At 36.2% G+C, this 72,089-nt stretch overlaps 4 protein-coding genes across 6 annotated transcripts; 1 reads left to right on the top strand and 3 right to left on the bottom strand.

Moving 5' to 3' along the window:
• Window positions 1-11,112: 11,112 nt before the first annotated feature.
• On the top strand, window positions 11,113-12,836 carry LOC140891122 (photosystem I chlorophyll a/b-binding protein 5, chloroplastic). The gene is made up of 6 exons (XM_073299437.1): window positions 11,113-11,434; window positions 11,556-11,688; window positions 11,863-11,975; window positions 12,067-12,171; window positions 12,322-12,410; window positions 12,522-12,836. The coding sequence occupies exons 1-6, from the start codon at window positions 11,217-11,219 to the stop codon at window positions 12,662-12,664; spliced, it is 801 nt and encodes a 266-aa protein (XP_073155538.1). The 5' UTR covers window positions 11,113-11,216; the 3' UTR covers window positions 12,665-12,836.
• A 257-nt stretch (window positions 12,837-13,093) lies between these two features.
• On the bottom strand, window positions 13,094-16,741 carry LOC140891111 (protein WEAK CHLOROPLAST MOVEMENT UNDER BLUE LIGHT 1-like). 2 transcript variants are annotated; one of them, XM_073299418.1, is made up of 3 exons: window positions 16,301-16,741; window positions 15,216-15,690; window positions 13,094-15,106 (listed from the first exon to the last, which is right to left on the bottom strand). In XM_073299418.1, the coding sequence occupies exons 2-3, from the start codon at window positions 15,687-15,689 to the stop codon at window positions 13,238-13,240; spliced, it is 2,343 nt and encodes a 780-aa protein (XP_073155519.1). In that variant the 5' UTR covers window position 15,690; window positions 16,301-16,741; the 3' UTR covers window positions 13,094-13,237. The 2 variants fall into 2 exon arrangements, with proteins under 2 accessions (XP_073155519.1, XP_073155528.1); XM_073299427.1 differs by having other exon boundaries at window positions 15,216-16,741.
• Window positions 16,742-25,150: 8,409 nt separating this feature from the next.
• LOC140875881 (protein TIC 22, chloroplastic) lies at window positions 25,151-28,806 on the bottom strand. The gene is made up of 8 exons (XM_073279707.1): window positions 28,414-28,806; window positions 28,003-28,065; window positions 27,723-27,797; window positions 27,416-27,466; window positions 26,380-26,439; window positions 26,230-26,301; window positions 25,743-25,778; window positions 25,151-25,511 (listed from the first exon to the last, which is right to left on the bottom strand). Exons 1-8 carry the CDS (start codon window positions 28,804-28,806, stop codon window positions 25,419-25,421), a joined length of 843 nt encoding a protein of 280 aa, XP_073135808.1. The 3' UTR covers window positions 25,151-25,418.
• Window positions 28,807-31,459: 2,653 nt separating this feature from the next.
• LOC140875880 (phosphatidate phosphatase PAH2-like) lies at window positions 31,460-39,298 on the bottom strand. 2 transcript variants are annotated; one of them, XM_073279705.1, is made up of 12 exons: window positions 38,911-39,297; window positions 36,707-38,353; window positions 35,214-35,521; window positions 35,051-35,124; window positions 34,200-34,284; window positions 33,622-33,708; window positions 33,215-33,287; window positions 32,680-32,723; window positions 32,292-32,420; window positions 32,111-32,209; window positions 31,830-31,951; window positions 31,460-31,698 (listed from the first exon to the last, which is right to left on the bottom strand). In XM_073279705.1, exons 2-11 carry the CDS (start codon window positions 38,211-38,213, stop codon window positions 31,895-31,897), a joined length of 2,463 nt encoding a protein of 820 aa, XP_073135806.1. In that variant the 5' UTR covers window positions 38,214-38,353; window positions 38,911-39,297; the 3' UTR covers window positions 31,460-31,698; window positions 31,830-31,894. The 2 variants fall into 2 exon arrangements, with proteins under 2 accessions (XP_073135806.1, XP_073135805.1); XM_073279704.1 differs by having other exon boundaries at window positions 36,707-39,298.
• Window positions 39,299-72,089: the final 32,791 nt, after the last annotated feature.

The raw sequence follows: 72,089 nt of genomic DNA on the forward strand, positions 1-72,089 counted from the left end.
TCGGGTTAACCCGAGTTGACCCAAACCTGATTAATTTTTCAGGTCAGCTTTCAGGTCCAACCCGATTTAACCTGAACCAGAAAACCCTCAATCTTAACCCAATATTTTTCGAGTTGACTCTTGTCGAATTGGCGAGTTGAGTTCATTTTTAACATCCCTACTGATCACCACGATTTTCATCAAAATGCTTCATTCTTCAAATATTATGTTTTCCTCTGAATACAACTTCGACTCCCATATGATATGGGCGGAGCCATGTTCTGGGACACCTGTGCTACAGCCCAATTTATTTTTTAAAATTTTCATGTATTGAAATTGGGCTAGGTTTATTTAGCCTGGTGGCCCAATAAGGAAAAAAATAAAAAGCTTACCTTTTAGTATCAACATTGGGCTAGTTGTTCTTACGTCTTCGGGCTTCTTTCTTCCTCGTTTATATGACCTTCTTTTTGGTGGCCCAATCAGTTGGTTTGAAAAAAAACTTTAGATATTGATCACAAATGTGTGTATATTTTCTACGTACGTGCCAATTAATGAGGAAATGATGCAAAATTTGAGGAAAAAATAAAATCATCAAATAAATCAATAGAATAATTTATAGACAATTAATGGAGCCGAAAAATTCATGAAATTGAAGATTTGAAAATGGGAAAAATAAACGAATAATAAATAAAGCATCCAATAATTCTAAATTTTGATCCCAGGAAAATAGATGGATATATGTGATTAAAGCTAGATTGAGAAAATAATGATTAAATAAAGATTGAGAAACTATATAATAACCATAGTTCAAGAACTAATAGTTGCACCCTCCAATATCGATGACATTCATTCAAGCTTTTCTCACTATATAATGCTTATTTTCAATGCATTTGTTATAAACTATGAAGATGCTATGACATGTGACCACTTATTCTTCTCGCCTCTTTATTTTTTAATATGTTTTTATTACATTTTGTTTTGGTAGAAGTACAAGCATTTGCTATGAACTATGAAGATGCTATGACCTATGATTGTTTTATTCATTTTGAGCACTTTTTCGTCTTTTTTAGAATTGCAGTTTCAATTTCATAAAAAAGTTAATTTTTTAATCGTTTGTTCAAGTTTTTATTAGATTATTTTAATGTCAAAACAAGTGAGAAAGAAAGGAAATAATATTCTATCATTCTTTTAAGTCAGAAATTGATAATCCTTCATCATCCAGGAGGTTCGATACTAATAAATACATCCATTCATAATAAGGAGACCGACCCTCCGTCTAGCCCGGGTAGATTTGAAATTCTGACTCTGCATATCATATGCGTTTTGTTTAGCTTATGCTTACTCAAGCCTTGATTCTCTCAAGTCTTCCAAAGTCATAGTACATCCTTTAGTTTCTATATATCAATATCTATGTTTTCAGCTTGAATAAATTTACTCACCGTGTTGATCGCATACAATACGAAATTAACATCCCAATGAAGAATTCTGATACCCCGTGAAATTATTTTAACTCGAATCCGTTCGTTATGGGTTTATGAGGGTTGGCCCAATTATTGAATTATAATCATTAGGCAAGGTCCAGCCCAGTTTTACACCTGTTAGGGCTTGACTTGAACTGGGCTGTTATTTATGGGCCGACCAGAGCTGGGCCCTAATGGGCTGGATAGACTTCTCTAAGTCTCGGATTTACATGCATTGTGGATAAGTTTGACCATCTCCAGATATTCATGAGATGGGGATAAACTTGAAGGCGGTCCAATGGATGAAGAGTCCCAGTACAGGACATGTTATAATTCGACTAGGTAACTTATTCTATTTTCTCCTATAAATACAGGTACTGTTATGGTTGTAATTATTGATTATTATTCATCACACATTCATTACTCACTTTTACTTTCACGCACTCATATCTCCCAGTTTTCGCATTAATCATACCCTCTGCCTTCAAGACACTGACTTAGGCATCGGAGGGGTCACGCCGAAAACATTTTCGGCGTCCCTTTGACCCAGCTGTTGCTTGTGCAGTTCCGCCATACCCGACCCGACCTACTCTATAAAGGAACTGGAGGATCCATTCTACCAGACCGAACCCGAGGTAAAATTCCGACATCATCAATTGGCGCCGTCTGTGGGAAGACATCCCTTGAAGCCCTCGTCAAAAAAGGTTGCCGCCTTCTCAGCTACTGCATTAGCAAAGTCCGCGGAGTCCAAAAACTCCTTTTTTCCAAGCTCCTTGGCAGCTTTCAGTTCTTGGTTCAAGGCCCGCACTTGGACCTCCAGCTCGATCTTCTCCACCTCCAGCTCGGAACATTGGGTGTTGACAGCCTCCAGAGCTGTGCGGCAGGACTCAGCTTCAGCACGAAGACCGAGCTATTCCTCTTCATACTCTTTTTTCATCTCACGAGTTTTCCGCGTGAGTTCGGAAATCCGAGTTACGAAGGCTTCTTGATTCATGGCATGGTCTTCTCATTCCTGGGAAGCTCGACTGGTGATCTCCCCGCCCCAAGCTAAAGCCTGTGATAATATAAAAGGATGAACACTAGCTCGGTGTATAAGCTAGGAATTAAAGCACATTAACATACTGTAACAACCCACTGTATCAACCCACTGTATCAAGACGGGTCTTTTCAGTGTGCTTATGTCCTCACTCACACGCATCCTGAGAAACTTTCCAAGGGGTCACCCATCCTATAATTGCCCCAAGTCAAGCACGCTTAACTTTGGAGTTTTTATGTGATGAGCTTCCGAAAAGAAGATGCACCTTCTTGATATGAGCAGTACATATGAAATCTTTTTAAGTCCTCCTCAACTATGTAGTCCCATACCTACACAGTCTCAGAATCCCCTCTCATTTCGGCACGAGATCGGTTCATTCATGTCTTCCTCCGCCTAGAAGCCTACTAGGAGCCGCTCATTGTCCGTGCAACCTCTTGGAACCGGCGATCACTCCCTGCCTCTTTAGCCCCGGGCGTCACATGCCCACCAGCTTCCACTTGGTTCGTCCCCGAACCATACCGTACTAAGAGAGGTTGTCTCTGATACCATTTGTAACGGCCCACTGTATCAAGACGGGTCTTTTCAGCGTGCTTATGTCCTCACTCACACACACCCTGAAAAACTTCTCAGGGGGTCACCCATCCTATAATTGCCCCAAGTCAAGCACGCTTAACTTTGGAGTTCTTATGTGATGAGCTTGCGAAAAAAAGATGCACCTTCTTTATATGAGTAGCACATATGAAATCTTTTAAACTCTCCTCAACCATGTAGTCCCATACCTAGACAGTCTCAGAATCCCCTCTCATTCCGGCACGAGATCGGTTCATTCATGTCTCCCTCCACCTAGAAGCCTACCAGGAGCCGTTAAATGTTCGTGCAACCTCTTGGCACCGGCGATCACTCCCTGCCTCATCAGCCCCGGGCGTCACAGAGCCCCGCCGCCGCCTAGACGTAGCCCACGTCTGGGCGGTCCAAACCAGCCCATGGCCCCAGCCCCATGCAGCCTAGACCTCATCACCGAGCCCCCCCTCTCAGCATCTTCTTTTCGCAAGCTCATCACATAAGAACTCCAAAGTTAAGCGTGCTTGACTTGGGGCAATTATAGGATGGGTGACCCCCTGGGAAGTTTTAAATGGTATCAGAGCCGACCTCTCTTAGTACGGTGTGGTTCGGGAACGAACCAAGCGGAAGCTGGTGGGCATGTGACGCCCGGGGCTGATGAGGCAGGGAGTGATCGCCGGTGCCAAGAGGTTGCACGGACAATGAGCGGCTCCTGGTAGGCTTCTAGGCGGAGGGAGACATGAATGAACCGATCTCGTGCCGGAATGAGAGGGGATTCTGAGATTGTGTAGGTATGGGACTACATGGTTGAGGAGAGTTTAAAAGATTTCATATGTGCTACTCATATAAAGAAGGTGCATCTTCTTTTCGGAAGCTCATCACATAAGAACTCCAAAGTTAAGCGTGCTTGACTTGGGGCAATTATAGGATGGGTGACCCCCTGGGAAGTTTTTCAGGGTGCGTGTGAGTGAGGACATAAGCACGCTGAAAAGACCCGTCTTGATACAGTGGGCCGTTACACATACCTGCATGAAGGCCAAAGCAAAGTTTTGTTCAGCCTCAAGATGAGTTACAGCTTGTAGAATTTTTACGTCACCTCGGGAGATCAAGTTTTGCATTATGCCTAGGGTCCCTTGGGGATCGGGCTTCGATAAGAAGGACAGGTCAGGTAGCCCGGGCTGAGCCGCCGTACCCCGGCGCTCCATGTCCTGAAGAGATCCAAACTCCTCTACCGGGCCTTTGCCATGAGCTCGGGATGATAAGGAGGAATGTAGTAGCCCGTAACCAAATCAGTAATTAAGGAATTAATCATAATTACTTGGGTAGAGTTCGGAGCTTACGATCCTGATCGGAGCTGAACTCTACCCAAGTAATTATGATTAATTCCTTAATTATTGATTTGGTTACGGGCTACTACATTCTCTCCCACTTAAGATATTTCGTCCTCGAAATCAGATCTTAAGTACCGAATGCAAATACAGAAATCAGAAACATTCTTTATTCAAATCAAACGTTTACAGAGTTTGCAACTGGATACAACTCAAAAAATGAAATCAAAACAACTCAGGATGGTCTTTACGCATCCTGTTCTCAAGCTCCCAAGTAGCTTCCTCAGTGCCTCGGCGCTGCCACTGAACTAAAACCAAAGGAATGACTTTGTTCCGTAAAACCTTATCCTTATAATCCAGGATACGAAGAGGTTTCTCAACATAAGTCAAATCCTTGTCTACCTGAACCTCAAACCGCTGCAGAATATGAGATTCATCCGCCACATACCGTCGCAACAGAGATACGTGGAACACGTCGTGAATACTGGACAGATGCGGTGGCAAAGCTAGTCGATAAGCCAAATCGCCAATGCTCTCCAAGATCTCAAACGGACCGATAAATCTGGGAGACAACTTGCCCTTAAGGCCAAATCTGAGAATCTTGCGGAAATGTGACACTCTCAGAAACACTTTCTCCCCGACCTCGAACTGCAAAGGCCTACGCTTGATATTAGCATAGCTGACCTGACGATCCTGTGCAGTCTTAATCCGTTTCTTGATTTGATAAACAATATCTATCGCCTGCTGGATAAACTCCGGTCCCTCAGCCTGTCTCTCCCCCAATTCTTCCCAGAAGAGTGGAGTACGACAACGTCGCCCATACAACGCCTCAAAAGGTGCCATCCCAATACTAGTGTGATAGCTGTTGTTGTAAGCGAACTCGATCAACGACAAATGATCCTGCCAGGCTGAACCAAAATCCATGATGCACGCTCTAAGCATATCCTCTAACGTACGGATAGTGCGCTCTGACTGACCATCAGTCTCCGGATGATAGGCTGTACTCAAACTGAGAGTAGTACCCATCGCACGCTGAACACTCCCCCAGAATCTAGAAGTGAACCTGGGGTCCCGATCGCTGACAATGCTCACAGGCACTCCATGAAGTCGGACGATCTCCTGAATGTACATCCGTGCCATGCGATCCACAGAGTACTCCCGGCTATAGGCAATGAAATGCGCTGACTTGGTGAGTCGGTCCACCACAACCCAGATAGCATCACAGTTCTTCGGGGATACCGACAAATGGGTCACAAATTCCATTGTGATAAACTCCCATTTCCATTCCGGAATAGGCAGACTGTGAAGCAATCCTCCAGGTCGTCGGTGCTCTGCCTTGACCTGTTGACACACCAAACATCTCGAAACAAACTGATAAACACTGCGTTTCATTCCCTTCCACCAGAAACGAGTACGGAGATCCTTGTACATCTTGTTGCTCCCAGGATGAATACTCAACTTAGTGCGATGCGCCTGAGACAAAATCTCCTCTCGCAACTCTTCATCCTGCGGAATCACAAGCCTACCAGACAAACACAGAAAGCCATCTGACTGATAATGAAATCCAGACGAGCTACCCTCGTTAGCTAGACGAGCTAAACGCTGGGTTTTCGAATCAGACATCTGAGCATCTCGGATCCGCGAATACAAGGCTGGCTCAGATAATATCGCAAACATCTGGATACTCTGCATACCTTTCTTATGCTTGAAGGTATAACCTGAAGTACAACAGTCACTGATCGCACTAGACATTGAACAAGTCTGAAGTGCGGATAGTCGCACCTTGCGACTCAAAGCATCAGCGGTGAGATTAGCAGCTCCCGGATGGTACTTAATCTCGCAATCATAGTCCTTAAGCAATTCCATCCAACGTCTCTGCCTCATGTTCAACTTTGCCTGAGTGAACAAATATTTGAGACTCTTATGGTCGGTGAAGATCTCAAATTTCTCGTCATACAGATAATGACGCCAGATCTTCAAAGCGAACACAATGGCTGCCAATTCCAAATCATGGACTGGGTAGTTGTCCTCATGAAGCTTCAGCTGTCTAGAAGCGTATGCGATCACATGCCCATTCTGAGTCAGGACACAGCCTAACCCTTGAAGAGAAGCATCCGTGTAAACTACATACCCTCCAGATCCTGACGGTAATGCCAACACCGGTGCAGAAGTCAACCGTCGTCGAAGTTCACGGAAATTCTCCTCACACTTGGAGGACCACTCGAAATCCACACCTTTGCGGGTAAGCTGCGTCAACGGTCGAGCTAACTGAGAGAAGTTCAGAATGAAGCGACGATAATACCCTGCTAGACCCAGAAAACTACGGATCTCAGCAACCGTCGTCGGATGCGACCAATTAAGTACCGCTTCAATCTTTCTTGGATCAACAGAAATCCCTTCCTTGGATATGATATGGCCAATAAAGACCACTCTATCCATCCAGAACTCATACTTGCTCAGCTTGGCGTACAACTGCTCATCTCGAAGAGTCTGTAGTACTAACCGCAAGTGAGAAACATGCTCTTCCGTATTACGCGAATAAACCAAGATGTCGTCAATGAAGACCACGACAAACTTGTCCAAATACTCCCTGAAGACACGGTTCATCAGATCCATGAATATAGCCGGCGCATTAGTCAAACCAAATGGCATCACTAGGAACTCGTAATGCCCATAGCGAGTACGGAATGCAGTCTTGGCTACGTCCTGATCACGGACTCTCAACTGATGATACCCAGATCACAAGTCAATCTTGGAGTAAACTGATGTGCCCTGCAGCTGATCGAACAAGTCATCAATACGAGGCAACGGATACTTGTTCTTTGCAGTGACTCGATTCAGCTGCCGATAGTTAATGCACAGCCGCATCGACCCATCCTTCTTCTTCACGAAGAGAACAGGAGCTCCCCAAGGAGACACACTAGGACGAATGTACCCCTTGTCCAAAAGATCATGTAGCTGATTCTTCAACTCACGCATCTCTGACGGAGCCAGACGATACGGTGCTCTAGAAATAGGCGAAGTACCCGGCATCAACTCTATGCCAAACTCGACTTCCCTAGCAGGAGGAAAACCCGGAATCTCATCAGGAAACACATCTGGAAATTCATCCACAACCGGAATGCTCTCTATCCCAATACTCTCAGCGGACAAATCAACTGCATAGATAAGGTAGCCTTCCCCGCCAGACTCTAGAGCTCGACAGGCTCTCAAAGCTGATACCAAAGGCATCGGGGGTCGCGCTCCCTCACCATAGAAAAACCAGCTCTCACTCCCCTCCGGATGAAAGCGTACTAATCTCTGATAGCAGTCCACTGAAGCTCGATAGGTAGTCAACATATCTATTCCCAGAATGCAATCAAAGTCGTCCATCGCCAGGACCATGAGATTCGCTAACAGAATGTTCCCTTCGAACTCTAAAGGGCAACCCATCACTAGACGCTTAGCCAAAGCAGATTGGCCCGTCGGAGTAGAAACAGAAATCACTACGTCTAGTGCAATGCATGGTAATTTATGCCTCTTAACAAAACGTGCAGAAATGAAGGAATGAGATGCACCAGTGTCAATAAGTACAAGAGCAGGTATACCATAAAGCAGAAATGTACCTGCGATGACTTTCTCATTCTCCTCCACTGCCTGATCATGTCTCAGGGCAAACACCTGGCCAGAAGCTCGTGGCCTCAAATGAGAACTCCCAGCAGACTGTCCCTGCGACCTCTGCTGAACTGTGGCCTGAGAACCCGATCCAGAACCGCCTCCCCCAGACAGTGGACAATCCCTCCGGATATGACCAGTCTCTCCACAACGGAAACAAGCTCCAGAAGCTCTACGGCACTTGTCGGATGGATGGTTCTTTCCACAGTGATCACACTTGTCCTTCTTACCGAAACGGACAACACCTCCAGAACCAGAGGAAGAAGAAGATCCAGACTTCTTGAAAGTTTGGACACGGGGACCCAAAGAACTAGCAGGTCTTGACTGAGAGAAAGACTTGTTCCGCCGAATGCTGTCCTCCGCCTGGTGACAACGGCTCACCAAACCCTCGTAGGACATGTCGTCACCAACCGCCACACGGTCATGGATCTCAGGGTTAAGGCCCTGAAGGAACAGATTATACTTCATCTCTGAGCTATCAGCAATCTCGGGGCAATAGGATAGCAGATCAAAGAACCTCTGCTGATACTCATCGATAGACATGGCTCCTTATCGCAGACTCAGTAGCTCGCCTGCCTTCGACTGAGGGAGTGCCGGAGGAAAATACCGCTTTTGGAAAGCTGTGCGGAACTCGGCCCAGGTGGCCACTCCTCTCGCCGCAATAAAGGGTGCAGAAGTAAACCTCCACCACCTGCGCGCACGCCCATCCAGAAGGTAGCCAAGGGTCTCCACCTTCTGCTCCTCGGTGCATTGGAAAGTCTGAAAAGTCGTCTCCATGCGGTCTAACCAGTTCTCCGCATCCTTCGGAGACTCACCTCCAACTAAGGGCTTAGGACCCATAGCTAGGAATCGACGCACAGTGAAACGCTCGCCGTCATGGTGACGATGACGCCGTTCTCGACGAGGCTCCCGGTCGGCATCACCCCAACGGCCACCAACACTGCCATCAGAACTCTGGTCGTCACGATTTGACATCTACAAAAATACCTCAAGATGAGACTAAATCCCAAGAATTCTTTTGCATGCTCTGATACCATAAATGTAGTGACCCTTACCCGGATCACCTACTAAACAGAACTTATGCATGCAATTAACTTAATTAAACAGATATCAGAAAGAAACTGCGGAAACCATAAACATTATACAATCCCAAGAAAAGGAATCTGTAATTTATCCAATAATATACAGCTATTCGATTTGGTTGTATATTATTGGATAAATTACAGATTCCTTTTCTTGGGATTGTATAATGTTTATGGTTTCCGCAGTTTCTTTCTGATATCTGTTTAATTAAGTTAATTGCATGCATAAGTTCTGTTTAGTAGGTGATCCGGGTAAGGGTCACTACAAGGAAGGTGGTGGTGGCAGTTCGGAAGCCGTAGTATGCCCTTGCTCCTTGGCCTTGGAGGATTTTTTCTTAGGCGGTGTAATCAGTTCAGCCTCGGGTTTCGAGCTAGCCTCCGCGTCCTCTGATTTTTTCCTTTTCAGGTTCTTCAAGGCAGCTCTGAAATTTGCAGGCATGGTGGCGGATCTGATCCTGTCGTCTAAACAAATAAAAGTGCAATGAATAAATAAATTGTGTGTCTCAATTAGTCTAAATATTGGTAGTACGGGAACAGGGGTACTACCTACATCCCCTTCGATCTCTACTCCTTTCCCACTGAAGCCATAATGGCAGAGCAGATCATCCCCGATCAGGTTCTCGATGTCAAAAATTTGAACAACAAAACAAAACAAAACAAAACAAAAAAGTGAAAAAAAATAGAGAAAAGCCGCCGTGAACTTGTACTCAATCTTCAACCTTCTTTCTGTCTGCCCAACTATTGAGTATTGACTATATTAGTATATATATTTTACTATATTATTAAAATTTTAAAAAAAATTTATACAAAAACTGAAAAAACATAAGACATAAAAATTATTTTTTTTCATAGTACCGCCTACGGCCTAACACAACATTGCAGGAGTAACAAATAAGAATAATGCTATGTGTACATAGAGTTGTACATAGAGGGTTACACGTCCTATAAATTAAGAAAGTATATCAAAAATATTTTAAAATATCTTTATTTTCAATAGTTTGTCTTGCTCAAAAAAACTATTAACGAAAATATTATTATTTTTTATTTTATTATTTATTGTGCAGTTTTAGGGGGTATCAAAATTGAACCCGACCCGAGCTGACCAGAAAATTATCGGATTAAGGTTTTGAGGTTTTGGGATTCGGGTTGACCTGAAATATTTGATTTTTTTTATTTTTAACAAAATAATTAAATACACATAATAATAATAATAAATATATTTTAATTTAAATACATAATAACAAAATCTCACTTATATAGTTTTATATAATTTAAATTGAAAATTTAATTGTACGAAATTTAAAATATACTTACTACACAAAATAAAAATTAATTTTAAAAATCAATGTTTTAAAAAATAATTATTACATGTGGAAAATTTATGATAATATACAATAAATGTTTTCCAAACATATAATATATAAAAATATAGTAAATACTTCTTAATTAATCTATAAGTAAGTACAAAAACTTTTTAAAAATTTCTCAAACCAAACCCGAATAAATTAATAGCGACCGATCCGAACTCGACTAACTCGATCAACCCAAACCTACATGCTTGAGTTTTGATTTTGTTTTTTAACAAAATATTAACTATTACACATAATAATAATAAATATATTTTAATTTAAATACATAATAATAAAATATCGTTTATATATAATTTAAATTTGAAAGTTAAATTTTAAAAATTATAAAATATATTTACTAAAAAATTAAACAATTATTATTTTTGTTGAATTAAGTAAAAAGTTATATATATTTTCATAATTATTTTTTTAAATAAATTAATTCTAAAAGTAAGTAATAGAATAAAAATAATAATATTTTAGAGAAAGGTTTTAGAGTAAGATAAAAAATTTTAGGTTGAAGAGAAAAAAACAATTAAGATATTTTCCTAATTTAATTGACATGTAACCCTCTATTTAGAACTCTATGTACACAAATCATTGTCCAACAAATAAAGCATGTAATTTAACATTTGAGTAAAAGAGAGAAGTGGCACTGTGGCAATGGTTCAACAGAAAGGATAAGCGTAAGCTTATTCTGGGCCTTGTGTTTGCATCAAATTCTTTTTTTGCCATGTATTTGGCAAGAATTTGATCGAGCTAAAAATATGAACTTTGCAGTGGGAAAAAGCTCCCAAATTCTAGCTCATTCCGGCTCCTTTCGCTTCCCCGGAAACTTCGAAAACAAGACTGCATTTCCCATATCGAACATCAAGTTTCTTGGAAGAAAACAATGCACTCAGCTCCGCAACGGTGCGGTGGTTCGGGCTCAGAACCGGCCCACATGGCTACCGGGACTCGAGCCTCCGCCACATCTCGATGGAACGTACGTATGTATGCAAGATATATTCGTGGTTCCTCACTTATACACACGTCATTTTGTTGATTTTAATGTTGTAATGATATTGTAAGCACACAATGGTGAATTTTGATACGTGATTTTTTAGACTTGCGGGAGACTTCGGGTTCGATCCCCTCGGATTGGGAGAGGATCCTGGAAACTTAAAGTGGTATGTCCAGGCGGAACTCGTTCATGCCAGGTTTGCTATGGCTGGAGTTTCTGGGATTCTTGTCACTGATGTAAGTGGTACTGTGATACCATTATGCATTGATTTGTATTATAATGCACATACTTCGAAAAATGAAGAAGAAGATGTTAAGCATTTTGCCCCAAGATTCGGCATGATTGTTCCCCGATGAGCAATTCATATTAGTTTCTCCAAGTTCTCTTGTGTTTAATTGCTGCTTCTGCAGTTACTACGCGTGACAGGAATCAGCGATTTGCCAGTTTGGTACGAAGCTGGTGCCACCAAATTTGATTTTGCCAGCACCAAAACTCTTTTCATTGTTCAGCTACTCTTGATGGGGTACAGGCCTGCCGCATGTATATGTTTTCTTCAGTTGAAATCTTTGAAAAACAGAGTTCATTTCTGTTGCTAAACATTGGCACACATGCAGCTTTGCTGAAACCAAAAGATACATGGATTTCATGCATCCTGGATCTCAAGCCAAAGAGGGATCTTTCTTTGGTCTCGAAGCTGCACTACAAGGGCTGGAGCCAGGGTAAATCTACACTCCCTATAGTACTTTTTTTCAACATCTTGGAAGCCTGGAGGGATCCGAAATCGGACATTTTTCGAAGATATATATACTTTTTTGTGAAAAGATTTAGAAAGAAACGACTGCTTCATAGTTCATTGTATATGTTGTCAGGTATCCTGGTGGTCCTTTGTTCAATCCTCTTGGCATTGCTAAAGACATAAAGAATGCACATGGATGGAAACTGAAAGAGATTAAAAATGGTTCCTTTTTTTGCTTTTTTTTTTTTTTTTTTTTTTTTGCTGATTTTGGTTTCTTTTTTCTCAGCCATTTTCCTCCAAATTTCAACAGTGTCCATTTTTGCGTTTCTGCAGGAAGATTGGCGATGGTGGCTATGCTTGGAATTTTCGTTCAAGCTAATGTCACACATGTTGGCCCTATAGACAACCTCGTACAACACCTCTCTAATCCATGGCATGCAACAATTGTTCAAACTCTTGCTGGATCTGCTTCTTGATCCTCCAGAAAATACATGTCTTACAAATTTTTTAAGATGTTTCATTATTTTGATGCTATTTTTCTTCAACAAGAGTGCAAATTTGCAAATTCACAAGATGATGTAACTAATTAGATCCCTTTTAAGAAATGAACGAATTGTTCAAGTTAGACTAGATGATGTGAAATTAGTACTTTATGAATACATATTTGATAACGAGGAAGATTCGAACGATATTATGTTTTGGGTAAAAGCTCGAAATAGAACGAGTTAGAAATGAGTTTTATATTGTGTAAAAATTACACTCTTTTTATGTAAAACCGATGCCTTAGTTAATTAATTAACCCATAAAAAGATTGAAAACAAGCGAAAAATGTACAGGAACTGTATCTGGCTTCAAATGCAAGATAATTCACACAAGATGTAGAAATGGAAAAGAATCAATTGTATTCAAGAATCACATGAAGTTTTTTTTTAAAAAAATTGAACTCCCTCCAATTATTCTGTCTTTTAGAGCAAAATTTGCCATTTAGGATACAGAAAACTTTTCCCACCATGTACAATCACGACTTTTCTTACAGTAAAAACTGATGTTTATGATGACTTTGATGAATGCGACTTTTTTTTGGCCAAGAACATGAAGATTCGAGGGAAGAATGATTTCTTCTTTTTCTTGGTAACTCTTGCTTCTGGAGATGGATTTGTGTCTGTGTTGCTCGTATATGAACTTTGACTTGGCCTCTGGTTTGTAGAAGAATCGGGTGAGCTTACAGCATTCTTGGATTCTTGTTGCTCCTCGAAGCTGGCTCTCGAACTTTTATCCAAGTTCCCTGCTGCTGCAATGGATTCTCCAGCTTTCCGTCTTTGCTCGTGCTCAGACCTCCACGTTCTTAGCTCTTGTTCGACTCCCAATTTTCCTTCAGTCGCCTTCTCGGCCCTCTGCAGAGAAGCTTTTAGAGCATTCTTTCTTTCGGACAATTCATGATTGACTTCCTCTAGCCTTTTCAAACTCCTTGTCTCAGATTCTTTTGCTACCTCAACTTGAGAAAGAGCGGCTGCTATCCGTACGTTTGCCTGCTCCTCTGCTTCGTGGGCTTTCTTGCTAAGTTCATAGTATTCTCCCAAAGAAAGTGTTACTCCCGTTGGTGAATCCTCACCATCGTTCTTCGCACTAGCAGATTCACTCTCCTCCAAAGCATTTATAGCCGCCAGTGCCAATTTCTCGGAGGCCTTGGCAGCTTCAATTTCCTTTTGAGTAGCACGTAATCTACTTTCCACTGTACTTGCTACCGCCTTCGCTTGTTCTGCTTCTTCCTTGGCCTTTCGAAGCTCTTCCCGGGCTGTTTCTGCAAGTTCCTTTGCTCGATCCGCCTCTTGAGCCACTTCATGTACTTGCTTCGGAAGGTCCAACAGCTTTTCTCTGTCCTCTTTCTCCTTCTTTTGAGCAAGAGCTATTTCTGACTTTGTTTTTTTCAGCTCAGCTTCAAGAGATGCAACTGCAATTGACGCCATTCCTTCCCTTTGTTTAAGGGTGGCTACTTCAGATTTTTCTTTTTCCAACTCCAAATTCAATGATGAAGCAGCCACCTTGAAGATGTTAACTTCATCAGTCACTTTTTGGATGTTGACCTTCACTTCTTCAAGCTCATTCTTTGCTGCAGTAATGGCCACCTCCGTATCAGCACGGGTTTTTTTCAGTTCCTTGTGCCCATCTTCTGAAGTTCCTCCTTCCCCAGTTTCAGTCTTTACTTGTGATTCCATATAAGCAGCTAATTCATCTTTCAAATCTTGCAGCAATGTTGTCGCAGAATCCAACTTTGATCTGAGATCCTTCACGGATAATATTTTTTGATTCAGTTTCTCAAGCTCTCCCTCGGCCTGTTCCAATTCCTTCTCCCAGTTAAGAGTATCCTGTTCTTTTGCCATTATTGCTCCAACTCTTTGTTCCTCTGCTTCCAGATGTGCCCCTTGAGCAGATTCCAATGATTCCTTGGCTGCAATAAGTTCGATAGTCAGGTCCTCGACTGATTTTTCGATTTCTTTAGACATAGAGACAACTTCTTCTGCTCTTTTCACAGCGGCATCTTTCTCCGCCAGCAACAACATGTAGTCTTTTCTTAGTTGTTCCAATTGGTCCTTAACAGTCTTAAGCTCTGAAATGGCAGCCGCATGCCTCGCTCTCGCGACCTCGACCTGTGCCTTGGCAGCAAAGCTGGATTCTTCAGCAATCCCTTGTTCCAATTCTTCGACTCTGAGCGTTGCAAGTTCAGCATCCTGTTTTGCCTGTTTTTCATCGGTTTGGGCTCGTTCAAGATTAAGCTTTAATTCTTCTATGAGCCTTTTGGTGTCGTCTAGCTCTTTCAGAACTTGTGTTTTTGCCTCTTCAGCGGCTTCGGATTGTTTCTTACACGATGGTATCTCATCCCGGACTTTCTCCAACTCTTGCTCAATGACTTTACGTCTCTGAAACGACAACCAGAATTACTTGGAGCTAAACGAATTTCATATCACAAGAAACGTAAGAATACACATAAGATGAAAGGTACAAGAAATAAAAAAAACAAGACTATACCTCCACTGTCTGCACACGGTGAGCTTTCCAGTCGACAATCCCTCCGAACTTTGAAACAGCAGCTTTCACGGATTCAAAAGGGGCTGCTGTGTCTATTTGACCTCTTTTAAACTCTGAACTATCAGGAAGTTTAGACTGTTGCGTGGATTTTGAATTCCCACTAGAATGTGAGGGTGTTTTGGCAATGAACCGCCCAATGCTACCATTTCTCCCTCGAGGGGACGAAACGGGAGCAACATAACCATCCTCCGGAGATGGCCTAGCAATTATTTTCGGTCTAATTGTGGCGTTATTGTTGTTGGGGCTTTCAGGTGACTCTTTAGAGACATCGGATTCCTCATTCCCGCCTTGGATTGTTGGGGCAACACTAATTGATCCACCCTCATCGTCCGGAGATGAAAATACGGGAGAAGGCGAAGAATATGGAGGTTCATTAGCATTAGCATTAGCTGGAAAATCTTTAGCACCCTCCATTCTAACAAAAATGCTAAGAGGAGTTAAATCACGAAAGCGCCAGTGAAAAGAGAACAAAAACCTCACAAAAATTTTAAGATTAATACAAGAATTCAACAAGACCAAAGATTTGAGTTGCTTATGATGATTAATCAACAAGAAATGAAGAAAGAATGTCAATATATAATCTTTTTGAAAACACAAAAGGATGAAATAAGTCAATTATGTCATCCCAAAGAGAAACACCCTATAAACGAACCTGAAAATAACAATGGAAAATTTAAACACACACACACACACAATAATCTAATTCAACGGTTCATTTTTATCATCTCTTCTCAATCAAATCTTGGCCTCAAATTGCATGCAAGAATCCAGATAACAACTGATAACATCTTAATTCATTTAATAAGCAACAATAGATTCTCCAAAAAAGAAGTTGCAAAATCCAATCCCAAATCCAATGCATCTCAAGAATTTCATCAAGCATATATTGATGAAGAAAAAAAAGAGAACAACAACTGAAATAATTCCGGACCCAATTACGCAGAAACATTCCCAACCAAAAAAACAAAAACAAAAACATGCAAAACAAACGATAAAATGAACCTTAAAAAAGAGAGAAAGCGCACCAAGAATAACCAGAAACACCAAGAAAAGCCAAAAGTCCGATGGGAAGCTGCGAAGGACCTCCCAATATTAGCCCACAAAAAGTAAGAGAAAAACACAAATTTTTTGTCTTCTAATATCCTTCTTTCAACACCCCACAAAATCTGGGAAATTCTTGCTCAGCCCAAAAATAGTAATCCCAGGTGCAAAAGAAAAGAAGGTTTAAATCATAAAAAAAGGGAATATATGGCAAATAAATTAATATATACTGCTCTGTTCCACAGATGCAAATACAAGATTGCATTGTCTGTAAATCTGCCGTTGTGTAATAATGAGGTGAGTGTAAGAACACGTGTGTGCAGCCTACTTTTGCGGAGCGTCACACAGCCATTTCTGCCTCTTTTCTTGGTCTTCTGGAATTGGACCTTTTTTTTCTTTTCTGTTTTTATTCTTCAATAACATTTACAAGTTTTACCCTAAAAAAAAAAAATTATTATTTATCGAATAATATTAAAAAAATACAACAAATATATCGTATACCATCAATCAGTTATATTGTAAGATTTCATATTAAATTTGTCACGAGATTTTGATAAATAAAAATTCTGTATTGATTTTTTTATATTCTAAAAATTATTATACAAACATTGTTATACTTATAGCTCCACTTTTATTTATTTACTTTATGAAAGATTTATTTGTGGTGTAATACGAGAAGAAATCTTGAAGGAATGCCACACACAAGAAAATAATAATTAAAAAAAAATGTAAAACGATTAGCCGTCACATAATAACAACAATAATTATTATTTTCGTCAAAAGGGGTGGCCTCCATTTTTCCATTTATGTCCCACGTCTGTGTACTTAAACATAAAAGAGTTTTTTTTATCCCAAAAAAAAAAAAAAAGGAAATATAAAAGAATTTTAAATGAAACTTGATACTGTAAAATACAAAATCGTTCCTATTTTAGTTACTCATTGAAAACAATTACAAACTTTCTATTCAGTCATTGTTTAATTCATTCAAAATATGTTCGTATGTTGTACAAGATTTAATTAATAAGAATATATTAGTAAAAAATAGATGAAAAATATTACTAAATCTAAAAATTTGAGTATATACTAATCAAGACAAACGAGCAAAAGAAAAGAAATATGTATAATTGAGATCGATGGAATAATATTTCTTCATATGTGACATGCATTTGTGAGAGTGGAAGAGGTCAACCAATATAGCAATCCTCTACCTTGTGCAAAAATAAGATTAAAATTACTCAAAAAACAAAAACAAAAAAATAATCAGATTAAAATAGGAACGATTTTGTCAACCCTTTTTCCACAGGTTGTGTTTATAACATGTCAAAATTTTACGACGGGGTTTGGGAGTGGGAAGAGCAGTCTGTCTCTTGCTATTCATTAATGGATAGGAAACAGCTGTATATATATATTATATACATAATAAATTAGTAATATCATTTTCAGTTTAGTTACTTTACAACTTCAAATTTAATATTATATCTGTTGTGAAAAAGTAAAAATTATATCTGTTGTGAAAAAGTAAAAATTTACGGTAAAAAGTAAAAACTCAAAAACTCAAAATTTATCAAATTCTACACTTTATAAAATTTTTCTCTCTTCACAATTGTGTTTTTCTACACAAATGGAGAGACCTATTTATAGATCTCAATTGGAGATTAGTCAAAAATTAATACATCATTAATTACATCATCACACACTAATTTTCAATATTTTACAACTCAATTTTCAACTTTCAACCTTCAACATTCAACAATAAATAATAATATATATTTATATATATTTTCAACACTCCCCCTTGTGATGATGATCATGATAGAATGACTATCTCATACTGCCTCGTTAAAAACCTTACTAGGAAAAACCCATTGGGACAAAAACCATAGTAAGGAAAAAAGAGTGCAGCCACGTAAACTCCCCCTGATGTCAACATGAATGATTCTTCACATATTTCGTAGATTGCGCATCCCAATATTATAAATGTGTTTTCTGAATATCGCCGTGGGAAGTGCCTTTGTGAAGAGATCGGATGAGTTCTCACTTGATTGAATGTAACAGATATCAATATCTTTATTCTTCTCCAGCTCTTGAGTGTATGCAAAGAATTTAGGAGGAATATGTTTAGTTCTGTCACTTTTGATGTATCCTTCTTTCATTTGGGCAACACATGCGGCATTATCTTCATACAGTGTGATTGGATTCTTGTCCACTGATAATCCGCAAGAAGTTTGGATATGCCGAGTCATTGATTTAAGCCAGACACATTCACGGCTTGCTTCATGTAGTGCAATAATCTCGGCATGATTTGATGAAGTTGTAACAAGTGTTTGTTTCTGTGATCGCCAAGAGATTGCAGTGCCTCCACGAGTAAATACATATCCGGTTTGGGAACGTGCCTTATGTGGATCAGATAAGTATCCAGCATCAGCATAACCAATTATTCTCTGATTTGTATCTTTTGGATACAAAAGTCCCAAATCCGTCGTTCCTCGTAAATAACGGAATATATGTTTAATTCCGTTCCAGTGCCTCTTCGTTGGACATGAACTGAATCTTGCCAATAAATTTACTGCAAAAGATATGTCTGGTCTAGTGCAATTTGCAAGATACATAAGGGCACAATGACACTTAGATATGGTACTTCAGGACCAAGAACAACTTCATCATCTTCACATGGACGAAATGGATCCTTTTCTATATTCAATGATCTGACAACCATTGGAGTACTTAAAGGATTTGATTGATCCATATTGAAACGTTTAAGGACCTTCTCTGTATAATTAGACTGGTGAACAAAAATTCCACATTCTTTTTGTTCAATTTGTAAACCAAGACAATACTTGGTTTTTCCAAGGTCTTTCATTTCAAATTCTTCCTTCAAGTACATCATAACTTCTTGAATTTCTTTATTCGTTCCAATGATGTTTAAATCATCAACATATACAGCAATAATTACACATCCGGATGTTGTTTTCTTGATGAAAACACAAGGGCATATTGGATCATTTACATATCCCTTTTTCATCAAGTGCTCACTTAGCCGATTATACCACATTCGGCCAGATTGCTTTAACCCATATAATGATCTTTGCAATTTTACAGAATAAAATTCTCTGGGTTTTGAACTTTGTGCTTCAGGCATCTTAAATCCTTCAGGGATTTTCATGTATATATCACTATCAAGTGATCCGTATAAGTAAGCTGTAACAACATCCATAAGACACATTTCCAAATTTTCAGACACTGTCAAACTAATCAAATATCGAAACGTAATTGCATCCATAACAGGAGAATATGTTTCTTCATAATCAATTCCAGGTCTTTGAGAAAAACCTTGTGCAACAAGTCGAGCTTTATATCTCACTATTTCATTTTTCTCATTTCTCTTTCGAATAAAAACCCATTTGTACCCAACAGGTTTAACACCTTTGGTGTAAGGACTATAGGTCCAAAAACACTACGTTTATTTAGCGAATTTAATTCAACCTGGATGACATCTTTCCATTTTGACCAATCCTTTCGAGTTTTGCATTCACCAAAAGATTTTGGTTCATTATCTTCATTTACGATGTCACATGCCACATTGTACGAAAATATCTCATCAATATCTTGTACATTCTTTCGGTTCCATATTTTTCCAGTATTAATATAATTGATAGAGATTTCATGATTCTCGTCAGTTTGTGGTTCTGACAAAATATTTTCATCATCGTGTGTTTCTTCTGGAACACCATTTTCTATTTTCTGATCATCATTTTTCTCTATGTATTTTCTTTTCCGAGGATTTTTATCCTTTGAACCGATTGGCCTTCCACGCTTCAGGCGTTTTATGACATCATGAATGTCTTCATTTTGTTTCTTTGGAATTTCAACTCGAGCAGGGGCATTTACAGCAGGTATATATGATTTTTGTTACCCCTTTTGTGTCTGCAAATGCATCTGGCATTTGATTTGCTATTCTTTGCAAATGCACAATTTGCTGTACATCTTTATCACATTGTTTAGTTCTAGGATCCAAATGTAATAATGATGGTACATACCATGTGATTTCTTTTTCGATGTGTTTCTTTTCTCCCCCTAACATTTGGAAGTTATTTTCATCAAAATGACAATCAGCAAACCGTGCTGTAAACACATCGCCTGTCTGAGCCTCAAGATATCTAATGATTGATGGACTATCATAGCCGATATAAATACCATTCTTTCTTTGAGGTCCCATTTTTGTTCTTTGAGGTGGTGCAATAGGCACATACACCATACATCCAAAAATTCTCAAATGAGAAATATCTGGTTCTTTGCCAAATACAAGCTGCAATGGGGAGTGTTTATGATATGCACTTGGCCTGATGCGAATCAATGCAGCAGCATGTAAAATTGCATGTCCCCATATAGAAATAGGGAGTTTCGTTCTCATAATCATTGGTCTAGCAATCAACTGCAGACGTTTAATCAATGATTCAGCTAATCCATTTTGTGTATGAACATGAGCTACAGGATGTTCAACAGTAATTCCCATCGACATACAATAGTCGTTAAAAGTCTGGGAAGTAAATTCTCCAGCATTATCAAGTCTTATTTTCTTGATCGTATATTCGGGAAATTGATTCCGCAATTTTATTATTTGAGCCATCAATTTTGCAAATGCCACATTCCGAGTGGACAATAAACATACATGTGACCATCTGCTAGAGGCATCGATCAATACCATAAAGTATCGAAATGGTCCACATGGTGGATGAATTGGCCCACAAATATCACCTTGAATACGTTCAAGAAATATGGGTGATTCCTTTTGGATTTTAGCTGGTGATGGTCTTATAATAAGTTTCCCCAGAGAACATGCTTTACACTGAAACTTATTATTCTGAAAGATCTTCTGGTCTTTCAGTGGATGACCACTTGTATTTTCTATAATCCTTCGCATCATTATTGAACCAGGATGTCCCAATCGATCATGCCAATTTGTTAGTATTGAAGAATTTCCAATAACCATATTTGATTCGATTGGACTTATATGTGTATAATGCAATCCAGTAGGGAGCATTGATAATTTCTCAACTACATATTTCTTTCCTGATTTATATGTAGTAAGACACATATATTTCTCATTTCCTTCGGTTATTGTTTCCGTATCATAACCATGAGAATATATATCATTAAAACTCAACAAATTTCTTTGTGATCATGGTGAATATAAAGCACTATTTATCAAAAATTTTGTACCATTAGGTAACAAAAATTATGCTTTGCCACATCCTTCAATCAAGTCTACAGGACCTGATATTGTATTCACCATTGTTTTTGTTGGTTTTAATTCCAAGAAATATTTTTTTCATTTCTGAGGATAGTGTGCGTTGTACCACTATCTGGTATGCAAACTTCCAGTGCATTATTTCCATCTTTGATCATAGCATTTTCCATAATGATCTTCAAAAATAATATGCAATAAAATGAATTAAGAAAGATACATGCAAACAATACATGCAAAATATAATATGTTTTATAAAATAAAAATTACATTGTTACATTCTTTTCCCACCAGTATATTTAATCAATATCTTCGAAATCATTCAAAAAGTAGGCAGCATCTAAATTCATTGAACCACTTGCATGGTCAATGTTTTCAGTAAAATTGGTCTCTTTTTCTTTCCCCTTTATTGAATCTTTATAGAGCTTACACAGATGCTCAGGGGCTCGACAAGTTCTTGACCAATGTCCTGGAGTGCCACATCTATAACAAACACTCTCAGTTCTTTTTGGATGATTTTCATTTTCACCCGTATTATCATGCTGCCTCTTTTGTGGGTGGTTCGTGACGTTCCTTTGAGATGAGTTATTGAAATAACTATCTCTTTTATTTTCAAATCCACGGCCTCGACCACGACCGCGATCATTTCTACGCCCACGTCCACGCCCACGTTCTCGTCCACGACCTCGACCAAAATCTTGTCTATATCTTTGATTTTGGTTTTCATTTTTACTTACGACATTTGCTTCAGGAAATGCCGTTGAACCAGTAGGTCTGGACTGATGATTTCTCATGAGCAATTCATTATTCTTTTCCGCCACGAGTAAACATGCGATGAGTTCTGAGTATCTTGAAAATCCACGCACTCTATATTGCTTTTGTAGAGTTATATTTGATGCGTGGAATGTGGAAAATGTCTTTTCAAGCATTTCCATCTCAGTAATATTATGCCCACAAAATTTCAGCTGTGAGACAATTCGATACATCGCAGAATTATAATCACTCACCTTTTTAAAATCTTGGAATCTTAAAGTATTCCATTCATCTCGTGCGGTCGAAAGTATAACTTCTCGTATATGCTCAAAACGTTCTTTTAACCCTTTCCACAAAATCATTGGGTCTTTTTCGGTCAAATATTCACATTTCAGCCCCTCATCAAGATGTCTGCGTAAAAATATCATCGCTTTTGCTTTATCTTGTGAGGATGATATGTTATTTTCTTTGATAGTTTCGTTAAGACCCAATGACTCGAGATGCATTTCTACATCGAGGGTCCATGGCATATAATTCTTTCCGGTTATATCAAGTGCAATGAATTCGAGTTTCGCCAAGTTCGACATGGTGGTACTAGAAAATAACAATGCATTTTATTAGTTAATTTCCATAAATATGACAATACAAAATAATGGAAGAACGTAAATTACAAGTGCGTATACAAATAGAGAAAAAATATGTGTTGGAAAATCGCTGGTGAGTAAAAGACTCGTGAGCATGATGATCATAGTCGTTATGAAAAATATCCTTATAAATGTCATCATCTCCATCTTCGAAAAAACCGAGGATAAAATATTTTGAGAGAAAGAATGAATTTGGTGTGATTGAAAATGAGTTTGAGTGAACATATTTATAGGGCAAAAACTAGCCGTTTTGTTACCGTTTGTGACCGTTGGGGGTAAAGAAAAAATTGAGTATGTGTTGAATAAAAATTCGTGATAATCATGTAATGCATATAATGATAATCATAATTAAATAATTATGTATATCATATCACATTATTATAAGGTCAGTGTCGTAGACAGCTTTTTATATAATGTTGTGAAATTATACCAATATAGTTAGTATAAAGTCAGGTATAGTATATCATATCACATTATTATAAGATCGGTGTCGTAGACAACCTTTTATATAATAACATGAGATTATACAAATATGGTTAGTATATAAATACACAATAATATATATCATATCACGTTATTATAAAGTCAGTGTCATAGACAACCTTTTATATAATAACATGAAATTATATATTAATATAGTTAATATATATACATAATAAATATATATCACGTTATTGTTTAAAAACCTTAGAGGCTTTTATACTTGTCGTATCCCTTACCGGGAGTGTGGGATGTCGTCTTAACATCCTCCCAGGATTTATAACAAGTTTTGAAAAAAACTTATTTTTTCATAACATGATATTATATATTAATATATACACAATAAAAATATATAAACAGTAAAATAAAAATTCTTACTTGTTGAATATTTTTGACTTCTTCTTGTATTTTGGAGCGTCGGAAAATATAGAGAACCTTCGAGCGATCGTGCTGATAACGTGTTGTGAAAAAGTAAAAATTTACGGTAAAAAGTAAAAACTCAAAATTTATCAAATTCTACACTTTATAAAATTTTTCTCTCTTCACAATTGTGTTTTTCTACACAAATGGAGAGACCTATTTATAGATCTCAATTGGAGATTAGTCAAAAATTAATACATCATTAATTACATCATCACACACTAATTTTCAATATTTTACAACTCAATTTTCAACTTTCAACCTTCAACATTCAACAATAAATAATAATATATATTTATATATATTTTCAACAATATCAACATTGTTTTTATAATATGATTACACCAGTCAAGATTTTATAATGGGGTACGATTTAAAAAAATTGATTTATACCGTTAACATTAACTACAAATTTTTTTTATTTTACTATGTACAATTTAAAAAATTTGAATTACACCATTAACACTAGCTATAACTTTTAATAAATGTACTTGATCTTATAATTGATATCAAAACTAACATCACTGAGTTTGATTTTAAAGATTCGCAAAGAGTATAGTTATTGAGAGAGAAATGGTGGAAATATAATCACTACCCTACTAAAATAGTGATCGACGATTGAGCTATTTTGTGGTTTGAAAAAATTTACTTTTTTTTTTTGACATGGAAACTCGCAGCCGCTATCTTTGGTACGCACTGGGTAAATCCCGAACTAAAGCACTTGATCTAATAGTTGGTATCAAAACTAACATCACGAGTTTGACTATAAAGAATCACTAATCAAACAATCGCAAAGAGTACAATGATTGGGAGAAAAATGATTGAAATATAATATCCACCCCACTAAAAGAGTGATCGCCGATTGATCGCCGATTGAGCTATAATATGGTTTGAAAAATTTTAGTTATACTGCTACCATCAGCCATACTTTTAGTTAAAAGACAAGGAAAAAACTAAATACCAATTGTGCTAGAATAATGTACAGTACGCATATGAATGCTAGGTGCTAATATATGGTATAATAAGTGATTTATTAATTATTCCCCCAACGTGAATGGTACTTGTGAAATCATAACGGCTGAAAATATTGTCATGTGTTATAATATAGAGTGAATTCATTCAGATCTATACAGCTTCTCTTTCAAATTAAATATGTGGTTAGATAATATGCGTTGGTTCATGTAGAATCTCACGCTGAACATATAATGATTGATACATCTACGGACTCTAAAGTTGTATGCAAATTAACAGGAAATAACAATACAAGAACCAAACATGTCGAAGAGCATCCATGGAAGAATTATCAATATTTCATCAGAATATTTTCATATGCAAAATGAATGAATGAAGGAGAAAAGAGAAGGCTTTCCTGAATATTACCCTGTAAAATGAGGTATCTAGTTTCATCTGTGAAGAAATTGTCGGCCCGCTAACATGGATGAGCTGAAAAACTGGAAATGCAGCAAAGGGACCAAGAGTCAGCAGAACAAATTGCACATCTTGGCAAGAGGTTGTTCACCTAGTGGTTGTCCCTTTAAATCTGGGTTCGACTTCCAATTCCTATACTTTTGTCTGCTCCTGAATGTGTTGAGAATGGCTTTTACCAGGCGGAATGAAAATCAAGTCTTCCCAGCCAGCATTCTTTTCATTTATCTGCCACAAGGGAATATGGAGCGGAGATTTCAAATTCAACAGTGAAAATTAGAGTTATCCATTCTGTGAAAAGTAAATCAAAGCAGAGTCACTAAATAGCATGACATCCGCTAAGACAAGGGCGCCTTCATAACAAATGAGGTGCTTCTACTATGTTCATTTACTCTGGAGCAAACTGAAAGTTCCTAGTATGCAAAATGCACAGCAGGCAGGCACTTTCGAGTCAATTACCTCCATTTTCTTGAGGACATCTTCCAAGCTTCCCACCTGTCAAAATAAAACTTGTGAGTTGTGACGGGATTCAAATGCATATAAAGGTGGAAGCTAGAGTCCCAAAACCTGAATTAAATGTGTCAACAAAGAGCCAAAAATTCAATAAACTGATAACAAGAATTTTAACTACAGCTAGGTTGAATGCCAAGAATTGTGATTCTCTTTATGTGATTTTCCCATCTATTATCAGAATCAGAAAAAAGTAAGATTACTTTAATTGTTAAATTTTCTATGCTGCTTGTGGGATTGCAGGGGAGAAGGAAAAGAATGATTATGACTTTCTTCAATTAAAGAAGCAATTATACAAAAAGAGAAAAATGGGCCAACTCATGTTACGAGAAAAATACGAGCTACTTGTTTGAGCTATTTTGTCACATATCTCCACCCTCCTAGTACTTCAACATTCAAAACGGAAGCCAAAGGTTAATTCACACTTAATAATTACCATAATGTGCTGAGAAACAGCAGGTCCTCTGGATACCCTGGACACTGTTGACAGTGCTTTCTCTAAGTCTTCCTGTTGTGAGACAAAAAATTAATAATTAGTCAATGATCACAATCAAAATTCACCAGAATATAGATACAAAGAGATTACCTTCTGAAAATATATTGGGCAATACCGTCTACTATTTTTCTTCACTACTAGGAGGTCTGACTGCAACCAGGAAAGGTTTTAGTAAATTATTAAGAACAGGCATTGCTGGAAGGGCGCTCGGCTTCACAATGCAGGGAAGCTGAGACTCTATGTTGTATTAAGAAAGAAGGATAATCCAGATGCTTGATTTTTAAAAGTACAAGCAAGAATGCATGCATATACTCCTTGAACTTTACATGATTCTAGAACTATTTATTAATCTCCATCAAGTGGCTGAATTCTTTGTATGCATTGTTCTTTTTATACAATTGTGCAAATATCACCATCAACATGACATAAAAATGTAGATCTTCAGATGCCCACATCCCAACCAAAGCATGCATGAATGAGTTATAAAAATTAAACCCATTAATATTAAACTTGGGTGTGAAGGCTTGATTTGGTAAAAAAAATTTAAAACTTGGATTTCAAATAACATCCAGTGTGGTTCATTTCAAACCTATGCAACTGTTAATACAAGAAATTCAATTGAGAGGGCATGAATTTGAAATTTCCTAATCATGATCATCCAAATAGGTAAGATGGATTCAAAATCATATACTTTAATCTTTGATTTACGATGACGCAATCCGTTTAAAAATATTTGACTCCTTGATTTCAAATAATTCAATCCAAGCACGTCCTTAGTTCATATAATATCCACTCTGTTTTTGTTTCACCATTTCCTCGTCCTGATTCAAAATTTTAAAACAAGGACTTTTATTTGCATCTGTAAAGATGCCACAAGTTTTCATTTATCTGCAAATTTCCCTCTTTGAAGTAACTTGCAAGACCATTCAAGTAATAAACAGAAGATAATTACACCTTAGCAATTGTCAGGTGAAGGATATAATCTGAATAACTTCGAAGTTACAATTTAACCACGTTCCCAACAAGTACATGAACGGGAATGGGGAATTTTTGGGCAAAGGGTGTTAGGTATATGATATCAGACACAGATTTTAAAAAATCCGCCATATAAATCTGCATTGCCTACCTGAAAAACGGGAACTCCGTCAAATCCGCTCTTGGTATCTGCTGCTTTTAGCTAGAATTTAAAAACGTAGAGAATAAAAAGGAGTTAAAAAAAGAACATTATGCTGGAGCCTTGGACATGAGCAGTGTTGTTCGACAATTAAATAACTGTGACGGAATTCCCCATCTGTTTTTTGGGGTCCCTACTCTATGTCCATTTCTAGAACCTACAGGCTCTTTTGGGAATTCCTTATAGTCACATTTGAATTTCAAGAAAGCTTATAATCTCCCTCAAGAGGCAAAAAGCCGAAGTTGTTGCATGTACCAACCTCCATTGCATTTTTTATCTGAACCGGATCAGGTAAAAAGCGAAATGCTATTCCTTCAACTTTCAACAAATAAACCTGCAAAGATTCGTGCAACAAAAGCCAATACTTACTATAAGTTCATTGAAATTCATAAACCAATAGACTAAATATCACAAGCACAAGATTCTTATTTTGATTTTGGATACATTGTAAAATTTTGGGTCTTTAAAATTCCTACTAAAGTAAATATTGCACCACCAAAACAGCAATCTCCAAATCATAAACTACATAAAATGTAAACCTGGTCCAGTGTAATAGGCACCACTTTTGCACCACCTCTTAAAGCTCCTTTTCTGGACCTCACCTGAATAAAAACATTAGAAGACTAAAATCATGAGTAACCCAAGAGTAAAGCAAGTTTATTCAAGCAACGTTACATACATCCCTTTCCTAATGGCACTAAATTCGCAGAATAGTTTATCAGCACCCTCATAAAAGCAGACAAGCAGGGGAGCAAGCCACCCACTCAAATGAAAAAGAAAAGCAAAAAATTTTACTATAGTTTCGAACCCAACCTCAAAAAATGGCTATCTCCGCCCATTATTGAATAAACAGCAGTGTCTACTACCCCTCGAATGCTGTTCAAAAAACCCAAGCTCTTCTACCAAAACGAGAAAAAAAAACGATCAATTTATCATGAATAAAAAATAACCTGAGCCAGAAAAGCCTCCGCGTCTTCCCGTCGAAAACAAAGCAATCCAATGGACTTCACACCCTCCGCATCAGATATCAACACAAACTCATTGTTGGTGTTACTCACAGTGTAAACTGAAGTTCCGGAAAGCCTTCTCGCCATGTGGTTCGAGTTGAGCGTAGCTTCCGAAGAGGAGTTTTGCTTGCCCTGTCGCTGCGACACGGAAGCAAAAGGCAATGATACTGGCGGTGGCGGGAAGGCCTGCGGCAAAGCTGCGGCGGCGAATCGTTTGGTATCTTCGAGCCGACTGACGAATTGCGTGCCTATTCTGTGCATGAAAGTGGACAGCGAGAGAAGAGGGTTCGGGGATGTGCCCACCGTGCCAAGCTTTGATGTTGAAGAAGACTCCATTGTTGCTCGCGAACTCTCAGTACTTGGTGGGCTAAATACTATCTTTTTAGTGTGTTGGGCTTTGGGATAGCTTTGACCCAGTTCTGTGGCCCAAATATTCCTTTTCAATTGGGTAAAGGAAATATGCACCTGTTATCGTTTTGGACAAAATTAACCAATATTCAAATTGATTTTTTTTTTTTTAGATTTTATGTTAAAATATAAATTATTTTATAAAAGACTCTAAGTTGAATCTCCATTCAAAATATGTTATTAGAGTTATTTGCGTCAACCATCTCTGTAAAATATTCAAAATTCACACTTCTCCCCTGTGAAATTTTAATAGGCATCTTCAACCCTAACCTTTTAAAAAATTAGCACACTCGCCCCTTCAAATGAGTGATTGTTGCGCACGCGCCCTTCATGCGACTGGATAAAGATTTTGATATTTTTTTTGCACCAAATACCCCTGTGAAATATAAAAAATGCATATTTGACCCCTGTGAAAATAATTTTTAAATCTATTAACCCATAATACACAATTTTTATTAAAATCTAATTATAAAATATTTGGCAAACATTTTTTGTTTCATTATTTTATTTTTAATTTTAAATTTATTATGATTATATAATTGTTTTCTAAAAAATATTATTATTTTATCTTGTTATCATTATTTTATTAAATTTTCTTCTTGTTTCCAACTTCTCTATTAAAAATGCATTCATAAACGAGATTTAAATACATAAAAGTACCAAAATATTAAATCAAAATGATAAGTGAATGATAAGTACCAAACATTTTTAATTTTATTTATTTTTATTTTTATTTTTAATTTTTAATTTTTAATTTTTAATTTTTAATTTTTAATTAATTTATTTTTTAAAAAAATTATTACTTTATCTCGTTATCATTATTTTATAAAATCACTTCCTGTTTTCAACTTCTTCATTAAACATGATTCATAAATAAGGATTTAAATATCTAAAAATACCAAAATATTGAACCAAATGATAAAGTTCATGAATGTTACTTTTTCGATTTAGAATTATATAATCATGTTATTTTTTTATTATTTATTTCAAATTGTGCAATGCATATTCTCGAAAAATTTAAATTTTTGTTCAATAATATATAGTCCTAAATCGAAAAAACAATATGTTTGAACTTATCGGTTTAGTTCAATATTTTGGTACTTGAAATTATTTAAATACTTGTTTATGAATGCATGTTTAATGGAAAAGTTGAAAATACGAAGTGAATTTAATAAAATAATGATAACATGATAAAGTTATAATACGTTTTAGAAAATAATTAATTAATTATAATACATTTAAAATAAAAAATAAAAATTAATAAAACAAAAAAATGTTTTCTAAATATTTATAATTGTATTTTATTAAAAATTGTGTATTATGAGTTGAATAGATTTAAAAATTATTTTCACAGGGGTCAAATATGCATTTTTAATATTTCACAGGGATATTTGGTGCAAAAAAATATCAAAAACTTTGCTCAGTCGCATGAAGGGTGCGTGCGCAATAATCACTCATCTGAAGGGGCAAGTGTGCTAATTTTTTAAAAGGTTAGGGTTGAAGATGCTTATTAATATTTCACAAGAGAGAATTGTGCATTTTCAATATTTTACAGGGGTGGTTGGTGCAAATAACTCTATGTTATTATTAAGGTTTTAATATATAATATTCAAATTATGTTATTATGGAAGTTTTAATATATAATATAAAGCATTCAAATAGTTTGGTAGTGTCAAAGCTTCTTCAAACTGAATCAGATTCTATATGCATTTGACAAAAGTTGATTGGATATGGTTGTGTGAGTATATATAGGTTTGATCTGATTGGAAACCACAATAAGCATTTATGTGAGCATCATTGAGTTGTATATCACATATTCGATATGATAAAACTGTACATCCAATAAATAAACGTCATTTCAACGGTGTTCATATATCATATATACAACTTTTTACTTTTAAGTTGGAACCTTTTATTGGAGAGAAGATGTGAGGAATATATGACTATTGGAGCATCGTTATAAATGGATGGCTTTGTCATATAATTTTCCTCGTGGTCACATCACAAGTAAAATCAAACACATTGAGGGGGGCAACGAATTAGGACATGGGAATTCGGAATACCTATGCTCGAGGTTATAAGAAAGAAGGGATGAGCAAAGAAGAGTTCAAGAAATGGTTGATGAAGTTCGACGGCAATGGAGATGGCCGGATAACCGTGGAGGAGCTCCAGAAGGCTATCGAAGCCAACGGTAGGTGGTTCTCGAGGTGGCTCAGTAAGTCAAAGGTGAAGCATGGCGTGAAATTGGCTCGCAAGGAATTAGGCCTCAATATTGTTGCCTGGTAAATATCCAAACTAGCTTACTTTAATTTGTCACCTCCTTTCTTTCAGTCCCTATATCTCATCAATATGTACGATGAAGTATCCTACGCAATCTCAGCATATTTACCAGAGTCGTCAGAGCGGGTTGAGCTCATCGGATTGGCCAACCTGTGGGACAAACAAGGTAGTTGGAACGATTTCACAATCTGTCCAAATCGTGGGCCTGTTCACTCCATCAAATAAGAGTAATGTAGTTGTGAGCCGACCCATTTTGATATCTCTAACTAGAATAATAGTCATTGCAATCTACAAAGAAATATTACCAATCAAACTTTACTTATACTGAAATTTACATCATACATTATGCAACCACTCAAGTCAATATAGCACTGCTCTACAATTTACAAAATTACGTTTATGGAATTTTACATCTTCCAAGGTAAATTTACATGAAATATGGGATCTATTGGCAAGAAAGAGGAAAAGGTATATATTACTTGGTATTGTATAGCTTTGAACATTCCACTCAACACTGATTGAAACTGGACGACTAAGTATCTGCAAGGATGATATTCGAATTAGTTGTCGAATAAATGCCCCTCGATTCTTTTCTTAGATTACACACAACGGTCTAAAAGATTTCCCAGAAACGGGGTGACGTTAATTGTCATGATAGAGTTTGAAGTTACCTGAACAGTTCCAGTCATTAAAGATACTGCCTTAGTTGCTTGCCTCCATTTCAAGTTGCTTGATGTTAAGCGTCAACAGGTGGAGGGGGAAGTTTCCAGTAATTCCAGGAATTAAAATCTTCCTGTAACAAGATGGAAGGATTGAAATCTTGCTCATGAACAGGAAAAAGAAAGAAGTCTCAACTTTAGTAAAAAATCAAAGAGATAAAGGCCTGCACGCCCACAAGTTGATGTGATTATCGACATGTTAGAACGGGCCATTAAAATTCAAAGACACGAACCTGTTCACACGAGGACATACAAGGAAACATGCCGTGTACAAGGGAGTGAAGAGATAAGTATGATTTGGTGTCAACACGCCGATTTACAGCAATCTCACCCTGTAAAAAACAAAAAACCACAGTAAATTAAGACAGCACTCTCACATATGGGAAGCCTCACAAACGAACATTTTCAGAGTACCTTTGGATTTATGATGAATATTTTACCCCTTGGAATTCCAACTTTAAGATAGCTAAACTCATCGGTGTCTCTATTTCCAAATCCAGCATAGAATGGATTCTTATCAGCAGGAAACAATGCCTTGATGTCCTGGAAATTGTAATGACCAATAAGATAGCCTCCTTGGATGCGTTAGCCAAAAGACATTGTCAATGTTCCCAAAATTAGAACAATGCATTTGATAGTTGCACAAAGTTTTGGTACTTAGAATGGTTTCAGATACGAACTTTAAAACATCAAAATTTTACGATTATGGATGGATAAACTATTAATATCTCTGATCAATTTGCGAGACGCTAAAAATCTATTGGTTTCGGCCCTGATGAGATAAAATAATAAAGGGGCTGACCTCCAAGCAACCAATTTTGAATTCATGAGGGGCTCTTCTAACAACTGCAATCGGAAAACAGAAATTTCTCGATTAGTATTTCTTTGGCACATTGAAAATATTATCCTTCATATAGCATGCATGAAAAATGCACAGAAATCTTAGGCCCCGTTTGGTTTCAAAAACTAGGCCAAAAAAGCACTTTTTTAAGTGCTTTTCAGTTAACAAGGTGTTTGGTTGACCAAAAAAGTGATTAAATAAGCACTTTTTAAGTCAAAATTAGAGCTTTTTTAAAAGCAAAAAATTGTAGCTTTTAAAAGCACTTATTTTAAAAAATCTCTACAAAATCCAAACGGGCTCTTAATTTCAAAAACAAGTATCAACGGACACGTCTTTTCCAATAGCTTTTCCAAGAGGGGATACATGTGATGACCCAAATTATTGGCAATAATGGAAAAATTCAGGATACTTAGGTATTCAAGTTTAATTTCCTGTTTCCTGATATGGTTAGCCATGGCGAGGAAAATAAGTAGCAAAAATTGGAGGACTCAATGACCTTCTCGAAATAGAGAGGGAAAGAGTCCATCAGGAGAGATGACGACGGGCCCATCTGGTAAGGCTTTTCCATCCTGAAAAGATAGATGAACACCCTCAAAGGACATGTATGAGCAAGAAATTCAAATTGCATGACTCATTAAAAACCCAAGAATTCTAAATTTTGGTTCATTTTTTATAGTTAGATTGTTGTTCCCGGGAATTAATTAGTGATCATCACTATGATATAAGCGATGGAAACTAGTGTAAAGCATACCATCAATGAAAAGAGACAACAAAAACATTTATATCATATTTATAAAGTGAAGTGCAACGTTAGTGAAGGGTGTCTTCCTATGTTTATCTGAAAGCTGAGATCATTCTCTCCAAAAAAAAAAGGCTGAGAATTGAGATCATAAAAAAAGGTACCTGCTTGATATTAAACAAGAACTGTCGAGTATGAAAAGCCTGAGAAATCGAACGTGCACTGAGAAAAAGTAACTGATATCCATTTTCCTACATCATGCAAAACCCAAAAAAAAAAATTACGGACTCAGGCAAACAGAACAACGCTATTGAGAACGGTAACGGCATATATTAATGTTCTCCATCATATATACACACATATAATGTATACTAGTACTAGTAAACATTGCACACTATGTGTGCACATAAATTAAAATTTTATTTAAAATATAATTTTATATCCGTGCACAACAAACATTGATATGAAATATAATAAGATTTGAGTAATTTATATTTAATGTTATGTTTTTTTATATTAATTTATTATTATTTATTTTATTTAAAAAGAATTATGGTATTTATGGGGTAAGGGTATTTTGGATATTTTGGAGATAAAATTGGGTGACATAACCTACCAAAAGTAGTTACTATCTTTGTCTCAAACTTAATAACATAGAAGATATAAAGATAAAGATAAATATAATAAGTTATACAACAAAATTCGTGTTTGCAAGTTTAACTCTTTTCAGAGATTACCCAACCTTTATAGCAGAGAAGAGATGTGCAACACCAATCTGTGACCAATCCATACCAACCAAAGGCATGACCTGTCCTAGAAGATCAGACCTACAATATTTAACACGACCAAAGTGAGACTGCTTGATAGAATAGATATGAAGTCATAGAGAAGAATAACAGAAACGGCATGACCGACTTAACGACCAATAATTGTTAACAGCAACACATCTTGATATATTAGGTTTGTCTGTTGTACTACACAACTACTTCTTGGTTAGAAAAAGTGCAAATTAGAATACTAGAAGATTTGATTCCACAAAACCAAGTTCCCAAAAGTTCACAATTTTTTCCTTAAAAGTGTTGTATTAAGAGTGATGTTGAAATAATCAAAAGAGTGAAAGACTGCTTCCATAATTTAAGAAGGCATGCAAGAAAAAATCCACATCACAACTTGGTGGGTGATAAAAAAAAACTTGGTGTGTGCAAAGCAAAAGGTACGGATATAAAAATACAATAATTGTCGCAACAATTTTCATTGTGGAATTAAGAAGCCAAAAGCAGAGAACTACTGCCAGAAAGAAACATTAAACCAATCCAAAAATGAAAATATCAAGATTGCTGAGAACTATATAAACATAAAAGTTTGCAAAGAAGCACTCAGTAACACGGCATAATTGTATAAATGTGATTTGCAACTACTTGAAACTTACAGCAGATTGCAAAGAAATGCAAAGATAAAGTCGCAGGTATGACCAGTATAAAATCGATGAAGAAAAAATAGCAGTTGTGACTAATTAAAAAAATATCGATTCCATGTTGTGATGTCATAATGCTTTGCAGGGAAAGAAAAACAAGAATCCAAGGAAATATATACCGAGTAATTGTCCCATCAACATCAGAAATCACAATTTGAGTGTCCCATCGCCACAGAAAAATTCGGGCATCAACCTGGAACAGTGATATTGACGTTGAAGTGTTAGAGTGAGGTGAACAGGCTTTAAAGAGGGATTCCCACAAAACAAGGAGACAAAAGTGACCTGTTGCTTCCCCAGCATCGAAGTTGAGAAGGTGAAGACCACTATATTCTTCCCTTCTTTTAATTTTAAAGATATCAGTTGTTCGGATGTTGGAGTAAGCGCCCTTACTTTCTTCTTGTTTACCTTAACTTTGGTAATATCTTTGCCCACCTCTGAATTGGCAATGTCCCCAAGAATCTCTACAGCATTAGAATTTTCACTGCCATCCAAAGATGGGTGAGAAACTTTCAGGCTTCTTGATGGTTTAAAAGAGAAAGGCCAACTTCTCCTGCTACCTCTCAATGAATTAATGGGCTTAGGCGGGTTTCCTGAAAGATCTCTAATGGTCAACATCAAAAATATTTCTGGTTCAAATTTGCATTCTCAAGCAGAGCTAAACAAGGGTGGCTGCCAGTATAAATGGGAGCATTCTTACAGGCAGCTTATTGTTATTCAAGACTTTAATAGAAAATTCAGAATAATAACAATGCTGCTTGCAAGAGGCTTACAACCCGAACAAAAGGAAGCATAATCCATAAAGAAGGAAACAAAACTATACCTGATACAGATAATAGAAAAACAACTCATTTCCCTATTGAGAACTGATCCAAGCAATATGTAAGAGACTAACAGTTAGCAAAACTATCATTAGATCCGCGAGTTGACAAGCTGCAGAAGTTCAGATTTATCAATGACCACTCGTGTATCAGCTTAAAATGTCAAGAAATATATGACATTGACTATTATTTTCTCCACATTTGCTATCCTGTGCAAGCGATTTTTAATAATTGAATCCTAGAATGTGTACACTAATTTTCATAACGGATGGCAGGGGGACTTCGAACTAGGATCTCACCACTGTATTAAAAGGTTTGAGCTGTCAGAGAACTGAGACATTAAATATATATGGTCCAAAAGTCCAAAAAATATAAATTGTTTATTAAATTACCGAAGTGGAGGACTGTTACGGACTTGGATTAGAGAGGTCCGATGAGTTGCACTTGGCAAGCAAATATCAATTAACCAAAAACCACCAATATTAAAAGTTGATATTACAAAGCCCACAAAGAGGGAGGGGGAGAGAACAATGCACAAAGAATAGAAGTGTGGAAGGGAGTCAGTTAGGGGTATTCAAGCATTTTTTCGGTTATTGGCTAGCTTATGCTAGGGGTAAGAGGATTGTGTGTAAAGGACTTGCTCCTTTGTTGAGTTTTATTACTCAGATTATTGAATCTATTAGTTTTTTTTTTTTTTTTATCTAAGTTTTGTTCAGTAATTTTTGTTGCCTGTGAGGTTGGAAATTTAGCACATAATGAGAACTAATCAACTGAAACTTGACCAGAAAGATAAAAAATAATCCAGAGATAATAATAAAATCCACAATATCAACAACTGGTTATAGATTCAAAATTCAAAATCAGGCATTCACAAGATACATCACCTACATCAATTATTGGCTACACTGGAAAAAATTCAATAAGATCATTATTGGCAAAATGAAAGAATTGTCTTACCACTGAATGTTTTAGCATGTCTCTCTTCACTCTCTTTTAGAAATTTAGCATCTTCGGCTGATTTTACACTTGAATTCCTTGAAGGGTTGAAAGAATGGGTACCATCACGTACTTGAAGATTATTATTCAGAGGCCACATATGGGGAAATGATCTCACCTTTCGAGGAAGTTCCTTAGGTTGAACATGACTAGATGTGTCAATGTTAGTATCACTAGATACAGTTCTTAATCTTCTTCCCTCGAGATTACCATCAATTATATAGTCATTTATAACTGCTTTGTCTAAGGAAAAACTGGGGCAAGATTTTGGAATACCGGACACATTATCTCCATCAGCAACACTTGATGAAAATGACGAATTGGATGCTTTTCCTTCATGATCTGCATGAGCAAACATTGAGTGTTTTGCATCATTGGAAGAAACTTGCTCCAGGTTACCAAATACTAGTTGCTTTTCTTCCAAAGTTCTTGATGATGGGATACACTGGTTAACACAATTACAATTTGACATTTGAGGATACGAATCGGTGACAGTGCGTTCGACAAAGAAAGCCCCTCCATTCAGAGATATTGTTTCTTCACGAACTAGAGTGAATTGATCCCCTTTGCCCAAACATTCTTGGATGTTTAAAAGATCATGTTCATGAAGCAGATCTCTTTCTGTTCCAGATTTCAAGTCAGATATTGAATGAGTAGTTTCAGTATTGACAGAGACTTCCCCGTTGTTGCCATAACTAAAGGAGATATTTTCTTGTTCAATGGATCTGTCCAACTCAGCTCCTGAACCTTCTGGCTTTTTAGATTCATAAATGGCCTTGACATCAGCATCTGACAAATTCATGAGCTTCTCATCTGATTCTTGACATTGTGAATCACATTTTGTGACCTCAGAGATAATTGTCACAGAATTCACATGGTAATCTTCTCTAACTGAGCCTAACTCATCAGTCAAGTAAACATCTTCCCTAACACATTCAATTGAGGTGGCTGGTTCAGCCACAGACCCTGAATCTAAACATTTCAGCACAATACAATTTTGCTCAACAGAGCTCTCCAATTCCTGGGAGCTTGAACGAGACATGACTCCTAGTTCATCCGAAGTACAACCATAATCTTGCAAACTATCATGGACCACATCTTTTGTTACATCTTCAGCTGAAAACCGTGAGGTGTTATCTTTTCTGTGCCTAGAGGAAGCAAGATTAGTACACCACTTCAACTCCAAGAGATCAGCTGCAATCTCTGCACGCTCCAAAGATTCTGTCCTAATAACACCAGATCTGTATTCCTCCTCTCTCCCAAAAACATGCTCCAAAATCTGTGACCGTCGAGAATTGGTCCTAGACGCACCATTCCTACTATTTTCAGGGGCATTTGAATCAGACGAACTATTGTCGGATTGTCTATCCATGTCCTCGCCAGAAGAGGATGAAGGAGAGCATGTGGACTCTTCTTCCACATCAACCTCCTTCATAAAATAGGCCTCCCCTTTATGATCAAGATACATATGAAAACCTGCTTCGACACCGTTGACACTGATGCCAACAACCTTCTCTTTGGTCTTCAACACCCCCTGAAACTTCCCAAACCGAACATACCAAGGCGACGACTTATAACTCCCATCAGGCTGTTCCACCACAATTATATCTACAGCACCACCAAATGGATGAAACGGCCCAGAGACAGTATAAACACTTTTACTTATATAACTACCTAGCTTCCCCACAGCTTGCATCTTTTAAAAAATAAAAAAAAAACACCTGACAGCCTACAACCTAAGTACACTTCAGATCACCTCAAGAACAGAAAATCCAGAGTCCAAAAACCATCAAAACTAGATTCCCTATGGTAAAAAATAAATACCTACAACCAACCAACAGTAAAACTACCACCTTTTTTTTTCTCTCTTGTCGTTCTTTCTCAGAGAATTTAAATTACAAGGACAACCCAGGAATAGAAATACTAAAAAGTTCAAAACTTTAATAATCCCAGATGATCAGCAATCGAAAAAACAGAATATATATCACCTGAAGAATAGAAACCACCCAAAAAAAAAAAAGAATAACTGTGTACAAGTATCCAATGTACAAAACAAGATTCAATAAGATGATCCACTGATCAAAATCAATTGAAGAATCTCCAGCAGATACGGAATTCAGCTCAAAAAAACTGCCGATTTATGGATTCAAGAATAAAAAAACAACCTGCGAGTCCCAGTCACACAAGCAGCAAACCGCCATAGGCAAAGCGTGGAACAACAGTTGGCACGGACAGCATATTCCCTTTTATTCGAATGTCCCCCGTACGCCAAAAATAACTACAGATCACTCATAAAATGCAAAATACGCAAACCTCTTGAAAACAACATCAAATTTAACAACCCTTGCAACACAATGATTCGATTTCTCAGGCGATAAAAATTGGAATAATTACATAATGATAAATTAAAAAGGGGGATAAAAATTTTAAACATATTCTTGGGCGATTTTCTTTTTTGTCGGATTTTTCATAGGATCTTTAGATATTCTGGTTTTCACTTTCATCTAGCAAGGTGGAATGATATTTGAGAGGGCATGACACGTGAGCTTTGTTTTAAATGCGTTAGATGGAAGATTAATTGTAATTGGCAAGGGACGCAAATGTCAATACATACAATACTTGTCTTGGTGTTTCTAATGTTGTTGCTCACAAGCTGGCTTTCAACTACTTATTGATCGTTTTTTTTGGGTTAATTGTTAATCACTTCCTAAAACACTTTATAACTTATTTATAAATTTCTACATAAATAAAACTTACTTTCAACTTCCTGGAGAGAGAAACTTTTGTTTCTAAATACCAATTTTAACCTTATCTCTTAAAAAAAAAATAAGAGAATGGATAATAAAAACAAAACTAATCCAAATAGTATATATATAAAAATTCAAATTAAAATCAAAGAACATAAACCATATCATATACATGTTTATGTTGATACAGGAGCAAGTATGTGTTTAGGAAGCAAGCATATACTTCCAAATCATTATTGGAAGAAATATGATAAAGGATTAAAAGTTCGAATAGGAGATGGATCAATAATCATGCTTAATACAGTAGCAGAAAAATTAAAAATAGAAATAGAAGAAACAAAATTTGTAATACCTATTAAATATCAAATAGAATCAGGAATGAACATTATAATAGGAAATAACTTTTTAAGAGAATATCTTCCCTTTACACAATTTGAAGATCACATAATTTTAAACAAAGGATCATCAATGATTTACATTCCCAAAATACGAACAGCATTTCGCGTAGGAAATGAAGGATTTACAAAGAATTTTCATAAACGAAATACAAATCCAATAGAACTAAAAATAGAAAATATTTTAACGATTAATCCTGAAAAAGAAATCATGAGAAAATTTCATGATATATGTTCTGAAAATCCTCAGGACAAAATTAAGAAAAGAAAACAATTCATTGCTTCAATAAAACTCAAAGACCCTAATATCACAATCCGCAAAGCACCAAGAAGATGTAACATGGATGATGCAAAAATATTTGAAAAAGAAGTTCAAGAATTATTAAAACTTAAGATAATCATCCCTAGTAAAAGTCCACACTCTTCACCAGCCTTTTATGTCAGTAAGAAAGATACTGATAAGAAAAGAATGGTAATTGATTATTGAAAGATGAATAAAGCAACAATTATGGATGGATATTATATCCCAAATAAGAATGATTTACTATCTTATATAGGAGAAATGAAATATTTTTCCAGTTTAGATTGTAAATCAGGATTCTGGAAAATTCAACTAGAACCACAAACACAATTACTTACAGCATTCAGTTGTCCAAAAGGACAGTATCAATGGACTGTATTACCTTTCGGACTTAAACAAGCACCAGATATCTTTCAAAGATATATGGATGAATCTTTTAAATCATATATAGATTTTTGTTGCGTTTATATAGATGACATATTAATTTATTCAAAAACACTAGATCAACATTATAAAGATCTCATGACAGTTTTAGATATCTGTCATAAAGATGGAATTATACTTTCTGAAAAGAAAGCACAATTATTCAAAACAAAAATAAATTATTTAGGATTACAAATAGAAGATGGAAAACATTGTTTACAACCGCATATACTTAAGAAAATTCATGATTTTCCTAGTGAAATCAAGGATAAAGATCAATTAAGAAGATTTTTAGGATTATTAACTTATTCTGGAAATTACATTAAGAAACTTGCAGAAATCAGAAAACCTCTTCAGGTAAAACTTAAACAGGACTATAAGTGGAAATGGTCGAAAGAAGATACTAATTACATAGACACTATTAAAAAGAAAATAATTAGTAATCTTCCTGAATTATATTTTCCTTCAAATAAAGATATTATAATAATAATTGAAACAGACGCTTCAGATGAATACTGGGGAGCATTTTTAAAATCTTATACTGGAGAAAGAAATTTAGAAGAACTTACTAAAACAGCTACTAGAAATAATGAAGAATCATGCAACTATACATCAGAAACTTTTCAAGGTGCACAATTAAATTATCATTCGAATGAAAAAGAATTATTAGCTTTAATATTCACAATTAGAACTTATGAAATTTATCTTATTTCTAAACCGTTTTTAGTAAGAACAGATAATATGAATTTAACATATTTCAAAACAAGAAAAATATCAAGAAATGCAGGGAGAAATGCAGCAAGGCTAATTAGATGGCAATTGGAATTGAACCATTATCAGTTCGAGATCCAACATGTCAAAGGAACGGATAATTCATTACCCGACGCATTAACCAGAGAACTTCATCCAAAATATACTATCCGTAGTAACGGAATAATAAAGGAGATCCTAAGTGATCCAGAAAATGACTGCGAGTCATCCGAACATGCCTCAGAAAGCATGGAGAATATAAATTGATGAAATGAGATTTATATTCAGAAACATGAATTATTTTATGACTTTCAGTCATCCGAACATGCCTCAGAAAGCATGGAAAATATAAATTGATGAAATGAGATTTATATTCAGAAACATAAATTACTTTTTGAGTAAAATAATCAATTTAAGATTGATTCAATTCTTGCAAAAGAATTTATAAATGCAATGATACGCATAATAAAACTATCCGAATTACTCACGAAAAGAGTTATTTTACTAACCATTATATATATAAATATGTTTTCTTGTGCAGAGTATAATCAAGATGGAGCAACTAAGTCAATTAAAAGAACAATTGATTGAATTGCAGGAAGAAATTCAAATTCTTCAACTAAAAGAAAGGAATTTGAGTAGAAAAATTCAAAGGACAGAAGAAAAGATGATAACTTCATCATCATCATCCTCACCAAGAACACCAATAAAAATGGCAACTCCATTTGACAAAATAATGGAGATAAAAGAGAAACAGTCAGTGGTCACAACCAACACTGACAAAGAAAAAGAAAAGAAAAAAGAACTGGTGGACACAGCCAGCACCGAGAAAAATAAAAAAGAAGAAAGGACGTTTAAAAGTGCCCTTGAAAAGAAAGAAAGAAAGATGGTCAATCTGCGACCACAAAAACCAATTTTTGAGAAAACAAATTTTTCAGAAAAACTCAAGACTGAATTCTTTGAAATACTAAACTATTTGAGAATAGCCAAACCATCTGCAGAATCTTGGCTACAAACTTGTGACACACAGAGCATATCAAGAGCAAGAACACTGCAAGGTGCTCCAGCGCATGAAGTCGCAAGATTCTTTTCAAATGGATTATTAAGTGGATTGGAAGTCAGTCCCAACAATCAAGAAATAGAACTATTTCCATATCAGTTGAGAAATAGTATCATCCAGTTCAAGAAAGCAGTCTTTAAGGATGATCCAGTATTAACATTGAGTATTCACTCAACCCTTCCAGATTGGGATGATAACAAATTCTATCAACCAATGGTATATATTCAATGTCGAAAACAAAAAGACAAGTTCTTATTCGAAGGATCAAATGAAGAGAAACCAGTAATGGATATCTCAACACTTCCTGAGATAAGAATAAAGACATTGATTGATATGATCTCAAAGACAGGAAAGATTGATGGAAACTCAAAGGTTAAAATAAATTTTGCAACCAGTAAAATTTTATTAACCACTGGACACAAGGAGACAATCCAAAAGAAAGAACAAGTCATGTTAGCTCAATTCGAAGCTCCAATCTATGAAGCAAGAGTTGACATGACCCGAGAAACCCAACAAATGTTATGTCAAAGACTAAGAACAATGATATCCACTCACAAATGTGGACATTGCCAACCCATTCAGACAGAAGAAGCAGATGTCAAAGAGGACAAACCAGCTGTCAAAGAAGACAAACCAATAAAGAAATGGTCCGAATGCACCAGTGATTCAGAGAGTGACACAATGTAAAAACAAATGAAATCGTGGGCCATACCACATGTTAAAGGCATCCACTCAGATGTAAAATGAGCTGTTTCCATTATGTAGTTTCGGGTGGTCCCCCTCTTTTCTTTTATTTTTAATTATGTATGCGTTTTTCCACGCTTATAAAAGGAGATGTTTTGTGCTGTAAAGAAGTCAGTGAAGTTTGAGTATCTCTCTCTTCTTAAAGTTTCTTACAATCTGGTTCATACAAGACGTATGAAAACTATCAGAAACTAAGAAACATAAAATCAGAAACAAAATAAGCCTTATGGCTAATAACTAAACAAGCAGGGCATAAGGAGGATAAGGTTGGAAACCAATCATTGAATATTCATGGTTAAGAGTAAACCTGGAGATCCATAGAGCAAGTACCAGTTGATCAAGTGATCGTTAAGGGAAAGCAAGGATTTGGCCTCTGCTCAAAACCAAGATTCATTCAAACAAGGTAACCTTCCTAAACCTCTTGCAGCCCTTAATTCAAAGAAATAGTCAAAATACATTAATCATGTCATCATCCTTTATAAGAAATGGAAGATTAATAATAAAAAACTGGTTCGAAATAGAAGATGATCATGAATATGATACATTTCGTGAATATCGTTTAAATACTTCTGATTTAACCATATTTGAATCAATTTATCTACTAAAATTTGTATTAATAATCCATGAATGGAACCAAACTAATATGAAAACATTTATCTGTTATAAATGAATCAGATCTGTAAATCCATGAATCAGATCTGTAAATCCATGAATAAGAAAATTCATAAGAATTTGAAGAATTCCGCAACCTGGTATCAGAGCTTAAATTAAGCAGATTATTAATGCCTGGATTAACTTTAGATATTGAGATTAAAAATTTATTTGATAAAATAATCTTACTAAAAGATTTACGTCAAATAGATCAATTATGGAATAAAATAAAAGATCTCCAAACCTTTTATTTCAAAAATCATAAAAAAGAACATTTTTCAAGCAACTGGAAAATGATAATTCAAATTTCTGAAAACGATGAAATTGAAGACATAACAATATGTTATGAATAAGAACAAACTTTGTTATTGAAATCCGATCAACAAAAATAAAATAATAAAAGTAACAATTTTTACTAAATGGAAAATGTATGAAAATACAAAAATGAATATCTTTAATTTATATTCTCAAAATATAAATTTTGATATAGAAAATTGTGAAAACAATTTGAAACATCTTAAAAATTGTCAATCTTCAATTGATAGTTTCGAAGATTTTCAGAATTTATTAGAACAGATAGATTCAACAAAAAGGCTTTTAATAGCCTTAAAAAAATTAAGAAGTTCTATCATCTGTTAAAATGACAGAAGTAACAATTCCAAATCAAAACAACCTGGTCGATGGATCTGAAGAATCTGAAGAAAACCAAGAGTATAATTTGAATATTATATTCAATCAAAGTAAGTTTGATGAAATACAGAAAACAGGGTTTTCTAATTCAAAAACAAATCTAATAGACCAACCAGGAATACTAAGTAAGATTTCAAATTTTATTAATCCCAGAAAAAATTTAATTTATTATTCGATTCGTACAAAAGAACGATCTTGTAAAATAAATAACGAATCAAGGTCTAATACTCTGAAGTTATTAACAACTCAAGATATTAATACGATCATGGCAAAATCCAGTGAAAAAGAACGATCTGAACTGAAATATGTTCATATCGGAGGAATTGAAATAATAATATCAGCTCACTACCGAGAAGGAATAGATACACCAATTTAAATAACAGTTCGTGACAAAAGAATACGTAATTTCGAGGATTCTATCCTTGGAAAAATTGAAGGAAATTTATGTTACAAAAAGATGAAATTTTGTATTTATCCACAATACAATATATCTCTTTTTGATAAAAACATAAATGACGTTTTAACATTAGATTATTACTTTTATAGAAATAATCTTATGTTAACAGGAAACCATCCGATCAATATAAACTATGTTGTCGGTTTAGCAATAAGTAATAATTCTCAAACAGGAATAATTTCAACAAAACCAACTATTTCTGTTGAAAGAATGTTTGAAAATATTACAAGAATTGAACACCCTCGAAAAGCATTTATTGAAGAAATAAATCCCTATAAAAGATGGAGTTCAGATGACCTCCAAATCACAAAACAGTCTGTACCAAGAAGATCATTATCATTTGCTAGAAATGATGAAGATATTCTTGATAAGATTGGAACCATGAATCAAAATATTCTTAAAATTAAACAAGCTATTGTTAATGAGTCAACCTCATCGCAATGACGTCCTTAATAAAATTAGAAAAAGATCTAGGAGATTTAGAAAATAATATTAATAAGACCAATCTATCAATACAAGAATTAGAGAAAAATTTCAAAGAATATATTGATTTAGCAACGACTAGATTAATAATTGAACAAGAAAGACATAGTAATGAAATATTAAACTATCTCAAGGAAGTTCTTCCAATAGATAAAGAAAAAAGAAAAATGGAGGAAGAACCACCATTCAAAATTGAATCATGGTATAGAAATCCCCTTAGTTATGGCAAACATAAGTATGGAGATGTTTAGTGAAACCGACTCATCTGATTTTGAACAAATAGGAGTAAATACAGAAGAATTATATCATTCACATCAGGACTCAGAATAATACAGAGATATGGATATTTCAGAATCAGAATCTGAAGATAATTCTAGACCACGATTAAATCTACGAACGAATGTAGAAGGTAGTGGTGGAAGAGATGATGAAGAATTTAAATATAACAGAGACCAATACTCTGGATCTTATAAAGATGTTAGAGATATTCTTAGAGAATCAAAAACATCAGGATTTGTGAAACAGAATATCTTAGATTTAGGTTGTTCAACAGCCAAAAAAAGAAAATCAAAGATAGATCATTGGGCAAATGAACTATCAGTACAAATTTAATTAACACCATTATTAGACAAAAGTGACAATATTCAAGTTTTAACTCATGGGATGATAAAAATGACACTGGTAGGAGCAGTAAGAACTTGGGCTGAAAACCTAGTAATTACTAATCTACCACAAGAAATGACAAAACATCGATATTTCGAACTATTTGTTGATGTCTTGTACCAAGAATTTTTAGGAGTTTCTAATAATGATGCTAATTTGGTAGCTAAGAATATAGAACAAAATAGAGCAATCTTTATATTAGATAATATTAAATTATGCAATTTATGTTACTTAGAAGAATTTATTTGTGATTATGAAACAAACTATTATCAATTAATAGATGCTGATAAAAAGAAACATTATAAACTAAGTATCTTTAAAAAGATACCTAATATACCTATACACAGTAAAGATGAATTTTTAACTAGTCCTTATGCTAAAACTTTAGGAGGAGCTATTAAATTCATCAAAGACATAATAACAAAGAAATGTCATGAAGTAACACTAAATAAAAGAATCTCTAAATCCTACAAACAAAACAATAAACTTTGTTGTGACAAAATGGAATTCACAGTAAAAGAATACGGTTGCAAAACAAACATGTCACACAAATATTTAAAACGACAGAAACAGAATAAATTTAATAAACCTTATAAATATTTTAATAAGAAATTTATTCCCTATAAGAAGAAGAAATTTAAAAAGAATTTCTTCAGAAAACCTTATAAAAGAAAATTTTATAAAAAGTTTGATAACAAAAAACCACCTTGCCCAAAGGGTAAAGGAAAGAATTGCACATGTTGGTTGTGCAACGAAGAAGGACATTATGCGAATGAATGTCCAAAACGAAATGAAAAAATAAAATTAAACTTCTTGAAGAAATATATACTATTGGATTCTATCCCGTAGAAACAATTGAATTTTCATCCGACGATGAAAATATTTATTATCTTGATGAATCAAGTGAATCAGATTTTGAATCCGATTTCACATTTGATAATTCAAGAAATAATAATGATTAAAATAACGACAAGGGCATTTTCGGAAATACAAATATAGAGAGTAAATTGAAAGTTATGTTTGATTTAGGGAGTTATCTACAAGTTGCCTTTTTTTTTTTCCTCAAATTTTGTTTCTTTTATGGTTGTCTAAATTCGGATGGTTTTTGTGAAAGTTAATGCATATCAGTTTTATCAAAAAAAAAGAAAAAGTACTTGTCTTAGTGGGTCACACGTGCGATAACTTAGATCGTAATTAAATGAAAATTTTTATTATATCGTCTTTTAAATATACAATATCTTATTATTTAGATGGTCTTTGACTAAATTTATTAAAAGCAGTTTATAAGTTATATAAGTTTATAAGTTGTCATGATTTATTTTAAAAATAAAATGTATTATGTGTTTGGATGAATTTATTTAAACAAATTAAATATGTTGATGTGTTTGGTATTATAAAATTTTTTATTGCATAATTACTAGAAATATATATAATACTATGAACGTTATTTAAAAATAATTTTAAAATTTTGTCGAAAATGTTAAACTTATATTTTAGAAAATAAAACTAATTCATGTCTTAATTTAGGAAATATGATATTCTTTGGAAATTTCTTTTTTTAGATATTTTAATATTTAATGGGTTAAGGACGTGGTGGGGATTTATTTAAATATTCAAGGTTATTTTAGTAAGTGAAATTTTAAAATAATTTTTTTAAAAAAATTAGAGTCGTCCCATTTTTTTTTAAAACCATTTAGAGGGTGTTTGACTAAACTTATTAAAACAACTTATGTTCTCTTATGTCTCGTGACCTGTTTTACTCTTATTTTAAAAATAAATTATTAAAGTTTTTAGATAACATAAAATAATGAATCTTAAAATTGTTAATTTATTTGATATTATAAGATCTTTTTGTTGAGATAATTACCAAAAGGGCATGACAATATTAAATTAATACACACGGTTATTTTTTAACATGTACATATACTATATAGTTTTATATTTTTATTAATATAATAATTGGGTAATGATAATTAACATATTATTATAATAATACTTGTGTGATTATATATACTACGTAGGATCGAGTGTTTGTCATTATATCAAAATCTATAGCAGGTGGTAATGGTGCAACAAATCTTTCAAACCGTACAACAACTCAAATGTCATTGATCGCTCTAAGAAATCATTATTGCACCCCCGACAATATCCCCCAATAAAATTGCATCATTTTCAATCAATGAGAATCAAACTCGTGGTTTTAGCTCTGATACCAATTATAGGACCGAGCGTTTTTTGTTCTACCAAAATTAAGCTTTAGCTCTGATATCAATTGTGGGACCGAGGGTTCTTCGTTCTACCAAAAGCTATAGCTGGTGGTAACTGTGCAACTCGAATCTTTAAACCGTACATCAGCCTAAATGTCATAATTCGATCACTCATCCAGCAAAGATATTGCACCCCAACATAATATAATTGTACAATACTTTTCCGTTCTTTTTAATTTTTCTAACCCATTGACAGAGGATGTTGATCACGTTCTCAATTGTGTGACTCCTTCTATTGATGACAATATGAATATGCACCTCTGTGCGCCGTTCCAAGAAACAGATGTGCGGAAAGCTTTGTTTGACATGCATCCGGATAAAGCCCCGAGGCCGGATGGGATGTCTGTCTTCTTTTTCTAGAAGTTTTGGGATGTTGTAGGTGAGGAGGTTACAATGGCAGTACTCAAAATTCTGAATGAAGGTGCGGACCTTGTCGACTGGAATGCTACTACAGTTACTCTGATTCCGAAAGTTCCTTCACCTATGACTATGAAGGATTACCGGCCAATTAGTCTTTGCAATATTTGCTAAAAGATTGTTGCCCGGGCACTGACTAACAGTATACACCCTATTCTCAAACGGACAGTGAATGAGTTCCAGAGTGCTTTTATTCCAGGCAGATTGATTTCAGATAATATAATATTGGGCTTTGAAGCTTTGTACTGGATAAATAGCAAAAAGAAGAGTAAGAAAGGATACGCGGCAGTGAAGCATGATATGAGTAAAGCTTATGATAGAGTGGAATGTCCATTTTGGAAGGGATAATGCTTAAAATTGGTTTCTCATCAGTCTGGGTAGAGAAGATTATGTGTTGCATTCGCTCAGTGAGATACTCTTTCTTGCTGAATGGTGATTTGATAGGGGATGTTTCACCGAATCGTGGTTTAAGACAGAAAGATCCACTTTCTCCGTATCTTTTTGTACTTTGTGCACATGGTTTGTCTTCAATGCTCCTATTCCTAGAAGCCCGGAGATTACTAACAGGAGTTAAAATTTCCTCTTCGTGCCCGACCATCTCTCACCTTTTTTTTTTTTGCAGATGATAGTTTGTTGTTTTTCAGGGCCACAATGAAGGATTGTCAGACTATTCATAGTTGCCTCTCTCTGTATGAAAAGGCATCTGGGCAGGTAATCAACTTTGAAAAGTCGTCTCTATCATTTAGTCCAAACACTAATGTGTAGATAATTGAAAATATCAAGTCAGCTTTGACTATTCCTGTGGTCCAGGGACATGAGATCTACCTAGGCCTCCCAATCTTTTCAATCCGTAGCAAGAAACTCAAGTTCAGATATTTGGTGGAGAGGATTGACGAGAATTCAACACTAGGGTCATAGACATTTCTCGGCTGGGGGAAAGAAGACCTTGATCAAATCTATTCTTCAGGCTATTCTTATGTATGTCATGTTTTAATAGCTCAGTTCAATTTTACAAGATTAAGGGATTTAAATATGAGTAAGAAATTTTAATATGATCACATGAACCAAGGATTTAGATCCAGAATTGTAATGTCCCAATTTCTCAATCGGAGCGTTACTCAAACATACATACTTAAAATTTGGTAAAAATAAAAATTTTTGCGGAAGCATCAACTTCTTTATTAAAAAGAGCGTAAAATAAGTGCACAAAATAAAATAGAATCTAAAAATCTTTGCCAAAAATGTCCATCAACATAAAATTAAAACTTGTTTGCCTCTCATCAAATAAAAATGTTTAAAACATCTTCCATGCTAAAGCATTCACACTCATGCATTGCCCGTTGGACCGACCCCTGCCTCTTCTTCATTCCCGCCCATATAATCCTCGATAAAAGCATCCACATCATCGTTACCTGCACCATTCAAGTATAGTGAGTCGAAAGACTCACCAAGAAAATGCAGAAAAAGGATTTTCTATTTTAAAAGAGAAAACATTAACTTAAGCTTTCATGCAATAAACGTAACTTAGAAGTAACAATAACATAAACATTTGAGGTGGTGAAGTATGAGTGTTGTGGTAACCGTCATATAACGAGTCATTCATAGTTTCATGTTGATCAACAAGCATATGGTATTAAGCCCGTAAACTTTTATTCTTTAGATAGCCGCTTCGGAGCTCATCCCGAAGTGCATACCCCGTATAACCATCCTGTGAGCCATGTTTGGATAGCCGCTCCGGAGCTTATCTCGAAGTGTATACCTCATATAATCACCACAAGACGCATAAATCATCAAAATATTTTCCAAGTAACATACCATTCATCTTATCATATCATATCATGTCATTTTCATAAATATCGTAACATGCTCATAAAATTTCTCGTGATGCTATATGTTTAAAATCCTTTAAAACATTTCATGAGAAATTAACTTTCATGAGAAAATCACATAATCATGCAATACATAACTTGACCGATCCACGTGAGGCATTCCGTCCGTTTCGGACCTTGAAAACTTTAAAAATTCTTCAAGAACATTCTTAAAAAATAATTAAAATACATTAAAATATCAAAATCATGATTTTTAGGACTCAAAAACTCGTTAACTGGGGTGGGAATTTCGAACCTGCGGTGCGGGCACGCTGCTTGTGCAGCGCGGGCGCACCGCCTGTGCGCAAAATTGCGCAGCTCAGGCGCGGGCGCGCCGTCGCAACATCTTTTTCCGAAAACTGTACTTTTCTGCACCATTTCAAAACTCATAATGCTTTGAGACTCTTTTCCTGAAAGAGTGGGTGCCCGGTGAGCCAACTTGTGGCTAAGGGATTTTATGACTCTATGTATAAACAATCTTTTGTTTAATATAATTTACACTTTTATAATGACATTTACTTTATCTTTTATCATATTATTATGTTGTGACATACTATAAGATGTTTAGATGAAGACCTTGAATATACTATAGTGTATGTAAGATGTGGTAGCACATGGGGATGGCTATCATGAAACACATCTTATAGTCACTGTATATTCTAAACAGTTCCTAGTCGATTGAGCCGTCCGTTAATAAGGATAAGGATCGCTCGAGATTGAGACTAGCATTTGCGATGCCGAGTACCACGTTTCATTGGTATGGAACATAGAGATGTTCAAAGCATGCAAATGGATATTCATATGATGAATGATCGAACTACCCTATCCGGACTTTCCAAGTGGTTATCACTTATCGAGTGGATAAAGTCCGCGGTTTGGTTGTACACCATTAGTCCTTACTACTTGAAACATCATTGAGACTCTATATGCTAGTACTGTACTTTGACTCGTTTACCGACTCTATTGAGGTCATCAGGTGTCGGGATTGGGTACAGTTACGACACATATAGGAGTCGATGCTTTGTTGTCGAGGATTCACCACATACTTGCAAGTGTGGATATCCTATGCGATATGAGGAGATATTAGTGTGACGAATCTCTGGCCAGAGTACATGATGTGTTTTAGGTTACTTGGTGTTCCTAGTAACACATGCGATGTCACTATTTGATCTCCAAGATGTAATGCATAGTTATCGAATCTCGAACGACTCTCGATTTACCAATGGTTGTTGATTCGATCGGGATATATGGATGAAGGGACCGTACTGTATGCTAACCAAGATCTATTGGTTCTTGCAGGTACTATCAGTGATACCTAGGGAATCATGGGGCGATGTTGCTAGGTGCTCTTACCATGATTCGTTGGGTAAGTCGGAAATTGTTGTTTCAAGTCACAAGGAGTTGTGAGCCCACGGCTAGCTGTATCCCTGAACCATTGAGGGTTACACAAGTAATGGATTTTTAATCCCCGTTGAGATAATTAAATTTAAAGAGTTAAATTTAGTGAATAAAAAAGTGGGACTTCTTATTTAAGAGAAGAGGGAGTAAGATTTCCTAAAATGACATAGTGATGGACATTTTTGGAAACCACTGAATTCGGATTCAGAAAATTTGTCTTGACTTTAAAAGATGCAGAAATGGTTTCTGTGCACATTGGTGAAATTGGTTTATCAATCTGAGTCACGATAAATTTTATATTAATTTCTGAACATGCGGGCTTTGCTTGTCAGGCTTGAACTTATGACTAATGGGCCCTAAGCTGTTAGCAGCCCACATTATAAATAAGTTATTGCAGTGCAGAAATTACACAACACAAGGTCATAAATTTTAGAAAACCCTAGAGAGTTTCTCTCTAGTTTCGGCCGCCCCCTTCCCTCTGTCTTTGAGATTTTTCAGTCTGCAAATTTCGAATTTGCAGTCTGAATTAGCAGATCAAATCTGTTATTTCTCTTCGTAGAAACTTCTGATAGACTTTTTAGTGCAGTCTATCAGAGGGATTAAACTTCTGTTCGTGGACCTGATTGAAGAAACGTTCGTTCATCAGTTCCTGGGATATACAACAAGAGTAGTTTAATTTGTTGGTGTCCATAATCTCGTTTCGAGATTTTAAGTTAAAATTTACATTGTTTAAATTTTATGTTATCAATTTTAATCGTAGGAATTTGATATCCATATGGAATCGTTCCATATAAAATTTTAAAACTTCCGCTGCAACGGGTATCACTTTCTTTTTCGATCCGGAGAACGACCGTGTTCCAACAGTGGTATCAGAGCCAGGTTGTTCTCGGATTGTACGATTAAAATTTATTCGATTGTACCAGCCTCGATTTTTCAAAAAAATAAAACGAAAATTTTAAATTAAATTCCAGGGCAATCGGGCAGCGAGTGTCGCTGCCCGCGGCAACGATTGGCTGCCCACCTCCACGTGGGCAGCCCTGTCCCACGTGGAAGCCGGGCTGCCCGGGATTGTCCCGGGCAGTCCGAAAATTTTAAAATTTAATTTTTTTTTGATTTTTTGAAATTTTTGAAATTTCAGTTTTTGGTCCGATTGAAAATTGTTTTTGATTGGTCCACGAGGCATCAGATCAAATTGCTTGAGTCCGAAATTTTAAAAATTGATTTTTGGATAAATTTGAATTTTTGGAAAATTTATAAATTTTATCCATTAAATTAGATTTTATAAAATTAATAATTTTGGTACAATTGATAATAAAATATTATTTTATGTATAAAATTGGATTTTATATGTAAAATATGATTTTATGGATAAACTAAATAAAATATGATTTTATATATAAAATAAGATTTTATGTATGAAATATGATTTTATCTATTTATATTTATTGCCATTGCATGATATCCAATAAATTAATTTTTGAATTAAATATTATTGGATAAGGATGATCGATTGCCATGACCAATATTATAGGTGTATGTTAGGTTGTTTACATTTGGTTTTAATTATTGTTGTTGGATTTATTAATGAGCCTGGTTTATGGCCCAATATGAATTGTCATATGTAATAGAAGTGGGCCTGGTTTATGGCCCGTTTCCACCCCTTAAATATGTATCCCCTGCTTGTCATCGAAATTTATTGTAAATTTTAGACTTAGTGGGAGATGAAGATTTGAAGACAAAGGTGGGCCCAGCAGACAATAAATACCGAAGAAATGTAAATTGAAAGCTCAATGTAATAGGATTATATTGCATACTTGCATATTACCTAGGATTGGACTTAGACTCGTGATTGGCAACCACGGGTCGATTAGTAATGGAATCGATCATCCTAAAATAATATATGATATTATTATTGTATGCATGTTTAGACTAAATTGTATGAATCCCGCAAGCATACAAATTTTAAATGATGAGACAAATTTTCGAAATTAAAATCCCTCATTTTAAATATGATTTAAAATTGATATCAAGATAAACAAAAGGGCATTTAAATATTGTTTAAATGTTCCTACCTTCCATCAACGATCAATGTATGAGATGCTACCCGCGGATACTGTCCGGCTCATATTATTAGGGGGGCCCGTTCGTCGGAAAGCTGTACATTGGATCGACACATGTTGTAAGTTGGATGGAACTCCCATGGGATTGGCTCATATTATTGGGGATCCACATGGCGACCGTCCATCACAACTTAATATTGATGGGTCATCTTGACGTGTCACAATAAACGGCGTCATATTATTGGACCCTTATTGGACATGAGGTAAAAACATGGAGGTTGCTTTGGAAGCAATTGGGCTCTACCATTTGAAAATTATGGTTGGCTGATATTATTCGGGACTATAGTTTGTCAATTGGACTCCATGTTCCCACTAAAAAAAATGTTTCTCGTTTTCACTAGAGGGTAGTGAAATCGTTAAAATAGTGGGAGTGAGATTCATAAAATAAATTTCGCCATATTTTATGTCTTAGTATATTTATTAAACAAATCATCGATTATTGTCTGTTTCATCTCAGTATATCATTATGATAAATCTTCGTAATCCACATGTTTCAATTCTCGAACAAAACAAACTTTCTGGCGCAACTATATGGAATGGTTCAATAAGTTAAGATTGTCCAGAGTTCGGAAAAGATTTTCTAAGTGTTAGAAAAGGCTTCTCCAAAAATAGCCCCGGCTGATGTAACTGCCGAAAGGTTGGCCGAACTAGAGAAATGGTTGGACCATGATCTCAAGGCAAAATGTTACAGGCAAAATTGGACAAGTCTAAACCAGTTTGCCATCACTGCAAGAAACCCGGTCATTGGAAACGTAACTGCAAAGGGTATGTTTTACATTGAAATAAATGTTTTACTTAATACTACTTCTTGGGTATTGGATACCAGATGTAGATCTCACATTTGCAATGAGTTGCAAATGATGACAAGAAGTAATAAGCTTAGGAAGGGTGAGACCCAGCTAAGACTCGGAAATGGTTCTAGAGTTGAAGCCAAAGCTGTGGGAGACGTTTATTTAATTTTGCAGAACGATTTTAAGTTACTTTTGAGAGATGTTTTATTTGTTCCAGAGTTGATTAAAAATATTATTTCTATTTCTATACTTGATAGAGATGGTTTTTCTTGCAATTTTGTGAATGAGATTTGCAATATTTACAAGAATGAATGTTTAATTGGATGTGGACAACTTGAAAACGATCTATATAACTTAAAATTAAAAGACGTTTCAATTAATTATGTTGATAAACCGGTAACAACAAATAAAAGGAAAATTGATAATCAAAACCCGGCAAACCTTTGGCATGCTAGGCTAGGTCATGTTTCCTCAAGGAGGATGAACAAGCTAGTGGGAGAGGGCATGTTTGATATGTCTGATATTAACTCTCTACCTACTTGTGAGTCCTGTCTGAAAGGAAAAATGACTAAATCTCCTTTCAAAGGAAAACCTGAGCGTAGTCAAAATCTATTGGATTTGATCCATACAGATGTTTGCGGACCATTTAGTATTGGTACAAAATTTGGTCACACCTACTTCATTACGTTTACTGATGATTATTCTAGGTATGGGTACTTATATTTGATGAAATATAAGTCTGAATCATTTGAAAGGTTCAAAGAATTCAAGGCTGAAGTAGAAAACAAACTAGGTAAGAGTATTAAAGCACTTCGATCAGATCGAGGTGAAGAATACTTAAGTACCGAGTTCTTGGATTATCTAAAAGAGAATGGGATTCTCTCTCAGTCCACTGAGTTCTTGGATTATCTAAAAGAGAATGGGATTCTCTCTCAGTGGACTCCTCCTATGACACCTCAGCTGAATGGTGTTTCGGAGCGTTGCAATCGAACCTTGTTGGACATGGTTCGATCTATGATGAGCTTCACTGAGCTTCCACCTTCGTTTTGGGGCTATGCTCTTGAAACAGCGGTATTGTTGTTGAACAACATCCACACTAAAGCAGTGGACAAAACACCATACGAGTTATGGAATGGCAAAGCTCCTAAGTATTCGTACTTGAGGATTTGGGGATGTCCTGCTTACGTGAAGCAGACAGTGGGAGATAAGTTGGATAGTCGATCCACCTTATGTTATTTTGTAGGGTATCCGAAGAATTCAATCGGATATTATTTCTACCATCCTACTGAAACAAAAGTGTTTGTTTCAAGGAATGCCACCTTCTTGGAGAAGGAGTTCTTATTGGATAAGAAAGGCAAGATGATGGAACTCGAAGAAATTCGAGAAGAACCCGAGATACAAAATAACGATCCTATACCTCAAGAATCATCACAAGACACGCCTATTACTAGAAGATCCGAGAGGACTTCTAGGCCTCCTATTAGATATGGTCTTCTTCTTAAGGGGATCAAAGTGAACCCAACATTGGATGTGATCCAAGAAACTTCAAGGAAGCAATTTCTGATGCGGATTCGAATTTATGGCTTGAAGCTATGCAGTCGGAAATAGATTCGATGCATACAAACCAAGTTTGGTCTTTAGTAGATCCTCCCGATAGAATTATTCCAATAGGGTGTAAATGGATCTACAAGAGAAAACTTGGGCTTGATGGAAAGGTACTGACCTACAAGGCACGATTGGTGGCAAAAGATTATACTCAAAGACAAGGAGTTGACTATGATGAAACTTTTTCACCAGTCGCAATGTTCAAGTCCATAAGAATCCTTATTGCCATAGCAGCTTGGTATGACTATGAGATATGGCAAATGGATGTGAAGACTGCATTTCTTAATGGAAACATTAAGGAAGATATCTATATGATGCAGCCTGAGGGATACACATCCATGGGAAGCGAGCATAAGGTATGCAAGCTTCAGAGATCAATTTATGGTCTCAAACAAGCATCAAGAAGTTGGAACCAGAAATTTGATGAAACAATAAAGGATTTTGGTTTCATCAAGAACCCGGAGGAACCATGAGTGTACAAGAAAGTAGTTAAGGATGCGGTAACATTCTTAGTACTTTACATCCTACTCATTGGGAATAATGTAGGGATGTTGCAGTCAACTAAGATATGGTTGTCAGGTAGATTCTCGATGAAGGATTTAGGTGAGGCATCCTATATTCTAGAAATACAGATCTATAGAGATAGATCTAAAAGAATGATAGGACTCACTCAAGAAAGCTACATCGACACCATATTAAAAAGGTTTTCAATGGATGAGTCCAAGAGAGGATATCTACCTATGTGTCATAGAGTCTCTCTATCCAAGTCTATGTGTCCCAAGACTGACGAAGAGATAGAGAAAATGACACACATACCATATGCATCAGCCATAGGGAGTATCATGTATGGGATGATATCTACCAGACCGGATGTGGCATTTGCTCTGAGTGTCACGAGCAGATATCAAGCCAATCCCGGTCAAATGCATTGGAAAGCCGTGAAGGATATTCTTAAGTACTTGAGAAGAACTAAGAATGTATTCATGGTTTATGGAGGAAGAGATCTGAAATTGGAAGGCTATACCGACTCTAGCTTCCAAAGTGACGTGGATGACTCGAAGTCAACCTCTGGATTTGTGTTCATGCTCAATGGCGGTGCTGTCTCTTGGAAGAGTTCCAAGCAGGACACCACAGCGGATTCCACCACTGAGGCAGAATACATTGCGGCATCAGCTGCTGTTAAAGAAGCCGTTTGGATGAGGAATTTCGTCCAAGAGTTGGGCGTTATTCCTGAAGCTGTTGGTCCAGTCCCGGTGTACTGTGACAACACGGGTGCCATTGCTCAGGCAAAGGAACCAAGGTCTCATCAAAGATCCAAACACGTACTGAGGAAATACCACATCATCCGGGAGATCGTGAAAAGAGGAGACATCACTGTCGAGAGAGTGGCCTCTGCAGACAATATCGCTGATCCACTTACTAAGCCCTTGCCAGGACCATTATTTGACAAACATCGCGAAGCAATGAGATTACATAGTATGACTAGTTGGCTTTAGGGCAAGTGGGAGATTGAAAGAGTGGGTGCCCGGTGAGCCAACTTGTGGCTAAGGGATTTTATGACTCTATGTATAAACAATCTTTTGTTTAATATAATTTACACTTTTATAATGACATTTACTTTATCTTTTATCATATTATTATGTTGTGACATACTATAAGATGTTTAGATGAAGACCTTGAATATACTATAGTGTATGTAAGATGTGGTAGCACATGGGGATGGCTATCATGAAACACATCTTATAGTCACTGTATATTCTAAACAGTTCCTAGTCGATTGAGCCGTCCGTTAATAAGGATAAGGATCGCTCGAGATTGAGACTAGCATTTGCTATGCCGAGTACCACGTTTCATTGGTATGAAACATAGAGATGTTCAAAGCATGCAAATGGATATTCATATGATGAATGATCGAACTACCCTATCCGGACTTTCCAAGTGGTTATCACTTATCGAGTGGATAAAGTCCGCGGTTTTGGTTGTACATCATTAGTCCTTACTACTTGAAACATCATTGAGACTCTATATGCTAGTACTGTACTTTGACTCATTTACCGACTCTATTGGGGTCATCGGGTGTCGGGATTGGGTACAGTTACGACACATATAGGAGTCGATGCTTTGTTGTCGAGGATTCACCACATACTTGCAAGTGTGGATATCCTATGCGATATGAGGAGATATTAGTGTGACGAATCTCTGGCCAGAGTACATGATGTGTTTTAGGTTACTTGGTGTTCCTAGTAACACATGCGATGTCACTTTTTGATCTCCAAGATGTAATGCATAGTTATCGACTCTCGAACGACTCTCGATTTACCAATGGTTGTTGATTCGATCGGGATATATGGATGAAGGGACCGTACTGTACGCTAACCAAGATCTATTGGTTCTTGCAGGAACTATCAGTGATACCTAGGGAATCATGGGGCGATGTTGCTAGGCGCTCTTACCATGATTCGTTGGGTAAGTCGGAAATTGTTGTTCCGAGTCACAAGGAGTTGTGAGCCAATGGCTAGCTGTATCCCTGAACCATTGAGGGTTACACAAGTAATGGATTTTTAATCCCCGTTGAGATAATTAAATTTAAAGAGTTAAATTTAGTGAATAAAGTAGTGGGGCTTCTTATTTAAGAGAAGAAGGAGTAAGATTTCCTAAAATGACATAGTGATGGACATTTTTGGAAACCACTGAATTCGGATTCAGAAAATTTGTCTTGACTTTAAAAGATGCAGAAATGGTTTCTGTGCACATTGGTGTAATTGGTTTATCAATCTGAGTCACGATGAATTTTATATTAATTTCTGAACATGCGGGCTTTGCTTGTCAGACTTGAACTTATGACTAATGGGCCCTAAGCTGTTAGCAGCCCACATTATAAATAAGTTATTGCAGTGCAGAAATTACACAACACAAGGTCATAAATTTTCGAAAACCCTAGAGAGTTTCTCTTTAGTTTCGGCCGCCCCCTTCCCTCTGTCTTTGAGATTTTTCAGTTTGCAAATTTCGAATTTGCAGTCTGAATTAGCAGATCAAATCTGTTATTTCTCTTCGTAGAAACTTCTGATAGACTTTCTAGTGCAGTCTATCAGAGGAATTAAACTTTTGTTCGTGGACCTGATTGAAAAAACGTTCGTTCATCAGTTTCTGGGATATACAACAAGAGCAGTTTAATTTTTTGGTGTCCATAATCTCGTTTCGAGATTTTAAGGTAAAATTTACATTGTTTAAATTTTATGTTATCAATTTTAATCGTAGAAATTTGATACCCATATGGAATCGTTCCATATAAAATTTTAAAACTTCCGCTGCAACGGGTATCACTTTTTTTTTCGATCTGGAGAACGACCGTGTTCCAACATTTCCATCAAAAATAACATTCAACAACATCAAAACTTCAAAATAACTTGTACCAACACATCAACCATTTCAAAATTTTGAATCAAAAACCCCATTCATACTTTTACCCCAAAAATATGATTTCTTGCCTTCAAATCATTCAAAACTCAATCAACATGAACCGAACACATCAGGAATGCTTCATGTATCGCAATCAAGCAACATACTCATAGAATTTCCCAAAAGGAACATGCATAGATCACCAATCAAACACGTAGGGTTTTACCTTGAAATTACGTATATTCTTGAATGGGTTTAAAAATAGTAAAAACTTGCCTGAATCGTCTGATTGAGATTAACCTGGACGGCGGAACGATCTAGCCTTGAGAAGTCGAAGAACCCTAGCCTGAAGATCGCAGTGTTTTGAGAGAAATTTTGAGAAGGGGGCGTTCAAAATGAGAGTTCAGAATAAAATTCTGAACGTTTATCTCGTTTGTGACTAATGGGCTCCAACACGGCCCATTAGTTACATTTAAAAAAAAATATTTTTTTTAAAAAAATATTATTCTCTCACTCAATAAATAAAAAAAAACACTGCATCCCTCTAAATTAATTAATTTAAGATAAACATATTTTTCTTAACTCAAACCAAGGCTAGGCTCGTCCCTACGACCCAAAATTAATATCAACCTGAAAACTTTAAAATCATACATATCACATAACATTTCAGGCATTTAATTAAATCACATAATTAAACATAACAATTAAATATTCTAAATAACATGCATTAAATCATATAATTAAATCAGTTAATCGTGATTAAGCTAGTGGACTTTTTGGACCTTACAAGAATGCCCAAAAATTTGTTAATGGGCTTCTTAGGCTCGGGTAGATTGGAGGATCCGAACTGGGTTCGGATGGTCCGAACTAGAACAGTTCGGAGGCACGATCAGAGTTCGGAGGAGGGTAAGATCGGGCGATCCGATCTACGGATCGGACGGTCCGAACTCTCCAGGACATATGTCAAAAGGAATTCAACAGGTGTATCGGACATAAGAGATCGGACGATCCGGAGAGGGAACGAATTGGGCAGTTGCAGGTAGTTCTCCTGAGGACAGGGAGGTTAGGCGGTAACCAAGGCTGGATGGTAGGGTTGACCACTAGGTTTTGTTTTTCTGGTATTGATCTATTTAAGTTCCGCAATTTACTCTGATTAAGATTACTTACTGATTAATTGCATGCTTAAGCTTCTGATTATTAGGTGATCACGGTGCGAGTCACTACATTTATGGTATCAGAGCATGCAATAAGATTCTTTGGGACATAGTATTGATTTTGGGTTATCCTTTGTAGGATTGCGAGTTGGATTCAATAACAGTATCAGGAGTTGGAATAGCAGGATACCTAGGATTTTCCAAGATCTTCATTCCCAAGGTCGGCAGAAGAATTTCGTATTATGTGGATCCCAGCAGGATAGAGCTGGAAGACAAGATCTAGTTTTCAACGTCAGGCGCTTCTCAGGATTGAATGGAATGTGTGACATGTATGTAGTCATCCATTCAGCTTCGACCGAGGAAGCCACCCCGGAAGACTCTTCACTAGTAGTTGGAGAGATTGCCAGAAAAATCTTGTCTCATCTATTAGATAAGGAACCCAACAATTAGCGATATTTAATCGTTTAGATCTTGTTAGGAATAAGGTCTGCTGACATGATACATTAGAGTGTGACAAACGAAAAACCTCATGTTCAAGATCAGTAGTCGGAATGAAAGATTTCCGCAGAATTTAAATAATGTATTTTAGTTGTAATTAGATGTATTAAAGATTTCAGTTATTGTTTTATTATACATCTTTCAGTGTAATATTTTGATTAAGTTATGTATTACATGGGATTGTAATAAAAAAAATTGTATTAGAACCTGGATTGTTGGTTCAAGTATTGTAATCTTTTGGATTATATTGATCAGTCATTTATTTAAATATGTTTATAATTAGGATTGAATTATGCATGTTTTCAGTTGTTTAATACTAGGTGTTTTTCCTTGGATGACCTAGTTATTCGATTGACTGTGGATAGTGCAATGGGTGATGCGATTCATCAGGAGACACGAATGTTTGTTCTAGACGGATTTTCTTAGAAAAGTTGGTTGTTTTGACCTTTTTAGGTTGTTATCTTGTGATGATGAATTTTCATCAGAGTGCTAGGTCAAGTAATACCAAGAGTTGTGGACTGTGACCGGGACTAGACGTGAGGAGGCACGACCCTTAGTCGATATTGCTCTGGAAGTTTTCATACTTCAGAGGTTGTTTGGAGGCCTTTGTGCTCCAGGGACTATATAAGGAAGACTACTCAGTCTGTGGATTTGGCAACAGTCACAACAAGGTATGACTTTGGATTGGATAGATACCAGGTGTGGTATCAGGGTTTAGTTATCGTCTGTTTTTCGTAAGAGATACATATGTTCTGCTATCAGAATTAGTCTTGGAAGGGATTTTCATTGACAAGTAATCGTTCTGAATAGATAAGTTTCGATCTTTGATTTGGGATTTTGGGATTTAATCCAAGAGTTTAGTTGAATTGGTATTCGACAAGATTGAATTTTAAGATGCTTGCAGACTCGGGATTTGAGTTGTGCTTCTGTGAAATTATGAAAGTTTTCCTTGACCAATGATTTTGGTCCAGATAGGAATGTCGTTCAGTAATGATTTATCAGAGGCTCAAGGATGAGTTATGTCAGGATGCTGATGACTGTCGGGTTTTGAGATGGTATAGTAAGTGCGACCTTATGCCGGTGTATTCTGGAAGGATTCTTCTGTTCCAGTTTGGCATTATAGGAAGACTTACTTCAGTCTCGATATATGTAGAATCATATCAATGGGTATAACTATCAAGAGGATATTCAGATTTTATTTGAGTCTTCTTTGGATTATTCTTGGTGTTGGGTTAATGCCAAAGGATGTGATGAATTATCGTCCGACTTCATCAGAAATACAGATATTGATTCCATGGATAGAACAGTCTTGAAAAATATTCCTTGACAAGTGTATATTCTGGACGGATAGTTTTCGCACGTGCTACTGGGGGAGAACCAAGAGGTCTTACCAGTATTATCTGATTCTATCAGGAAGTAATTAATGATCAGGAATATGATCATCATGATAAATTGGGATACTAAGTGATGGATTTACTTAGATAAGTTTCCTTTGCCCAGTGACTATTTGTGACTATCTTATGAGGCAGTCAGATATAAACGTAGTTGTTTCCAAGAAATATGTTGGTTCGGATTTTGGGTTTTCTTCTGCTTAAAAAGAGTTAATAAGAAGTTTTACTTCTAATTTATCTGTGGTAGATATAGATGTTGTAACCCCATGATGGGAGAGGTAAATGTTCTTTTATAAAAGGAACGAATGAAATTATTTATTACTTGGTGATTTGGAACTGAACTATAAGATTTCTAATCATTGGAAGAAACTTATAGGATGAGTATAGTATTGAGATATACAGTTCTTAGAAATATTTCTGCAGTATTTTTGCGATTTCATTGTCAAAAATTGATCTGGAAAGTGTTTGAATTTCAATGGATACTAATATGATAAAATCAAGTGTTTAACATGGGAAAAGAACAGTAGCTGAGATCTAAAGTTACCAGGTCTAGAGAGATTGTTGTCACTGATTTTTCGGGATGTCTATTGAATGTGTTAGGCCATTGATATGTCTGATTCGATGAGATCGAGTCAGGAGTTAGCTAGATTGTATTGATTTAAGAACTTTGCCAAAGAGGAATGAAACAGTTTTGTTCATCTAGTAGCGCAAGTCAAAATTCAGTAAAGAATTATTATTATCCGTGGCAGTATAATCAGTTTTCTCATTTTCAGGTGTTATCTCAAGTTATGAGATAAATGTCATTATATTAGTACTAGGGATTGTACTAATCGACTTGTGATTCAACAGAATAAATATATTTCCAAGAAGAGAACCTAAAGGGTTCAGGAAATTAGAAATTGTGGACAACAATGTGAGACATCGGTTCTAAACAACTAATCTCGGATTAAACAATAATTAAGCATACAAGCTCCAATATTAAAAGCAATAAAAGAATTTTTTTTTTTGAAATAGTGTCTCGCTCGATCGGTAAGATTCAACAGATCGAGCGAGCCAAAAGTTACAAACTTTTTGCCCGAATAAAAACCAGCACCGCTCGATCGATAAGATTCAACCGATCGAGCGGGCACCTTTTTTTCAAAACAGAGAACAGCCACAAAGACCACCGCTCGATCGGTCAAATCTTACCGATCGAGCGATGACAGCACAGGGCAAAGAAAAACAGCAGAAAATCATGCCAACGCTCAAGTCCATAACCTTAAAAACATATCAAGGTACATAGTACAAGCAATGACTACATTCGATCCATAATATTTGAATAATAGAAGCTACAAACAACAACAAGTTCGAGTTCTAACATGCTTCAAATCATAAACTAGATTGACATGCTGGTTCGACTTCTAAACCGAGTCTCACTTCTATCTCTCACTCGATGCTAACCAGGTCTTCGCTGACTTGATCCTGCCCCACCTGTTACCAAGTACACATACAAAACAAATCAATAGCCGGATAACTCCGGTGAGAATGATATTCCCAGTAAAAGCAACATAACATACAAACAAGTAGTATAACAACAACATGCTTTAAGACAACAACATATTCAATGTTAATACGAATGAAATACATGTCTTTAAAATCGGGATATCAACTCTGATAAACAAAGGATTGCTGCTATGCTTTTGGGATCCCGAGGATGAGACCACGTAACGACTCACCGACTCTCCCAATCGAGGTGGTGCCACGTATCTCAATCCCCTAGGCTTTGATGCAACTATGAAGAGTATGTTGACACTAGTTGAACTTCTACAACCCAGGCCACTCGCAACATAGCCCCCAAAATGTCTAAATAAAAAATGCCGTTATGCCCGACAAATCAAGGTTTGGCTCAAGATGAATGCATAAGAAACATAAAACATTAAGCCATATAATGAAAACTCAAACAACGAAATACATGCTCCACGTTTTAGAACAAGTATTGATGCAAGTATATGATTTTAAGGAGAAAACTCAAGAACCAACTGTCCCGAGTATGATATCCCGCTAAACGATGACTGTTTGTACCTTTCGATACGATTAGCTTCGATTCTGGATAAGCTACAATACGATTAGCTCCGATTCTGGATAAGCTACAATAAAAGGTTATATCAGAAACTATACAACCTAACAACAACAACGTCTCAAGGTAATATCTTTACCGTTCTTCGTCCAACTCTTTGACGATCGACAGCTGCTAAATCTGGGCTCGACAACTTTAAACGAATCTGTTCAGAGACAATAGATGATCAACAACGATGATCAAACTCAAAAGCCAAAAATTCTACGATCCAAATAGTTCAAAATCTCAAAACTCAAACCGACGGCATAATGGCTATAAACTGATCAAACCGAAAAAACAGACAATAGTACAGCAATGCAACTAACTCAAATCAATGCTAATACAACAATAACAACTCAAATCCTTCAAATCTCAACACTCAATTTTTGAAATAATCTTCCAAAAATCATAACAATTTTGAACGTCCCTCTATTTCAAAACCGATTGAGAATAAACGATAAAAACTCGTTCAAGAACAACATAACCAAAACTCAATCGATTCTAACAATATTAGAAAATATAATTACAACTGATCGGAGAAAAACTTACGATAGAACGAAGCTCTCGCTGCTGTGATCGCTAATCTTCCTTCAGAAATAAATTCTAACGGATGGATCGACCAAAAACCGAAATCACAAAGCTTGAAGTCACGTTTCCAAGATTAACAATGGAGGATAGAGGCGAGATGAGGGAGAGGAGAGGATGAAGAAGTCAAATAATGCCAAGATAATATATAAAACTCCAATTTTCACTTTAGTCCCTGAAATTTTCAAAATTTGTAAAATAGACCCTGATCAAAATCAAGTCGGCTCTTGAACTCTGTAATCTCCGATTAACTCAAATAAGCTCAATTAAGATAAATTTGGGGCGTTATAGAAGTTGTCACATGTGTTATGACAAGTGTTAATCATTAGTATGAGAATCCTTTTGGTATACAAGGACTAGTGTACTCAGTTCAGGTGGAAAGGTATTAAACGCTTTGTTTATCAGTATGTTTCCTAAGTATTGGGTGTATCAACAGATCTAGATTGAACATCAACAACTTGGAAGTTTGTATCATAAGTTGCCGATTCCTGAGTAGAAATTGAAGTTCTCACAATGGACTTTGTGACCCATTTGCTAGTATTCTCGAGGAATTATGATACTATCAGGGTTGTGATGTGTCGACTCACTGAGACAGAACATTTCGTTTCGTGTAATCGAGATTTCACTTTTGACAGTAGTTATTGATTATACATTCGGAAAAAAAAATTGTGAGTTTCCATGACATACCAGTGGGAATTTCCAGGAAATGGGACTTCATATGTATTTCCAGATTTTGGGGGAGTTTATAACGTGATAAGGGTACTATTCATTGCTCGAGTGCTGCTTATCATCTAGAGACTGATGATTAGTCGGAATGCACGATTTGTACTCTTGGAGATATGTTACAAGTGTGAACTTTGGGCCAGCTTACCAAGATCAGTTGCCACTGATTGATTTTGCATACAACAGTTATAATAACAGTAATGGTATAACACCATTTGAGGCGTTGTACGGACGATAATGTCATACTCTACTGTTCTGGAAATAATAGGGGAAAACAACAGGTTGAACGACCAGAATTAATTCAATCGAGATTTGATATAGTTGATTTACCAAAAAAATATCTCTAGAGTTTATTGGTCCAATTGGGATGTTGGAAAGTAAATGAGATATAGTATAAATTAGCATTTCCGCTGAATAGGTCTAGTATCCACGATGTGTTCCATGTGTCACTGTAATTAGGGGTGCAAACGAACCGAATCGAGCAGAATAATGGTAAAATTTTAAGGTTCGAATTCGGCTCGATAAGAGTATATTCGAGTTCGAGCTCGATTCGAAGTTCGATAATTTCAAATATTTTGGCTCGAGTTCGGCTCAAAATGAAGTTCGAGTTCGAGTTTGGTTCGAAATATTCGAACCTATTCATGAACTATTCGGATATTATGGTTCGAAAGCTCGAAATGTATATATATTATTATATAATTATATTATATTAATTAAATATTTAGGCTCGCGAACTATTCGCGAACTATCGAACATAGTAATTTCGGCTCGAGCTCGGCTCGAAAAAATGTTCGAACATGTTCGAATTTGGCTCGAGTTCGATAAGCTCGAATACGAATCAAATATTTATCGAGCGGACTCGTAAAGCTCACGAACAGGTTCGGTTCGTTTGCACCCCTAACTGTAATGATGATTTTTGGTAGATGAGTCTTACATCTTGCAAACATCTAAGGTATAGTGGATACATATTTGACATTTGTGGAGAGACCATGTTTTTACAGGTGATTATTTGTATTACAGTAAAATCTTGTAAAATGATATAAGAGAATAAAGAATTTGTAGTTCTTATTCAAGTCCGTATTGGTACTTAAGATTTATTTCGAGGACAAAATTATCTTAAGTGGGAGAGAATGTAGTAGCCCGGTTCTATTTTACAAGATTAAGAGATTTAAACGTGATTAAGGAATTTTAATATGATCACATGAACCAAGGATTTGGGTTCAGAATGTTCGAAAATTTTTTAATGGGCTTCTTGGGCTCGGCTAGATCGGAGGATCCGAACTGGGTTCGGATGTTCCAAACCAGGATAGTTCGGAGGCACGATCAGAGTTCGGAGGAGGGTAAGATCGAGTGATCCGATCTACGGATAGGATGGTCCGAACTCTCACAGGACAGATGTCAAAAGAAATTCAATGGGTGTATCGGACGTAAGAGATCGAACGATCCGAAGAGGGATCAGATCGTCCGAACTTGCATGCATGCAACATGGAAGTCATGCATAGATCGGACCATCCGAACCGGGGATCGGACCGTCCAATCGAGGCCTATAAATAGGGGTCGAGTTTGCCTCATTTGAAATCGTTCAATTCCTCTCCTCTCCCGTTATGCCTTTATTTTAAGGACTTCGGGACTCATTCTTTAAGATTTGGAGTAGAAAATAGTATTTTTATAACGGACAGTGTCCGTAGTAGCGGCCAGGTGGCACTCTGGCGAGGTGTCCAGGGGTCGTAGCTAAGCTATGCCCAGGCTCTGGGGCATGCGACATCAGCGGGCTGACGACGGACGAAGGTATGGCTCTGGTTCCCTATAGTAAATAGAGAGTAGACTTTAATTTAAATAAGTATTTTAGAGCATGTTAGGTGATGTTTGACATGCTAGATAATACTTGGTATTTATGTATTTTAGTATTGCACGGTAGGCTTGGACCTAGAGGGGAGCTTCTAGGATCTGCCTTAGTAAGGTATTGAAGTATTATTCGATATATCCAGATTGAGTATGCATGTATTATGTTTTTGCATGGATTATGTGATTGCATGTTTTATGTCTTTATATATAGCATGTAATGAATGTATGTTGCATACATGAGCATATTGAGCCTTTACCTTAAAGGTATCATGTAGTAGGGCGCTCACCCTACGAGTTTGTGGATAGTGGATACGTAAGTCTTGTGTCAGGTTACCGTGATGGTTGGACACATGTACTAGTATAAGGCCCGGGATTAATTAATATTAATCCAAATTTATTTAATTTTAATCCGAGTATATTTAATTTGGGAATACTTAGAGTTTTGATTTAAATTCTAATATTCTTAAATTATTTTGGATTGAAATTGAATTAAAAAGAAGGCCGAGGACTGAATTGCAATTTTTGAAGTATGAGGGACTAAATTGCAATTTCTATTGAAGTTGTCCGATTTTTAATTCTATTACTCAGCATGAATATGTGTTATTGTCTAAGGAATTCAGAACTTTGAGCAGAGAAGTCGATTTTCTTCGTTTTTGGTTTGATTTCATAATTTTTGAATTGCCGTAACTTTTGCTCCGGTTATCCGATTTTGATTCCGTAAATTGTTCTGGAATCCTTGAGACAATGGCTTTGATATCGTGTAAGTATTATGATGTTTTTGATGAATTTCGAAATCAGTAGATGGCAGAGATCAGATTTTGATGTTATGATCTTATTCTTCAACGTATACGCGATTATATATCGAAACCGGATTGATGAGCTTATGTTATTTATGTTGAAGCATGATTCCAGCTTGTATTTGATATGTTAAGTGGTTAGTATGAAGATTTAAATGATGGTTATTGAATTGAATATAAGTATCAGTTGAGTTGAAGTTAGATTTAATTTCGAGATATTTCGTCGGTTATCGATTTTCAATCGCTACGCTGTTGAATCGAGTTTTTAGATTGTTTTGATAGCCTCTACCTGAGCTGAAGTCTTTATCTAGATGTTATGGATGTTATAGCATTTTTATTCTTCAGTTTTAGTTGAGTTTGAAGGCTAATGATACAAGACGCCGAGTTGAATTGAATAAGAAGAAGTTGAGGTTTGAAATGAGATTGGTTGACGATCTATTGATGATTTTGATTCGTTTCTGATATAATAAGCTTGAATGAAGTTTGATATGAGTATTTTGATTGTTATATTTCAGATTGAAGAATTCAAAACCGAGATATTCGAAGGTATAATGACGATATCGCAAGTTAGGGACTTTGAAACTCAAAGAACGACTATTCTTGAGTTGGCCCGCAAAAACCACATACTTGATATGTTTTGATTTATGTTTGATGTTGTCGATCTATCTCAGGTAGTGGATCTTTAAGTTTGAGTCGGTATGATAGTATATTGAATTGATTCTATGCCAAGGTTGCGGTTAACCTTATTTTCTAGCCCAGAATGGCTACGATAAATGGATATCCATGTCAAGATCATTTATGAATCTTGATGGCCTCGAAGTTATATGAATCAGTTCTTATGCAAAGCGTTAATTTACTCTATTTGTTGAGTCGAGTTTAAATAGAGCTGATATGATTTATTTAACGCTTTCTATATATTGGTTATACTGAGATTGATTTCTCACCGGAGTTTATCCGGTTGTTGTCTTATTTTGTATGTGCGCATGACAACAAATGAGGCAGGAGCTAGTCAAGGACGACGATAGTAGCTCATGGGTGAAGATTAGATGTGGACTCGGGTTGTTTCTAGCTGAATCGAGGTGTTTAAGTTCTAGCATGAATGTTGAAAAAACTTGAAGTAGCTGGTTTTGAGTTGTGAGTGAACAACATATATAAATTGTAACTTTTGCTAGACTTTAATCTTCTAGTTGATGTATCGATTTCCTTATGAACATGTTTAGATCTGGTTATATGTTAATCTACATGTTCTAGACTTGAATTTTATGGATTGGAATTGATTGAAAGGATCAAAGTTGCTGACAAAAGAACAGAGCAGACTTTCTGCCCAGGATGCACCCGCGCGGCATAAAACTACCGCCTGCGCGCAGCCTGGTGCTCAGCCTACTATTTTGGAAAAAAACAAGGGCACCCGCACGGCAGTTTTTGACCGCCCGCGCGCACCCCTTTTTGAAAAAAAAATAAAAAATTCTTGATCCTTATTCTTTCCTTATTATATTAATGATGCTTATTCATTAATTGCCCCTTAAGATTTGAGATTAGCAACCCGAGGCCCCACAACAGGTGGTATCAGAGCGTTAAGTTTCTTGGACTGAGAATAGATGAGCGGGGTAGATCGAGTCTTCTATTCTGCTTTATTTATTGCTTTCATACTTGTATGGTATATGAATTCTTGTTCCCCGATGTTTATTTATCACATGATGTTGTGATAGAGTGAGAAGAGTATGCCGTATAGTTTTCTGAATTACATGCTATTTGATTATTTGATGGAAGAAATAGCATGTATTGAATAAGTATGAATCAGATTCGATCTCTTGAGAAGACATTATTGTGCTACTCAGAGGGAGACTGAAACAGAAATGTGTTATGATATGATTACATTGTACACTAATCTGGTTGATTATCAGATATGCCTCCCCGACCAGCACCGAGAGTTAGACAGACTTTGGCAGTGAATGAACCAGAACAGGCAAATGCTGCACAGGTCCCAGTGACAGAAACTGAACATGGACAGAGTAGTACTTCTGTTGATCTGTTTGGTGATGCCAATCCGATGGAAAAGCTTTTGAAGCGATTTCAGTCCTTCAAACCACCGACACTGCAAGGACTGAGACCTCTATTGACTGTGAGAACTGGTTGGAGGATATAGAGCAGTTATTCGAGTCACTTGATTATGCAGATGAACGACGTGTGAGATTAGTGATTCATCAGTTACATGGCCTGGCGAAGAATTGGTGGGTAGGAAAAAGAAAGCATTTGAAAACCAAGGTACAGTTATTACTTGGACTGTATTTAAAACTGCTTTATATCAGCGTTTCTTTCCTGTGTCTTATCGGAAGGACAAAGGAGCGGAATTCGCAAGTTTGCAACAGGGCCAGATGAATATCGAAGATTATGTTGCAAAATTTATGAGTTTGATGAAGTTTGCTCCACATGTTGCTGCTAGTGACGGAGCTCAAGCCGATCAATTTATATATGGCTTGAATCCAGATGTGTTTACTCTTGTGAATTCAGGAAGACCCAGTACCTTTGCTGATGCTCTGAATCGTGCAAAGGGGGCAGAAGCAGGAATACTGAAACAAAGAGGAGCTCGGTTTGTTCCCAAACCTATGAAACAACAACAAGAACAGCCACAGATTCCACCGCCACCTCGATTTGAAGCTGGAGGTAGCAGTAGTGGAAAGAAGAGTTTCTGCAAGGGTAAGAGCAAACAATTTAAGAAATCAGGTGGTAGTAGCTCTTCTAGTTCAGGTAGTTCCCGACAGTATAGAGCTGGACAGAGGTCAGATGTTTATTTCACCAAATGTGGAGGTCGACATACAAATGAGCAGTGCCGAGGTGTGTTTAGAAGCTGCCACATTTGCAACAATATGGGACATTTTGCGAGAGTGTGTCCACAGCGAGGTTCAGAAGGTGCTCAGGGTACTGGATCGTCTAGACCAGTAACACAGACTAAAAGACAAGTGTCTTCTGTTCATTCCTTTCAACCACAGCCTGCAACACAAGGAAGAGGAGGAGGTCAGACAGTGA

The sequence above is a fragment of the Henckelia pumila genome, chromosome 1 (assembly GCF_033568475.1).
Source record: "Henckelia pumila isolate YLH828 chromosome 1, ASM3356847v2, whole genome shotgun sequence".
NCBI lineage: Eukaryota > Viridiplantae > Streptophyta > Magnoliopsida > Lamiales > Gesneriaceae > Henckelia > Henckelia pumila.

What these genes read in the sequence shown, in the direction of transcription:
- LOC140875881 (XM_073279707.1), bottom strand. Translation starts at nt 28,806, where the DNA reads ATGGAGTCTTCTTCAACATCAAAGCTTGGCACGGTGGGCACATCCCCG. An exon ending in AGATAAAAAATGCAATGGAG is followed by an intron (nt 27,467 to 27,722) that starts GTTGGTACATGC and finishes TTTAAATTCTAG; the next exon opens with CTAAAAGCAGCAGATACCAA. An exon ending in GCCCAATATATTTTCAGAAG is followed by an intron (nt 26,302 to 26,379) that starts GTAATCTCTTTG and finishes GTCTCACAACAG; the next exon opens with GAAGACTTAGAGAAAGCACT.
- LOC140875880 (XM_073279704.1), bottom strand. Translation starts at nt 38,441, where the DNA reads ATGCAAGCTGTGGGGAAGCTAGGTAGTTATATAAGTAAAAGTGTTTAT. An exon ending in ATCTCTTCTCTGCTATAAAG is followed by an intron (nt 33,709 to 34,199) that starts GTTGGGTAATCT and finishes TGCATGATGTAG; the next exon opens with GAAAATGGATATCAGTTACT. An exon ending in TATTCATCATAAATCCAAAG is followed by an intron (nt 32,210 to 32,291) that starts GTACTCTGAAAA and finishes TGTTTTTTACAG; the next exon opens with GGTGAGATTGCTGTAAATCG.
- LOC140891122 (XM_073299437.1), top strand. Translation starts at nt 11,217, where the DNA reads ATGAACTTTGCAGTGGGAAAAAGCTCCCAAATTCTAGCTCATTCCGGC. An exon ending in CTGGGATTCTTGTCACTGAT is followed by an intron (nt 11,689 to 11,862) that starts GTAAGTGGTACT and finishes CTGCTTCTGCAG; the next exon opens with TTACTACGCGTGACAGGAAT. An exon ending in ACTGAAAGAGATTAAAAATG is followed by an intron (nt 12,411 to 12,521) that starts GTTCCTTTTTTT and finishes GCGTTTCTGCAG; the next exon opens with GAAGATTGGCGATGGTGGCT.
- LOC140891111 (XM_073299418.1), bottom strand. Translation starts at nt 15,689, where the DNA reads ATGGAGGGTGCTAAAGATTTTCCAGCTAATGCTAATGCTAATGAACCT. An exon ending in ACCGTGTGCAGACAGTGGAG is followed by an intron (nt 15,107 to 15,215) that starts GTATAGTCTTGT and finishes TTGTCGTTTCAG; the next exon opens with AGACGTAAAGTCATTGAGCA.